Source organism: Malurus melanocephalus, unplaced genomic scaffold (assembly GCF_030028575.1).
Source record: "Malurus melanocephalus ecotype Western Australia unplaced genomic scaffold, MMel_1.1 scaffold_416, whole genome shotgun sequence".
In the NCBI taxonomy this organism is placed as follows: Eukaryota; Metazoa; Chordata; class Aves; order Passeriformes; family Maluridae; genus Malurus; species Malurus melanocephalus.
Genome location: NW_026623648.1, coordinates 12,200 through 84,288, shown reverse-complemented (window position 1 = coordinate 84,288; position 72,089 = coordinate 12,200).

Genomic DNA, 72,089 nt, shown 5'->3' with positions numbered 1-72,089 from the left:
GTAGATACTCCTTTTTCAGAGCCATGGAATAACATTTTCTTGCAGTTATCCATCCTTCTGGACAACTCTGAGGAGGATTTCATTTTGGTCCCTGCTGCGTCCTCTTTGTTTCTGAAATGAGAAACAGATGCAGGACCCCACACCTCCTTTGTGAAACAACACATGCAGCCATAAACTGAAGTCACCAAAGCCCAAAGAGCTTGTGGTGTCAAAGTCCACGTGCCTTCAGATTCACTGGAGGTGCACYGAGCCCCATCGATCCCTGCTGCCTGTGGCATTTCCAGCTGCTATTCGTTCTCTTTGTCCCAGGAAAAGACAAGCACAGGGCTGGGCAGAGCAAGGCTTGGTGAAGGTTACTGCTGAGACCTGGTAGAAATGTCATCCAGCAACACGTTTCAAGAAAGATTCATCCCCAAGCAGCCTGGCTCCATAATAAAAGTGTCAGAGCAGCTGACTCGCTTCCCCCCATTCTCACTGCATACAGATTTATCCTGTCTCAGGTCTCTCTCCCTCCATAAGCCAGCACGTGCCTTTCCTTTCAATAGGCTGGCACTGAAACTCAGCCAGCTGAGATTGCAGGGAAAAGGGAATACAAGAAAGGTGAAAACATCATGGGGGAGAAAATGCTCAGGAGCCAGGCTTTCCTCTCACTTTGGCTGCTCTCAGTTCTAACATGGAGGAGGGTGACACAGCAGGTAACTTAATATAAGAATGCTCCAAAACCAGCAGCCATTTGTTCTGACGTTCCAAGCCAATCCCCTAGGTGCCAGGCTGTGTCAGCTCCCTCTCAGGAAGTCCAAATCCCATTCCTGGGGATGATAGAAGTCATCCCAAAAGGTATGAATATCTCTGAGCCTTCACCCTCCCAGCCAGGGAGCCCCTTCTCAGATGGCTGTGAATGTGGTGGAATGCAGGGAGCAAGAAGAGGAGAGATGGGGCTCCCTCTTAGTCAGAGTCTCAGGGAGCACCGAGAATCAGCTTGCCTTCACCACACAGACGTGATGTTAATGCAGCACCACAGGCAGCCCCTGAGAGACAACAGTCTGCAGGGAATTAAAAAAAAAAAAAAAAAAGAAAGAGATATTAATGGTCCTTTGCTAACAACTAAAAAGACCCAGAATGGCCTGAGTTTCTTTTGGATTTTTTTTTTCTTTTCTTCCCCCACCTTCTGCCCAAAGGAATGTGCCACACAAATTAAAATGATTTCCCTCCAACCTGCAAGACGGGACCAGGCGAGGCATCCTTCAGCTGTGAGTGAAAGAGATGGAGCCTGCCTTTGTCAGGAGCACGCCAGCCCCAGGGAGGTGAGGTGGTGGGGGACGGCAGCCAGAGCTGCAGGGATCCTGTTGGTTMATTCCCAGTAACTGGGACAGACAGGTCTGTGCCAGGCACCCAGCTGGGGTCCAGGGGGCGTTTCATCAGTGCAAAGGAGACATCAGGAGCAGAAGTGAATCCTGGGCACCTCAACTGCCTTGGGGGGATGCAGAGTAAGAGCAAAGGGCTATGGAACAGATTTCCATGGAGCAGAGAAAGACTCTACTACCACCAAGACTGTCCTGTTAAATTTGCAAAAYGTATTGCAGAAGGCAGAGGCTGTGATATCTCCTGGATTCACAGACATTATCACCCAAGGACATAATTTTTCTGGCCCTCAGGTATGTGCCCTAGCACCCATTTTCTCCTTTCAGTTGAGAGAGGTAGTTTATTCTAGCACTGAGAGCTCACAGGCAGGAGAAGAACCAAGCCCACCCCCAGYRGGCTATAAAAGYGCAGTTTTGCTGTGTCACAGCTGTYTCTCACATCTGGATGCTCCCAGCACTCAGAGCATTGCAGCTGGCCCAGCTCCTCAGTTAGCATTCCCTGTCCTGTTAACGCCAGGCAGGCCAGAGCTCTGGCAGCAGAGGTGAAGGGCCACTCCATCTCCGTCACGTTCTCCTCTGCTAATGAAAATGTTTCTCCAGCGTGTCCTCAGGAAGGTTTCCTTCAGCTCCAGCCCTYGTGTGATTGAAGGCTAATCTCTGTTACTCTTGGCTGAATGGCAGCCCATGAGGAAGGTGATGTATTGTGTTTCCCTTCAACTCGACATTTAATGGTGCTGGCAAAAGAAGAAAAAGCACCTGATGTTTCTAGACTGTAAATGAACTCCTCCCAAAACACTGAGAGGTCAGGGCAGGAACAGGGGCCTCAYGGACTGGGACCAGAGTGCACCCCTTTAAATTCCAGCCTGCTTCAAAAGGCCACTTGGAATGCCAGCATCCTCCCTTCCAGAGGCAATCCAGCTGACAGCAGTGGCCACATGTCCTGCTGCCATCCCATGGGACATGGCTGGCCTTTAGTGAACTCCCCATCATCAGTCTGGTCAACATAGGGGCCTGGGAGAGAGGCCAAGGTCTGGGGTAGTGGAGATTTTTTGGAAGGAAAGCATGTGACAAGGGCTCAGCACTTACAGGTTGCTCTGGCTGGCTTTAAGCTTAGTCACTGATGCCTCAAGATGCAAAGCTTTTCAATTTGCAGTGTTAGCTTCCTTCTAAAATGCTTGGAGACCTGTTAAAAAAAAAAAAAAAAAAAAAGAGAGAAAAAATTAGGGTTACAATCCTCTTGCTGGTGTGCTGTTTGCACTCGAAGAGACACCAGGTTCCATGACACACTTTCTGCTCCACTCCACAGCTCTGCAAACACACTCCAGACCATCCCATCACCTGCTGCTATCTTGCTGTTTCTCCCCTTATTGGAACTACCCAATTATCCATCCCATTATCCATGGCACTCTGCATCTTCCACCTACAAAGCTTTGTAGCTTTTCTCCTTTTTTGCCCCTATAAAACCCCTATCAGCATTTGTCAAGGACACCCGAAGGCAACACAAATTCTCCTGTTTGCCTTCCCTTCTCCCACTGGCACTGTTTATGGGGTGTTTACTATGGACCACACAAAATGCATCTCTCAACAGCTAAACGTGGAGGAGTAAAAGGAGAAATTAAGAAAACAGAGAGGGTGAAAAAGAAAAAAAACTTCCAGTTGCTGGCAATTAGTTCTAGTTGATCAGCCACTGTGCACTGTGCCCCAGACACAAATCACTCTGGCAGGGTGGCACAGTTTGTACCTGCACACACAGGGCACAGGTGAGCACAGGCTGTTTGGTGAAGGCATTCCAACCTATCTGGGCACCTGCTTGGGCACAACTGGCTCCAGCCTTTCCAAGGGTCTCATACACACCAGTTAAACCAAAGGYGATGCTCTCCTCTGCTCCCATAGGCCATGGCCCATGTCCTGGAGCAGAAGTAAGGCACTTGCTTGGAGCTGAGGCCCAGTATGGGAGATTGCCTAAGGGATGTCCATCCTCCTTCCCAGACTCACCTGTCTGGGAGATTTTCCTTCCCAGGAGGTTTGCCAGCTACAGAGAGCAGTTGCAGCTCCCCCACGGGAGGACASGCTTTGCTCCCAGCCAGAGGGAAGGTGCAGGCACCCAGCACGCTGCCGCAGTGGAGGAGGCACTCAGCCAGCCACTAATGCTTCCTACTCTCTTGGAGCAAAGGGATGGATTAGCTTTTATTAGCTCTTACAGAGAGCACATCACTCCTGCCCTTTCCTCCTCACACAAGGCTCACGCACAGGCTCAGCTGTGCTGCAAGTGAAGCAGAACCAACTCACCTACTTGCTGCCAGCCCCAAACTCCTCTTGGGTCTTGTAGAAATCCAACATATCTTAAATCTTAGGCAAGCTGGGAGTTAGGATAGAGCAATCCTCCTAAGGGTGCTGCCCAGAAGTACTTAAAGATGGATGCTTGGCTTTTACATCTGGATCTCTCAGGTGGCACCGTGCATGGCCTGAAGGAGGGCAYGGTCTCCAAGCCAGCCAAACCAAAGCCAAGGCACAGTCCCTGGAGCAGAAAGGAGCAGAAAGCCTGGGCTGTTATCTGGGAGATGGTCTGTGGTTTTCCACGCTGTATCCCTGAMCCCCAGCACCCAGCCAGAAGCGTGGCTGAGGGATGGTGCTGCTCCAGAGAAGTCTCTCTGGAGTCGCTTTGGGGCTTGTTAGCAGGGTGATAAARGGGATGAATGGCCTCAGAGAAACGCTCTGTCTCCTGCCGTGGCATTCATTATCCTTTAGCCAGGCAATTCCTCACACCAGCCAGGAGCTCTGGGCTGGCTCGTTTATCCTCCACAGGGGCTGTTTCCCACAAGAGGCAGTGCTCTCTGGTCACCCCAGGCAGCTCGAACGTGCGTGAGGAGCAGAGCACTCTCAGCTCATCACCCTCCTCCCACCCTGCCCGATTGCCTTCCCAAACACTCTGTGATCCCAGCCAGAGCTGTCCCTGGCCCCAGATCTGTGCACTTTCAGCCTGATTTCCCAAAGAGTGCAAAGCATATGCAATCCTGCTGCATCAGTCTGTCCTCTGCCCACTCCCCAGCAACTTCTGACACTGCAAACAGATTTCAAGCTGATGTGACAGAGAGACAGAGGTCTTGGAGATAGTCAGAGTCTATAAATTTCATGGGAACAGACTACAGAACAGAGAGACATTATTAGCACTTTCCAAACTGTAGTGTATTAGACATCAGACAATTTGTGTGKGAGAGATGCTATAAATATCCCAGGAAAGGGAGATGTTCCATTCAGCGCAAACAACTTACTGGACACCAGAGACTGCAAAGCCAAACTGTACATTCACAGAAGATGGGATTTCATGGATCCCACACAGTGCCAACAGGAGAAGATTTCAGGCCTGTGTGGCTGGTAGGAGAGCCAGCCAGCTGAGAAAGCCTGGAAAATGGAATGTGTGCCCTTCCCTTGTCCTCCTTCTAGTGACCAAGATAAGGTCCTTCTGCATTTCCATTCCTAATTGCCTTCCCAGACTAATGGATGAGTTCAGCTGCTGCCTGAAATGGAAGCAACATGCCCAGCTCAAGGGGGAGAACTGATGGGCAGAGCAGCTCCCTCACGCCCACAACTCTCCCATTGCTTCTCCACCACAGGGACAGAGATTTCACCTTCCTGAAAGATGTTCCATCCCCAGGCTGCTGCCAGGAAATGCCAGGAAGGCAGCCTAGAGTCCGAGCAGTGCCCGGTGAGCTCTCAGCAGGATCACTTACACGCCAAGCTGCCCATTAGTGCATTGACTGATGGATGGCACATTTGAGCAAGAGGGAGCTGATTCTCCATACACAGGTTCTTGACACCCATCAGAGCCCCACACCAGCCCCAGCACGAAGCTGGCAGGCACCAGCATGGGTGTCCTTCCCCAGCAGGAAAGAGCCTCAGAAACCCTCATCCTAAAGGCTGAAGGGGACACAGGAGCCTCCTGGGTCTCCCTTGAGGTCAATTAAACATCTCACATCCCACAGTGTGATACAACTTAGCTAAGGCTGAGCCCAGGATTTTAGGATACTCTCACCCATCTGACAGAAAGCCAAACCCTACATGCAAGTTGGGGACACGGTGATCCCTGTGCTCATTCAGGATCTGCACTGATAAGCCAGTTGTAATCTGCTCCCAGTGTCATTTCCAGCCCCAGGCCTTCCAGAGCCCTGGGAGAAACTGAGAAGTGAGACATAGCATTTTCCCCTCCAGTTCATTTGTGACACTATTCCGGCTGGCCAGACACATTTTGGGACTTCTCTGATTCACCTGGTAAAGGTCAAATCCCAGGAGRTGCATTCAGCCTGGTGGATCATGTATCACTTTTACCTTTGGGGCTTCAGCTCCACAAAAAGACAATTTAAACACGCACTACAGCACATCCTTTATTATAAAAAAAAAAAAAAAGGGATTTACACTCCAGGGGTGGTAACTCCCTGTTCTGCCCAACAAAAGGAATAATGGAGATTGAATTCAAGCTTATGTTCATTAAAATAGAAGAAAAAAAAAGAAAATCCAGAAATCCAGTCACTCTATCCTAATTGTTCTGATCCAACCTTTCACAGTGTTGCATYGAGCTAAAGGGCTGCACCTGAAAGTGTGCCAAGAGCGGCATGAAATGTTAATGTTGCAATTAAAACAATATGAATATTGCAGCACTGCTCTGCTGCTTCCCATCCACTGAACAATTCTCATTCAATGGAAGTCAAGTTACATTTCAGGAAATAATGAGGTCTGCTAATTAAGTCTGGCCTAGGAAGACAGCAGTCTTAAAAAGAGAAAAAAATATTCAGATCTCCCCCAAAATGTGTACATTTGCTGCTTATTACCTGCAAAGGGGAGTCATTAATGCAGCTCAATGCCAGGATCACTGGTCAGTGTCACTGTCTTATTGCACATATCCAGAGGAAATTCTYTTTGTAATGATAAAATACATAAGTCATGACCTGCCTTGTCCCCAGGCGTGGAGCAGGGAGCATCCCCCACTGAATGAAGAGAGCAGGTCCCTGRTAGTGAATGCCCATCCCAGGCTGGGCTAGCGAGAGGCAGACCAGGCTCCGAGGGGCCTAAGGCAGCAAATCACATTCAGCTGACACAGGACAGATCCCAAATTGTACAAAGGGAAGGAAATTTTCCTCCCAAGCCATTCATCCAACTGAGTGACAGGGACATTGGCTTGAGCTGGTGGAAGCCACAGGGTAAGTGACCACTGGGTCAGGGCTGGAAGGACAAAGACTAGTCAGGATCATCTTGTGTTTTAACTAAAAAGAGGCAACAGAGATCCCCCCCGTTCCTGCCCCCTGCATCCATCAGACACAATCCCATGTTGCAATAACATGAGGACACAGAACAGCCTAGAGACAGGAAACATTGGCTGCCAGGGGTCCCAGAGGAAATTGATATCAACACATTGCTCCCTTGGCTTCCCCACCCTCTTGTTCTTCATAATATTCCCAGATTTCTCTATCTGTAACAGCTGTTGGGGCTGCCACCATGTCTCCCACGTTCCCCCCAGTCAGATAACTGCAGGGAAAGGTTGGGCAGAGAGSGTCCATCAGCATGAGTATTCCATGGGAAGAGGAGAAGACTGGGAACAAGACCAGCATGTCATCCTGCTGATTTGACTGCCTTTTCTCAGAGTTTCAGGAACACACAAGAATCACTCATCCTCCCAACCTGAACTCTGCCATCAGTCCCAACCTAACTGACCAGCATGGAGCTGTCTGGGGGACACACAGGAGCTTGCTGTGCAAAGAGGAGGCTACAGCAGTCAAAACCTCACCAACCTCTTCCCTTAAAAACTTCCCCAAATTCCAGAGGAAAACTCATCCAATGGAGGAGTGAGGGAGGCCAGTGGAGCCCTGGTTCACTCAATGGCCTCTGCTGACACTCCTAACTTCAGCCTGTCTTTGATTCAGATAGCCTTCCTGGTAAGAACCAGAGACTGAGCTATGCTAACCAAACTTGGCAACACAATGATCCAAATCAGGGGTAGCTCAAAGCACCAGGAAGGAAATGCTTCATTTCAAACAGGAAAAAATCCAGATGAAAATATCAGAAAGGACTTTCCAGGTCCTGGCCTGTCCAAAGGGACCCAGGCACCATTTCTAGATCCATCTGTGAGAAATAAACCCATTTGGTCACCAAGGCACCCCTGGGGGATGCCTCCACCCTGTCAGACCAGAAGCAGCTCACTGTTGTGTGGATGAGTAGGTGGTCTCCTCCCTTCAGACCACTTCTCACTCTGTTTCCAGACCAAGCAGCACTTGCTGCTACCAAGTGTCTGYTCTGCAATAAAGAGCAATAAACATGCCTGAGTAATTAATGTCTTAACAACTTATTACAATCCTCAGATAATTAATCACAAAAGCTAAACATGCTGTCTCACCCTCCTAATGTGTTAATGCTCTAATTATTATGCCTCAATTAAGGGAAAGTCAGCGCTCCTTGCTTAGAAGTGCATGTTTAATAAGGGTGCCTGAATGCAGGCGAGTCGGAGTGGGAAGCGAGGGGGTGATGGGGGTTAAGGGAGAGGACAMCATTTTTAATGAGGTTTCATGGGTGGCTCCAGGCAAGGAATTGACAGCTCCTATCTGGGATCTCACACACGACTGCATGTGTAACTGGGGGCCATCTGTGGTGGCTCTGTGCTWTGCTTCTCACCCGACTATTTATAGGAAAAGCAGCACGTGGGGCACAGAGAAGGCAGGGACTGGGGATGAGCAGTCACACCGTGGATCTGGCCAGCATTAGGCAGCAGAGGTGGCAGCTCTCAGGGCAATCATTAAAGGAGTGGTGGTCTTCTCTATCCAGCCCACTTCTTGCTCTCTTTCCAAAAACACAGGCACTTCCCACCACTCCTGACCCCTGCAGAGCATCCCCACTGCCCAAGCCTCTCTCTCCACCCAGTCCTGTTTCCATGGTGCTCCCTGCCTCCAATCAAGCTRACTCAGGGATATCCCACGGAGATAAGAACAGCCCCAAATACCAAGATTACTCTTGGGATATATCAGCTCATCTGATTTCAGCCACTGCCTGGAGGTTTTCCACAGGTTCTGTTGTCTGAGGGAACAGAAAGCCATGTCTCAAAGAACACACCATTTAAAAATGCTTGGCTTACAGAGGGGGAAACTGAAGGCCAGAATGATATTCTGCAAGGGACTTGTGATGGGTACCAGCCTTGAATCTGTCTTCCTGCTGCCTGGTTCTGAACCTCACTGGATGCTGGGAAACCTCAGAAAGAGGGTCCTGGTGATGAAGAACTTGAGCAGAGCCTAAAGATGTATGTAGGGCCTGGACCCCTCACCATATGACAGCAGGAGATCCTTGCTGCATGTGAGACACAGCTCTGCACCGTATGGGACTTGTGTTTGGGAAAGACTTGCAGGACAAAGTACAGCCAAGGCAAAAATGGCATCACCCCCATCCCACCCTGAAGAAGCAATGACCCCAAAGAACAAAGACCTCAAGGCACTGGAATCATAGAACTCTGCAATGCAACAGGYGTGGGAAGCAGGAACTGGGATAGCCAGGCTCCAGATCTTGGTACCATACAAAAAGCTGCAACAGCAGAATGGCTGGAGCCCAAGTTTCCCAAACAAAGCCTATAACAACTTATTTTTCCAATAAAAAGCTTTTAAAAGAACTCCCCCRCTAAAGTGGGTCTTCACACACAGGAAAACTCTCCATGAACCAGCCTGGATTCTGTTCCATCCAAGCCTTTTTCAATTTCTCAGACAAATGAATGCACCAGAAGCATTTCCAGCCTAGATTCAACTGCAAAAGGATTGCATTTCTTGAAGAAATAACACACTGTGTAGGTTTGGACAGTTCCCTCTGAGGAGTAAGGGAAAGGGAATAAGAAACAAAACAAAGTAAAGCAACCTGGAGGGGACATGAATTTTAAAACCCATGAACAGTTCTAGTTTTCAAATAATCCAAATGAAAAAAATTRTTTCACCTAGTCACTGCCACAAAAATAATTCTGTCACCATCTTTGGTGATGTCTCATGAAAAACAAAAGATAGCTCTCCACCTCTGAGCCACTAACCTGACAGCAGCTTGTCTGGTGAAAAGGGACTGATGGCTCCCCAGAGAGGCAGCCTGTGGATTCCCACAGGGATGACAACTGCAAAAGAAGACTCGTGTGTTGGGTCTCTCTCCACACTGCTTTCCATTCGAGCAGGAGTTGTGACCTGCCCAGCCTCTCCCCCATCTCTTCACAGAGGATGACTTTAGATATCCAGCTCTAGTTCCCTGAACTGGGCTGGAAGCATCACAGCTCCTTMTCTTGGCAGCTTCACTTGCTCTGTGAGTTGCTGTGTGGAGATTCCAGAACCCACTCAACCTGCAAAATCTAGGACAGGGCCACTAAAACCAYTGAAATCTGAACAAATACAGCCTCATTAGAAACATATACAAGAGATATGATACTTTTTTAGGAATTAAAGGATCTTTCTGCTGAAAGAAAAGTGTTGTTTTCACTGGCTGGTGGAGTGGAAAGTTTTCAACGGATACTGGCAACTGTGCTGAAGATAGCTATGCTCWGATTGTTGTCTTCTTTTCTCCCAAACAAACAATTCAGCTCCCTCAGGCACTGCAAGAAASTGACTGACTGCTTTTGGACCTCTTCCTTCTCACCAGTACCATTTTCACCTGAAAATACGGCCATTACTTCAGTTCTTGGGCTAGAAATTTTGTCTTGGTTGTACTAGATTTGACTTATTCCAAAGTGTGTCAAGTCAGTTGAACACCCAGTGCCAAGAGTTCTGGAGAAGTTCCCTGGCTCATGCTAGCATGCTGTGGGGTTGGAAAAAGCCATTTACCTAGAAGAGAATAGAAAYAAAGCTCCTGTGCCGGGTTATGTTCCCAGAGATGCTCTGGGTTCTGTTTAACCCATCCACCAGTATGAGATGAGGAATCAAACTTTCCTCCCAGTACAGTGGACACATATCCCCAGTAATGCTCACCCTGCCCAAACTGGGCATGCTCCCATTCCCACTGAAGCAGTCAAAATGGAGAGGGGAAATCCTGTTCTTCATTCCACCTTACAGTTTTCCCATCTGAATTCAGGATAGTTTTCTTGGAGCAAGTCACTGTCCCAACAGCCCAAGCTCTGCTCTCAGATGAGCTCACAACAAATACCTGTAGCCAGCAGATGTGGGCACATTCCTAGAGCCCTATAGCAGGGCTTGAATGGGGAGAGCAGCCTCTGGAGAACAGCAGGTGAATCACCTGAATAGATAAAACATGTAATGATCGTCAGACAAAAGTGCATCATTGCTTCCCAAAAAGACAGCAGGCCCCAGGGGATTAGAGGGTTGGAGCACAAAGTTGGTGCCAGCYGAGCCCAGATGTCCCAACCCAAACCTCACAGCCCTCTCCAGCAAGACTTTTCTGAGCTCAGCTTACCCCCTTCCTCTGCCCCCTGCCTTCAAGACAGYGTGCAGCACAACAGCTGGGAAACCCAATCTGCTCCAAATTTTGTTACAACCCTGCTGGTTTTTATCCTTGTTTACCAGCATTAATTTTAATGGCTTTCCCCACATTAACTTTGTCCTGAACCAGTTGGAGGAAAATTCCTATTCGCTTGCCTTCTGGAGAACAGACTGGGTAATTTTCCCTTGTCGTTTAACAGCCCGCCTGGGCTGCTCAGGAATGACAGCCACACTGTGTACTTCATGGAGGGCAATAAACTCCCCAAGTTTGAGGGAGGAGGACTTGCATATCCCTGAATACACTGCCCATTCTTTGTTCAGTTTGGATCTCGGCTTGTGCTGGCCCAGCAAGTGGAAATTTCTTCCTCCTGTTCAGCATGGAAGGGAGCTTTCTGAACCTGGTGGAAATTTCTTCCTCCTGTTCAGCATGGAAAGGAGCTTTCTGAGCCTGGTGGAAATTTCTTCCTCCTCCTTTTCAGCGTGCAAGGGAATTACAGAGCCTGCACCAAGGAAGAGTAGTGCTTCAAGACAAAGTGCCAAGACAAAATGCCCAAGTCTGGGCAGCTTTGGTCTAGGTTTGCCAGTGGCCAGTTGAGTCTCATTTTCCTCTGGAATCATTAAGAATGCCTGYAAAGCAGGTCTGGAAAGAGATAATGGTGCTAGAACATGCATGGAGAATGTTTCAGAGAAGTGGAGAAGCAGGAAGACGCCTCTGCTCTGCAATGCCCATCTTTGCCCACGCTGGCAGAGCTGGGCACCATCCAACAGGCAGTTTCYCTATTTGTGTTTCTTGTGTCCCACACACCCTTGTTGACAGCAGGGAGCAGAAGTGAAGATAAGGCAATGCCTGACCTCTTTCTCTCCTTTCCACTCTCATCTCTGCTCCTTCCAGCCACCATCCTTCCTGAGGGGACATCASAGCTCCATCCAGGCTGGCTGTGCCAAGAGAAGAAGATTGCTCACCAGATGCTGAGTGTGGTCCCACTCCTCTCTCCAGCACAGAGATGTGTGGTGGCTCAGACCATGGGAAGAAAGAGAAACACTCAGGTCTTCCCACACCTTTCTCTTCACATTAAAAAACAAGGCAGCAGTTCTTTCCACCAAAGAAATGCAAGGATTTGTTTCAGGCACRTTTCCAAAATTTTCTGTCCCTGCCAGAATAAAAAAAGAATATGTTTAGAGCGAGGGAAGTTATTTGATGTATCACATGATGCCCATACTTTAAAAGTACAGATGTTCTCTCCAAGCTCCAAGGGGTGATTTGGAAGACAGAGGGCTCAAAATCTCCTACTCTATACAACCACAAGCACCTGGGCTGCTATAGAGGGAGGGTTGCCATGGAAAGATGAGGAAGGCAGCAGTGAGGTGGCTGGAGCATTCCTACCAATTATCATGAAGAATTTTGACTGCTCTGCTGTGTTTCCTGCAAGAGCCTAGCAACCACCTCTGAAATGTTTCTCACATGTCTGAGAAGTGTTTAAGCAGGGTCATATGCCAAGGAAACGGGTGAGCAGGAGGGATAGATGTCTAGGCAACGTCCCCTGGGCATGGACACCTCAATTCCTGTTCAGGAGACTCCTGCATGGGGTACAAGCAGTTAGATCACATGGACTCCAGAGCAGGATGAGGGAGGGGGTGACATGCAGGAGACAGAGCCAGAGCAGCAAGGAGAAGACCTGAAGAAGGAAACAGATGTCCCACCTTCATGGGGCAGAACAAGGAAGCTTGTCATTGCTCAGTTCAGAGTTCCTGGGTGGAGAATCCGCGTCACTGGCAATCTCTTCTACATACAAGGGAACTTGCCCACATGGGCTCACTTCAGATGCACTGTTTCCACCAGGACTCCTGCTACTCTGCCCTAATAAGACAGAACAAACAAGACCTCCAAGATAGCCAGCACTAAAAGGCTGAGAGACCAAGAGGCTACCACATCCTATGCTCTTCCACCCCCCGAAGTAATGAAAATGCAGATATTTCACATGTGCCATTCTGCCATCTTCCTCAAAAAGGGCACTACAAACTGACAAAGAACAGCTTCTGCCCATTCATTAAGTTCTTGGCATTAACTGATTTCTCTCCAACCAAGCCATAAAACCCAAAGCTGCAYGCAAGGAGCATCCTAAAATATCCTTGTAAATCTCAGCCACCACATTCATTAATTACAACCCAGTGATAGTTCAGGCCATTAGTTCTGGATGGTAACTTCATTTATTCCCACGTTAATGCTCGATGTCAGTGGTTATCTCATTACCACTCTATTACYTACCCACTTAATCCATCATTGCAAGCCAGGCCAGACGGGAGGAGCGGAGTTTGCCCTGCGTCTGTCGGGAGACGATGCATCAAGTGCAGAGTACCCAGGAGTCACAAACAAAGCACTTCTAATCTGCAGCTGAGGTTATAACTATTAAGAGGAGGAAATGACAGAGATGAGTGTTGTCAGGAACACAAACACATTCCAGCATTGAAAAATTGTGGATATTGAGGATTGAGTTACCTATTAAATCAGAGCCAAAAGCTTTGGGAAGAATGGAAGCAATATTAGCAGTCATGTAGAAAAATTACATCAGCTCTGCCCTCCTCCCCCTCCTTGGACTCTCATTGCTCCAAACCCCAGGTTAAATTCAAACAGTTTWTGCCTGTTAAGTCATTTGAAATGGCAAGTCAAAGTAAAGGCTCTGGGAATTCCTATCTGCTGAATGCTCCCAAAAATACACAGGCAGACCACAAGCCCTGAGTGTATGAAATATGAAAATACCCCTCAAATGTGTACAGATACAAAACCTCTTGGCATTTCCACATGTGTCCAGCTGGAGTTCCTCTTATGTGGTGAGCAGCCACTTCCAAAAATGTGCCATATTACATCTACTACACCCCTGCATGTCCAGGACTTACTCCACCTGCCAATCCAGTSCCACAGGTCTGACCAGGGTGTTTCAGCCTGATGAGCCCAGCAGCCTTTCCTGACACATTCCCTCCTTCCCTCAAATAATCTTGCTGGAGATAGCATTTCAATCTTCCCCTGCTTGACTCAGAAAAAGGGAAGGTGTTTTTATGTTGACAGGCTGTGAAACCAAGATGTGAGCTGAGGAGAGTGTTCAGAGGAATGTTTCACTTGCAGCAACACAGCTTTTCTTCAGAGCAAGCAAAGCACCTCTGCTGTAGCCAGATATGATGCCCACACAACAGGGCAGCTGACTGGTTTTCACTGATCCAAATGACATGATATAGGACTGGAATCCTCTAAAGTGGGAGAAGTTGGTGCCACAAAAGCAAGAGAAAGAAGACACAGCTCCAAGATGATGCCATGAGTAAAATATCAATTATTTCCTCTGTGATCAGCAACCCCCACACTAACGTGCCTGTGCTGGCAAAAGCAGGCTCTAAATGGTGCTGTGCCAGAACAACTGACAGGGCAAGTCTGCAAGATGCCACAATCAGATGTAATTAAAACACCTTTGCTGCCCTGCTTTCCATTCTCTCAGCAACAAAATCCATTACAGAATGCAGTTAGAAAATGATTTAAAATGTCCCTGAAGCCAAGTTGTTGACACCAGAGTAGACAGATGGATTTTGATACACCCTTGATTAAACAGCTTTCGGCAGAAGGCAAAGAGGGCAGGAAGGGAACTGGGGGATGAACCAGAGTACCATCCTAGAAACAGGGGCTGTTCCCCAGGGTAAACAAGTGCTGCTGCAGGAGAAAAATGCCCCATCAGCCAGCCAGAGGCTAAAACAGCCTCATCCCCCTGGGAATCAGACTGCAGTTCTCTGCTCCAGTACCAGCCTCCTGTCCCTGAGCTTYCTGCTTGGAGTCAGGCTGGCAACACCACACACATCACTGCTTCTGGTGTCTGATGGAAGGCTGCAGGGAAAGCAAACAACACACAGTGCTCAGCCCCTAGCAGGGTCAGCAATAATTCCATTTCCCATGGAGTTACACATCACGGTGGGATTCTCCAGGATGCAGTAGGGYACTGTCTCCAAGAACAGTTTTTGCCACAGGCATTCATGACATCTCTCTTCCTCATTCTCTCACACACAGATGCTCTTGGACTGATAAGGATTGAACTCCTYTGGCAGAGAGGGGCAAAGATAACGTCTCCTCCCTGGCCATCTATTTCTATCAAGCTGGTAAGAACTCATTATCTTTAAGGTCTCTGGCACACACAGCTGCAATCAGCCATCAGGGCAGAAAGTTATTAGGGGTGGGCAAAAGGGAGCCAAAACCACATTAACCCTCTTTTCTCAGGGAAAAAAGGCAAGAAGAAAGGGTGTTACAATGGAGCGTGGGCAGCTGCCCTGTCCAGCTCTTAGAGAGAAGAAATCCAGGTAAGACAGAGGGTTAAGCACAGCTCAGAGAACAACCTGRAGAGCCAAAGCTGAGGTGAAACACCTCTTGAGTGAGCACAGAGGCTCTGCAGGCCAGGTGTGGGTTGTGAAGCCACACAAAGTAYTGTTACCAACCCAGAGTCATCCTGGCCCATTCTGGTGGCTCAGTGCTCTGAATTTACTGTGACCTGGCAGCAAAGGTTTGCAGGCATGTCCCATGAAAAAAGGGGCTTTCCCATCAAATATTCCTCATCTTTGTGTACAAAGATGTTTGACCGAAGACTCCAGATCAGGATCAAATTAAAAATCAGAAAGTGTAAGATAATCAGTATCATCAGCTCTTGCAGTAATAAAGCCCCTGTTTATGGAGGCTTTTATGGGGGGCTGTTTATGGGATTAATTTAACATTAATCTCTCATTACTAATATATATCAGATGGTTCAAATTTCCCTTGCTCCCTCTCATGACCTGAAAGAAACTGAAGCAAGCAGCAAGAACCGTCTTATTAAATAAAAGGTATCCACCTTATTATTTCTCTGGAACTTGCCTGTGCGTGCCCTGTGCAAACCTGGCACTGGGGAACTTTCAGCTGCTTCATTTTATAGGCAGTTTGAGACTGAGGTGGCTTTTGGTCACAGCCCTGCTYAATGCAGTCCTGGTTCAAAAGCACCACTGATCCTCAGACCTGCAGACAGCTGAAGGGTTCTGGGCTCCCTTCTGAGTCATGAGAAATTCAGCCTCAAGTTAACCAAGGCACCACAGAGAGCACTGTGTCTCCACCTTCCCTGCAGCCACTCAGGCTGGATAAGGATAATCCCGTCTGCAGCAAGAAAGCAAATGTTTGAAAAACATGTTCACCGGTGCATTTCAACTATCTACGTTTTTAAACACTGTTTCACACCCCGTGAAAATACAATCACACCTCAGACAGGGCCGCCTCTTCACAGGGTATCACAGCCACTTGCAGACCCTGTTTTTGCGCCTGAGAAAGGTTAAGGGGAAAGAACYTTTATCCTAAGGATGCCTTAAGCAAAGTCTCAGATCTTTTAAAACAGGGCAAGAAGGTCACATTTACAGCTTAGCAACTTTTCTCTCCCAAATGTCATGGCCCAAAACTTACCGTGGTTATGTGGGCACCTGCACACAAAGCTGAGGGGGTGGCTGCTCCTTGCCTTGGTCTCTGATGGTCCATGCAGGGGCTGACAGTTGAGCATTTTACTCCCCCTGCAAACAAAACATATCAGTTGAGCACTGCCAGGGAAGTCGCAGGACCAGAGCAAATTCCCAGAAAAAGCCTTGGCAGCATTCCTCCTGCTCTGTGGCTGCGAGTGAGACGGAGCACGACACATGGAGCAACAGAAGCTGAACGASGCACGTGTTACTGCAAGGAAAATTAACAATATGAGAGGGGAGCGGGGAGGGGAAGGCMCTTGCTAACAAATATTTATTAAAACATAATCTTATCCTCATCTGACCCTAATCCTGATTAAAGAAAACGGGACAGACTGGCATCACTGCTGGGGCASTCAGGCGATGGCACTGACCATCCATGTATAGAATTGCCCAGGAGGTCCCACAGATGCCCCCTCGCCTTCCCTCCAGCAATCTGAGATGTGTCACTTTATGTCACCTCCCCGTGGCAAGGGGGCTGGAACTAGRTGCTCTTGAAAGTCCCTTCCAACCCAAACCATTTGAGGATTCTGTCACTATTTTAAGGCCACTCAGCCCCACTCTCCAGGCTCCCAGAGCCCTCTGACACAGAGCATCTTCCAGTCTCAGACCTGCCAGCTCTCCGTGTACCCTGCTCACTCAAGTCCTGCAACCCCCACAAGACCTCCTTCCACCCACACAGCTTCCACAGAAATCACCAAGGCAAGTGCTTCCCATCCCAGCGACCCAGCACACCCCATAAAGAGGAGGGAAAAATCTGCTGGCCTTAGTGGAATTTGGGGGCTTCAAAAACCAACAAGTTTAGGACCTAAGSATGCCTGTCCTACTAATAGCTACAGCATTTCACAGGAGCACAGGGAATCCTTGTTTGGGAAGGGACCTTAAAGATCATCTAGTTTCAAGCCCATGCCACAGGCAGGGACACTCCCCACTTAGACATAAGCATAAGAAATCTTGGGAAATCTTGACACGTGGCTGGACAGACTCCTGAAACATCCCAGCAATGAGCTGGGTCCAATGTCCCCTTCAATCACCGGCTATCAAGCCTAATCCCATGTCATAGTAACATTCCTTAAATATGCTTTACATTTAAAAAATAATGAATAACCAGGGTGAAAAGAACGCTGTGAGGGAAGGAAAGAGTTGAAATTCAATCCCTGTAAGAAGCCCTAAAGACAAAAGCACATTTCACATTCTGAAATCCGTAAGAGAGTTGATTTTCTGTTCCTCAGCTTCAATCACGTCTTTGCTAGTGAGATTTGGCACTAGCCCAGGTCTCCTGAGGAAGCAGAGGCAAGGATTTTCCGAAGGATTTGTCACCCACATCTCCTCCCGCAATGCTTCCTTGGGGATTTTTTAATGAGCAAGGCCCTCCTTTGAAAAAAAATCTGCCTTTAAAAGATGAGGCCATGCCCACAAGAAACCCCAGGGCARTATTTCTACCTCAGCCCCAGCTCCAAGTCCCCTGCTTGCCTGCAAGCCCTGCTGCCCTCCACCTGCTTAAGGAGGATGTTTTCATTATTGTTCAATTTGCAGTGAGTTTAGCTTCACGTCCTTCATTGGATTATTTTTATATTTAATGTCCTCTCCTCTCCTCTCCTCCTCTTCTTTTTATAGACTGGTAATCCAAGTCCCTTGGCTAGGCTGAGTAATCTTGATCAGATTTTAATCAAAGTAAGCTAGATCTCAGCTGCCAGTATTGATGCATCTGCCTTTAAATATTTGAACGATGCTGATTTACCCCAGCGAGGCGCAGGCCCCATCCGTTCAGGAAATTTAAATTCCTTCCTAGACATCAAGCTAAAACAACAAGACAGAACAAGCAACCTGCTGCGAAGGGGTTTTAGTTTATAAAACCAATACCCAGGATTTCARAACTAAATGAAAATCTGAGATAATCCCTCCCCAAATCCAGCCTGGGAAAAGCACTCCGGACAGATAAGTATCAAGTAACTTCTTAAAACACACTTTTTCCTCTCGTAAAAGCTTTCATCAAGTCAGAGCCAAAGGGAAATTACCCACAAGGCCTCATTCCTTGACATGACCCAGAGAATTCATGTTTTCCACACTTAGAAAATGCGTATTTTACCCAGGCAGGCTTCTCCAGGATGGAGATGCTTCTGCTTTGTTCAGCAATGACCCTTGCACCACTGCCAAACCCCAAGCATCCAAAATCCGCATATTAGTTGGAAAATAATGAGATTTCTGGAATACAAAATGTTGGCTCCATTTTCCTTACCTTTAAAGATGATATCTGCCAGCTTTCCTCCACAGACTAAAAAGGAAAAAAAAAAAAAAAAGCACTTAGATGAAAAAGAGTCTCATCTAATCTCCTGACTCCAGGAGACGAGTTTGAGGTAGAGACAGGGGCTGTCCCACAGAACTTGTCAGTATTTGGACTGCAAATAGTGCCCAAGCGATGCCAGAAACATGATTGCCTCAAATACACTGTTAAAGGCAAGACAAGCCAGTTATCCTGATTCCCTTACCCATCTGGGGGTGAATTCCTGAGAAACAAGAGGSATTTGGAATGTTCTCTGGTCATTTCCACTGAGAGAGGTGTTAGATAAGCAGAACCCTCAGGAGTTACGCCAGAGCCTCACAATGCACCTGCATTTCCATCCCTGCTGCTAGAACGCTGTAAGATCTTTAGGGTAATGAGATCCATGCTCTGTTTAGGCTCAGACTTGAACAGGAGAACAACTCAGAAATCTCAGTGCGTCCTTCCACCCCTTGAAGGCTCCTACTTAYCTCTTCTGTTGGCTGGACCAGCTCTTCTTTCCACTTGCAGCCAGGCTGGCTTACTTGTAGGCAGGCTAGGATCAAATCTTCTGCTCCTGTATTTACCATACAGCTCCACAAATAATGCCTCTGCTTTGCTCTCCACAAAGTCAAGATGGAGGAAAAAGACCAATGAGGAGCAGCTGAGGTAGCTGGGGCTGATTAATCTGGAGAAAAAGAGTCTCAGGGGAACCTTCTCACTCTCCACAATCCCCTGACAGGAGGCTGTAGCCATGTGGGGGTCAAGCTCTGCCCYCAGGGAACAAGGATGGGACAAGAGCAAACGGCCTCAAGCTGTCCTAAGGGAGGTTTAGATTAGAAATTAGGAAAAATTTCCTCACTGAAAGGGTGTTCAAGCACTGCAACAGGCAAACCAGGAARGTGGTGGAATCACCATCCCTGGAAGTGTTAAAAAAATYTGTGGATGTGGCACTTGGKRATGTAGTTTAGTCCTCAAGATACCTGAGGGGCTTTGCACTGCTGGGTTAATGGTTGGACTTGATGATCTAAGAGRTCTTTTCCAACACAAACAATTCCTTGAGTYCAKAATCACCCTCGTGCAAGAGCCCAGCTCCTGAACTGCACTTGGATCCATACCATGYCCTCCATGGAAGACCAGTGACCCCTCCCCTGAGCAAATACTATGGGATTATATGCTGCCCTGTGAGGAACAAAGCCATGGCACAGTGGCCTTAAGATGTCATTACTCAGTAACAGAACTAAAAATGAGCACAGCCTTAAGAAATGCAAAGTCAGCTGATGGTTCTAAGGGGAAATTACAAAAAAGAAGAGCTCGGGATGAGGAAAAACCAAGGACTCTGTTTCTTTCCCCATGGCTTCTCCACAGTTCTGTGAGGAAATAGTGCTCCAGTGGACACAACCCCACCAATTTAATAATTAACAGGCACATTAAGCCAGCCTGTGAATAGTCTGATGAAGGAAAATACATGGAGAAGCATCTGCAAGGGGATTAACGAGCTGCAGCTCCTGCAAGCAGCAGCATCCTTTGTCTTTTCACATTARCTCACCCGAGCATCCCTGATCCGGGACACAGGTTCCTATGGCAGATGGCCTTATTAGTGTCCCTGTGTGGTGACAAGGACACCACAACAGGTGGCCCAGACAGMAACCAAAGCCCTTCACCCCACTTGCCCCAAAACAGGTTCAAGATCATGCCAAGGGCAGCCAGGATCAGAGCACAAAAAGATGTCATGTGCCAGCAGTCCAAGCTAACAGTGCCTTCCACACTGTTAAAGACTCAGCTGGAACATKCTGGCCAGTTTGGGATGCTGATCTTCCAGACAGTGTGAGCAACTGGAGACAGTCCAAGAGACACAGACAATGGTGACTGGAAGTCTATAGGAGACAGCTGGCAAGGAGGGATGGAAAGCATTTGTGATGCTCAGTCTAGAGAGGATGGAGACATGATTACAGTCTTCAGACAAACAAAAAGGGAAGGGGGGAAAAATAAAAACAATCCACCTTTCCACCTGTGGAAAGGACAAGAAGTCCTGAGCTTAATTTAAAATGAGAAACATTTCAGTCAAATAATTAGAAAAACTTTCCAAGTGCACTGACAGCAAAAGCACTAGACAGTTGTCAGMACTCCATTGCTTTCCTCCAACATCCACTGTTGAATTAAACCCTTTGGGCTACGCTGCAGAAGACCCCATAACTCAGCCACGAGGCAGTCAAGAGAGTTACGAGCTCATTCTGCACTGTGACGTGGGGAATGGATAGTCCAACGCCAGTGAAAAAGAAATTAATTTCCAGCCCATCATAAAAAACATCAAAAAAACAAAAAGCCACACAGCAGCTGCTGCTTAGAGGAACCTTTAAAAACCCTTCCAGTGTGAAAAGGCCAGCAAGGGAGGGAGTGGGTGCGTGATTCCAGRGCTGCAAGGGGCTGGCAAATGGAGAGGAAAGAGCTACAGCAAAAAGCAGAGCAGCACTGTGCACCTGCTCTCTGTAAGGGGACCCACCCACCACACACTGCCCTGCTGTGCCATCCATGATCTTCCAGAATTTGGGATGCTCTCCCCTCCTGCACACACAAGCCTCACTCTGAGCTGGTGGCTCCATCCTTTACCTGTTTCCAGGTCAGGCCATTTCCATGCTGGAGCTGAGGACTSAGCACCCAGGCTGGCTCTAGCACTYAATGGGTACCAATGTAAGGCAGGAGCACATGGCTGGGTGCTCTCAACTGTCAGAGGAGGAAGAGTTTTGGAGTGTCCTTGTTTTAGTCCATGTCCAAACAAATAAAACAATACATTTACACATATCCAACCACATAAATCTCAAGAGCAGAAGCTATTCAAGCCTGAGGACAAGCTGAGCACCCTCGAATTCTCCTGAATTTTACTTGGAATGTGGGAAGGAGTTCAGGATTTGTGCCACTCTCCTTGGATTTTGGTCCTAGCTGCCTGATGATCTCTTATGCAAGTCAAAAACACAGTAGATTTTCTGTCTGCCACATCATGGCTCTGCCCTATTCCAAATGCACTGTCTGGAGCCAATTCCTGCATCATATCTTCAAATTGGTCCAAGCCAAAACTTYTTGTGCTCCATGGCCCAAATCTCCCTGCAATTCAGCTTTTTGTGTATTTTTGGTTGGGTCTGGAATCCAGTAGAGAGATGAGAGATGCTTGGAGAAACCAAACTCTAGCTGATTGCTTTAGTACTCATCAGAAAACACAGCAAGATCCAGACCCACGATAAGGCATGGATCTCATGGAGAGATTATACCCTAGTAATGCAGATATGTTTTGCTGCAGGTTTCAGATGAGACATCCACAGTTCCAGATCTGTATTTCAAACCCATATATATTCCTCCTGAGTATCTCCTCCCACAATGACTTGTGCTTGTGTGAGGTTTGGCTCAGACCGTCACACTCACTGTATTTGCACGAYTAAATGCAGTCAAAGTCAGCTCATGTGAGAAGAACTTCTGGAYCTATTCCACCACTCTCTTCCTCATGTGCAAAAAGAGATGCCCAGAGATATATTTGCAGTGAACTATTATCCTCTGCACTCTTCTTCCTGCTTTGTTTATGGAGACTTTGGGGAGATTTGTGGGCCTGGTGATGAATTATAGGGAGGAAGACAAACATATTTTGCTGTTCTGGGCGAGGAGTGCTGGAATCCTGCGGACATCTGGAGGAATTATTTGCAGAAAATTAACACTGTTTGTCATTTGCATGATGAACTTCTGGATCTCAAATGAATGATGGGAAGAAGCCGGTGGGAGATGCTCATTATCCCTGATGGAGTGAAGCCCCTTGACGTGATGCTAAGGTCGCCATGATCTATGGACCTGCTGACTGACAACTCCGAGAGCTCTGGAATTGAACACACAATATAACTGGGGGCGTAAGTGATCTGCCACATTAAATGCCGAGGCGTTAATAATTGTTGCTTTGCCTCTGATTGCCRGAGTTTCGGATGCGCTTGTTCTGGCTGTCTCCCAGGGCACGCACCTTAACTCCTTCCTGACTCATTCCACAGGAGATGAAATGCAAACACACCTGCAGGTAGGCAGGCAGACTCACAGATTAAAACTTCCAGGCTTTCTTGTTTCTCTCTTGATGTGCCTTTGGGGATCGTGCTCTCAGCAGYTCCCTGACAGATTCCCCACCTCTGCCTCGGTAGCAGTTACAAATCCCACRTGGGGGCACATGATGTGCCATCACCAGCCTGATCTCAAATTCACAGYGTGGCAGAGAAGTCCTCAAAGTTTTCCAATATTCCAGTGCAGCACACCTCATTCTTCTGTATGTTAAAGTCTGCKGCTTGGGAGCAAACTTTATTTTCCCTGCAGCTCTAACATGCCGGAGAGGAACTCTTGGAGAGTTGGGAGCACTGCTAGCAGGGTGGCAGAGACCCAGAAGAGCTGAGTCTGAGAAATGTCATCTCACCTAGGACATGGTTCTTTGTCTCAGCATCTCAGTTTCTTCCTTGGAAAAGCTGTTCCTGATCTGTTGTGAGTTGCTGCWTCTAAGACTTGTGAGTGTTTCCCAAAGCAGGGGGTGAGTTCCCCTCTACTTCCCAAGGAAAGAGGCAGGGTTGGGGTGCAGAAGGGATGGGAGKTCTCTCCAGGAGAGCAGAGTGGATGTATCAGTTGTGGCATCCTTATTAAAGGAGAGACAAGAAAAGCAGAGGGCACATGGGCTCAGATTAAATTCACTGCCTCAAGTGCTTTTGTAAGCTCCTCTAAATTCGTTTCCCAGTGCTTTCACCTTGTCTCTAAGCAGAGAGAACAGCACATCCCTTCCTCACAGGGTGCTGGGAAGATGAATTCACAAACATTTTTGAGGCAAGAAAGGAGAATGTCTAATTGATGAAAGACATAATGAAAACCCCAAATGTTTTGGGCACCAGGACCACCCCACAACTGCCCCAGGATGAGGGAAGCAAGGGAAGCCCTCTGCTGCAGACTCCAGCCTCCCTGGGAGCACGAGAGGGAAGGGATCTGAGGAGGGAGAGCTACACTGACAGTATTCTCTGTGCAAAGGTGCTGCCAAAATACACTGACATCTTTTCTTCTATCAAACAAAGCGCCATGCTGATTAACATGGGCAGAGAAATCCTGCCCCTTCCTTTCTGCAACACCYTGAGGCCATGATGGGATGAGCAAGTGGATGGGGCAATGCAGAATTGGACTTCACCTGAGGGACAGGGGATGAGAGCACCCCATGGATTTGGGGCAGGTGTGGGAGAGCCAGCCCAGCACCCACCAGTGCCCTGGGAACAAATGCAGCTCAGGGGATGGCTCAGCTCCAAGCTCTGCCCCTCCTTCCTGGGACTGGAGCTGAGACAGGGAAGAAAAATGAGCATCTGGAAGTCCATATGAATAAGCTAATGCCGCAGGGCTGTCAGTCATGTGCTAATACCCTTAGCTAAAGAAACATATTGATCCTGATTGCCTGGAATTGCACTTGAAAAGGGCTGGGTGACATTTCCAAGGAGACACGAGCTACTTTCAAGTCAATTAGCGGCATTGGAGGATTCATGCTGAGGGGACGCACTCACCTCCGAGGAATGCCAGGAGAGAATGAGAATTGAATTAAACCTTTTCATACACCGAGAAACAAATCCTTTAATGGCCTGTAACAGCTGACAGGACACCCAGGGTCGCCAAAAGCATGCTGGCAGCAGCTAGGTGAAGAAGCTTCCCTGTGATGAAGCTGAGGACTGCAGAGCAGCTGAATCATTGCAACAGGCCCAGGAGGACACGCAGAGCTCCACAGGGTAATCCTCTAAACAAGGGAAGAGAGRGAAGCAAAGTTAAAGTTCCATGTCAACAATGCATGTAAAGCTCTTCATTCCTCTCCAGGTAGCTGATCTCCCTTGGGGCTCAATGGGAATGTCACAGACAGCACATCTCACGTCCCACTGAGCAGCATGACCCGCGTGGAACAGGCATTTCGATGTGCTGCCTTCCCAAAAATACTCCTTCCTCCTATRGATCCCAAAGCCTCCTCCTGCCTAGGACCCCAGGCAGGTTTGAAACCAGCACAGCAAATCCAAAGGCAGAGAAATTAGGGTAACTCTGCAATCCCTCTGTTTTTTCTATTTGCAGGTGCTCTGACCCATATTTAGTTTCCATGGTTCCTTTTATGTTCCTATAAACATGAGGCTTGTACCTGAATTCAAGGCTTTCTGGACAGCTTTACAGAGATGATTTTCTGCTCTCTTACAGCAACTGCAGTCATTCTGTCTCACAAGCTAGGGAGCAGAACCTTTCGATCCCTGTGCAGGAGGGAGTGAAAGCCTTCCAATCCACCCACAGGCTGAACGTGACCTCACCAGCTACAGACTGGCTGAGACCTCAGAACTGAACAGGTCCCTGGACTATTTGAATATTCCTGAGTATGGCACAGGAAAATGAAAATGGACAGACAAGCCATCCCACGTGTTTTCTCCAGCCCCAGTTCTGYAACCTCTCAGACACTGTGGATTTCCCTGTCACAGCATCTCTCAGTCATGAGCCCAAAGCCATCTTCAACATACCAGTGACATTCAGAGGCACCAGAAATGCCATCATGTTCTTTTGAGTGTTGCCCCAGCCCAGGGATAGCTGCCCATTGTCCCCACCTTCCAAAGCCAGGTAGTTTAGCTAAGCCTAAAAGCCCAGTCATGTCCTCCTCAGTCCCTTCCTCATCCACACACCTACACTGGGGATGCTGTACTGAGAGCTCTAATGGGGCTAATCCTTCTATGCTGTGGCAGCACAAGTTTAATCGTGAGATTTTTTGCCCATCCTCACTGTGATGCAGGTTTTCCTAGTCCAGCACAAACCAAGACCCTCTTGGTACTCCCCTGGCTTTCCCCGCTCCCCTCTGCTATGTTCCTAAACTGAATGATAGAGACAGACAGCTCCAGTCCCAGAGGAATTCAAATGGAAGCTGTTCTTCTCAACTCAGCTGAAGAAAAGAGCCTGTGTTTATAAACCTGCAGGCTTCAAGCAGAATAAATGAATCTCCTAATAGCCCCTGCAGACAGGAGGAGACTTGGGAAATGGATTCTCCCATGGGTTTGCCATGTAGTGTCCCTCGAGTTTTTAACCAAGCATTTTCTCATCCGAGTTCCTTATATGCCCAGTGATTTTCCAGAGAGAAAATGAAAGCTGAATTCTGACACACATCTGAAGAGTCCTGTGGAGTCAGAGCCCCCGTTCTTTCAATGACACCTCAGACCACACACATCTACCCAAAGCACAGCCAAAAAGCTTAAGAAATTCCTTTTTCCMCTAGAACAACAGAGTGCAGAGTGTCAGGCTCATTTTGCAAGGACTGCTAGGAGCCTGGATCTCAATTAAAGCTAGCAGGGCYCAAAATAGCCTTTTGCAGTATTTGCAGCCTGTAACATAAAGCATGGGTCACATTACAGAAWGCACCTGAGAAACACAAATGGCTGAGGCTCAGCTTCAAAGTGACCCTTGCTTCAACACCCACTTCTTTTCTTCTGTGGATGGAATATGGTAAAAAGCAACACATAACTACCATTTGATACTGAAGAAGTCGGTCAGACCACACTGGTGCTTGCAGGTAGAGAGCTGATGCACACGAGTGACTTTTCCAAGGCTATACACTAAATCCAAAACACAACTGAGACTTAACCTCAGGTCTTCCAAACCCCTCCTTTCCCCCCCAAACCATTGCACTTTGCTTTCTGCTTGCTAATCAAAGCCAGCTGAAGGGATATGGGATGGCTGCATAGACACACTCAGCAGCCAGGGCTCTAGTGAGGAGCACAACCGAGAGAGAGAATCCATTCCCTCTGTGAGACGAGAAGAAAGCGGAGGGGCACAGCAGGGTGCTCCCAACAAGATGGGAAGGAAAGCAAAGGGGGGGTTTTTGTCTTTACTGTGAAGAGATGTCTGCATTTCCCTTATTAACAGCAAGGCTCAGCCCTAGCTAGAGAACAGCAGGAGAGGCTAAAAAACGGGGTCTTTTCAAAGCACTATTTCTCTATAAATATCAAGCATGAGCTGCTGCCTGTGAAAGCAGCCCATTACATTTCTGGGGTGCTCTCACCCAYCCATACAGGAAGGCAAACTGATTTAATGACCCTTTCTGGATTTCAAACAAAGCAACATCTTCTCCCTGGCCACCAGAAGACCCCATTAAAGGACTAAAACATAAACAAAAGTAAAATTTGGTTGTCCTAGCATCTGTGGAGGCAAAAGGTACAGTTTTCACTCCCAAATGTGAAGGACCACTATCTCATCTGTATGGAGATGCTACCATATGTGCTGGCTTATTTGATCATGTTTTAATAAAAGGAGTAGTTCCCTCTGCTGCAGAGCACCACATGCAGGAAGGGCTGACCCAACCACCCTCAGCTCCAGAAAGAAGTTTGCCACCATGCCAGTATGGTCACAGATACCTTAGGGTGGGAATGGGGACAGATAGAGGTACCAGAAGAAGATGTGCTTAGCTGGCCAAGAGTTGAGCTGCTGGGTTCAAGGGTAGGTGGAAGAGGGAATGAGCAGGTGTCTGAGGAAGATGGAGGAATGGGAAAAGGGGAAGACTTCCATTAACAGTCTTAAAGTTGTTCTGGCCTTACCTGCCATTATGAATTTCTCCTGACCTTGGCCAAGATGATGCAAAATCCAACCCAGCATGAAGTCGGAGGAGGATTCCGGTAATTTTTTTTTTTCACAGCCAGCTTCAATTCTCATCAAATCCCAGTTCACCCCAGCAATCCCTATTGCAGAAGTCTCAGCAAATCCAATGACCCCAGGAGTCCACATCCTTGCACTGGGAAAGCACTTTAAATACACACAGAGAGCCTGGGGGAGATCTTCCCTCTACCTGCTCATATCTAGACSTGTGGGCTCAGCTGTGTCTTCTTACACAGATATTTTTATGGAGGCAGAGGAATTAAGCTTTATTAAAACAAGGGCTAAGATTCTCTCTGTCACATGCACCCACGACACAGGAGTTCAATGTGACATGTATCACCAGGAGAGCTACCAGAAAATTGCAAGAACTAGTAACCAAGGACCCGGGTTCAGGMCAGAGGCAAAGAAAAGACACAAGGTGATGAAGGGCTGAACATCTTGTATTGCTGTCACGTGTGTCCCTGGGTCAGGTGTGGAGCACAGACAGTGAGGCAAGGCAGCAGTGAAACAATGCTGATCATGTTTCCCTTGCCCTATGCCATTCACACTCTAAGGCTGTTACAGCTGCAGCCATGTGCTCTGCACACAGCCACAGACACAGTGGATTTAATTCTCTCTAAAGCTAAAGCTCTAATCCAAAAACCTATGGATAAAAAAACAGGGTTGTGAAAGGAAGCCATGACCAGCTTTCACCACCCAAAAAAGTCTGCACAACCTCCTGGGTGCCAATAGGACAGAGATAACGATATTGAAGTGAATAAAATCAATTGTTCTGTAAGAGCTTTCTGGGACCATTAGTTAATTAAGTTGCCAACAGATAAAGGTCTATATAAAAAGCTCTGATCACCTTCAGCACCCACGATTAAAGAGGACTGGTGTCCACCCCCTGTCTACCTGCAAAATCCAAAATGGTTCATTCTCTGCCTGTTCTCTTTCACAGAGCAGCAAGAGTTAAAAAACAAATCCACACTTCTTCTGCAAAAGCAAAGGCACTGCCAAGCACGGGAACACCAGGGAGAAGGCAAGCATGCGGCTTGCAAGCTGCCCAGCTTTATTATTTCTTGAAACAAAGACATCTCTTAGTGCAAATGTTTTTCAGGAGGTGCAAGAGATGCAATAACGGTGATGAGTCCCTTTCAGACACATCCATCCTTTTGGGACCATCACTTGGGAGATGATGAGCAACTCACTGCTTTGCCCAACCCAACTGTCCCTGCCCCACTGCCCTTGGCCCCCCCATCATGGTGAGAGAAACAAGCACTGTCTCATTGCTGCCTAATTCCACTTCCACACCCCTATGCTGGAACTAGATGAGCTCGAAGATCCYTTCCAACCCAAACTATTCTAGGATTCTATGATCCCCAGCCCACCAAAAGCCACATCCCAGCTTTCACCTTAAATGTTGAATTCTCCCCCGAGGAATGGTGAACCTACCCAATCCTTGCTGTGCTTCAGTGGCCTGAGCAGAGTTAAACCCCAGCAGGGTGTTTTGAGAATGTACTCTCCTCTGAGAAAGTGGTCTCCTCCATAACATGAACTGAAAAGAAAAAAGGGATCTGGAAGCCCAAAAACAGATGGGAGAAAAGAGGGGCTGTTCTCTAAARTCCTTCAACTACAGGGTATTCTTACAAACACCACAGAGCATCATGAGGTCTCTGCAAACAGGAAGGTCTCCAATTACCTTTTTGATTACCCTTGAACATGCTACAGGATTAACCATTGCTATCCTCAAACCTTGCCTTTCTGGAAGTAATGGCTCCTGGTGTACCTTTACCCTGCRGGTGACCCAGAGAGTCCTTGTCACCACATTCCCACCCTCACATTTAAATCTCACTGAGGAGCTGAAGCCAGAAGTTACGTGGTTTACACACATCTGCTGAGATGAGGAACGTAATTTTTTCCTGGCTCCTCATRTGAATTGCAGCCCCCTCTGGGCAGTGCAGAATTGCTTTTGAAGAGGCGCTAGAAACACTTCAGCACTTTCCAAACAGATAAAAGGGGAACTATCGAATCCAGTAGTTGTGGGGAAGAGAGAGATTTTCTCCTTCTCGACGGCTGTCTACAGCCTGGCTGGGGTAGCATTAACCACCACCATGCACCAGCAAAATCACCATCACCACCCCACGCTCCTGTTTGCCACAGGAGCAGAACATTACTCACACAGCATCTGGTTAACACTCAAATCCCAGAAAACTCATACACCCCTTGCTGCCATCCAGGTTTTCTGAGGCTCTGATKCCCAACATGCTCGAGTCAGAGCTGACTCCGTTTTTCCAGCTAGTTGGTAGACACCTGCTGGAAAGGCTGGAAAGACAAGCTCTGGGGGAGGACATGGGCACATCCCAGCACTTCTCTGAAACAGAGCAGGGTGATTTACTGGGACAAGCTACCAGTAAATCACAACAGCAGGACCCCAGCAGGGCTGGTAGCACTCCAAAGCCAGCAACAAAACCTTTAAGATAAGGCATAGCATTTTACCCTTTGTTTATCCCAATCTCCCAAGGCCTTCCAGCAATGCACAGCTCAGGAACAGCTTTCATTACTTTGTTTAAACCTTTTCCAAACCCATTTCATCTTTAGCATCCACAGTATCCCGTAGCAATGAGTTCCACAGTTTGCCTACACAGCATGGCAAGCAATTTCTCCTCTTGAAGCACCCCCAAAGTAATTTCACTGCAGATGCAGAAAGAGATGAAAAAGCAGGGGGCAGTCTGGAGGAGAAGAAATTAAACCGTCACAGCTTTAGGAAGAGCTGGCAAGGAAAGGTTAAATGAACTAGGTTCATTCAGCCTAGAAAAAAAAAGGAGAAGACTAAGGCACAGAGGCATAACAATCTTCCAGTAGCTTGCAGGTTATTAAGACAGCAGTCGATTGTTCTCTGTGTTCAGTGGCAGAAGAAGAAATAATTTAACTCGGAGCAAAGAAAGCTTAAGTTTAGACATAAAAAAAAAAAAAAAAGACTAAAAACTTTCTCCCTAGAACAGACACAGGAAAGTTGCAGAATTTTTCACTGGAGACATCTACAGAAAGGTTAAACAAACACCTGTGTGGAGGGGAGAAGTGTAATTGATCTTGCCTCAATGCCAACACATGGAGTAGATTATCTGCAGAGGCTCATTCCAGCCCTCTGCAATACCAACAACAAACTTTTAAACTGCTTTCTTCATGCATTTTTAATTGCATTTTAATTTTTGTCCTCGTATGGCTTGAGACAAGTGTAAAAAAACAAAGCCGTGGCTAATATATCAGAAATTACACACTTTSCATTACTTCAATGTAATAAAAGGATGTAAAAGTTAGAACAGATATATATTGAGCTATACAGTCACACCAATAAATATGTATGGGTGTCGCGTCCCCTTTTGCTTTGCCAAAAATAGTACCAAATTATGCCAACCAATGAGAAACCACGTTTCATTAGGAAATGAACTTTAAAATACAAGATTAAAACGTGGTTTTTAAATCAAGATTTCCTGCTTGTTGATTTAAATCATGATTAAATGGGTGATTTAAATCAACCATCCTGAAGAAAACAGGCTGCCTCCTCAAGTCTTTAGGGTGGAGAAGACAGCGGTGCCCCAAAGACCAGTCAGGGAATTCCAGTTTCTGCCGCTCTGCTCTTTCTCCAGCTCAGCATTCCTACCCAAATCACCTTCTCTGAAGAAAAAGCAATTTCCATCACTAAGCCTGACACCCCCAGTCCTTTCCACTACCCTTCTCTGGACCATGAGTCTGCACAGTTCTGCCCAAAGACCCTCATCAAGAAATTTCAAGCTGACACAGAATCAGTCTCAAACAAACTTCTCTGCAACAATTATAATCAGAACCTCCCTGGATGCAAATACTGTTTCTGAGCGTGGGCTCCAATCACAGCTTGTGAATAATTACGACAGGATTTTAAAATCTGCCCTCAAGAACAGGAGGAATGTGAAATCAGCACGTCTGCCTGAGGGAATTGAGGTACACACAGAAGGTGGGAACTTCCTGCMAGCAAGAAATGGAGAAGAGAGCCCCAAAGACCTTCTTACAAATGGGTTTTGGATATTTCATCAGAGAGCTGGTCTAGAACATCAGGGTGCCACAAAAGGTGATGGCTCCACATTTCTGCAGAACACTCTGGTCCAGAGTTGGCCAGGTCACATCTCCAAAGGCATGGCATAGGCTTCACATGAGCTTTCACAGAGCTTTGCAGACTCCAGAGATCCTCTGATTTTCAAATAACTCTGTCAAGACCACCAGCAGAGGTGCAAGACACTGGTGTTTCAGTGTGCACACTCATCTGTCAGAACAGGCTGAACACCAGTTCATTTTCCTCAGCATGTGGACACACGTGGGACTGAGAGAGAGAGCAGAATGACCAGACAGGATACTTCCCAACTTTCCTCCAAATCAAAGATCTACTTGTGGTTCTGAAGATTCCCCTAGTGAATCCCAGCATTTTTATTTATTTAACAGATCAGAGGTACCGAGGAACAATAACCCATAAAAAAACCAGCTGAACTTCAGCTGTTGTAAAGCCAGAATTAACTCTCCAGACAACACAGGTAGAGATCCAGACTACCTGACCAACCTCCACAGGCCACATGAAATCCAGTGTCAGAATCTGCCTTTCCTTAYAGAAGTGGAGAGAAGTACTCTGAGCTGAAAAATGACATTTCTGGCAACAGTGTGTGAAATGGAAGCAACTCAGTCAGGCTGACAACTTTGGGAATCACAAAGATCTTAACCCAACTAATCCATCCAGGAAGGAAATGCATCATGGGCATTTTAATGGTCTTTATACTGGCAATTTCAGTGGAACAATAATAGGAATGGAAAAATGCATAAGCAAGGATGGAGGTGGAAGGGAGAAACCAGGACAAATTGAAAGAAATAGCCAGAACCCCAAGAGGGATTGGATAGCCCACAATCAACTTGAAATTTTCTCAGTGCCTACTGAGATTTCATCAGAAACAAAACAAATTCCACCACATGACATTTCAGCACAAATYCACCAAACTAAAAATCCAGGATTTCATCACCAGCATGAAAAATTGTAATTTTTCTTGGTTTGGTTTTTAAAAATCAAAAATCAAAGAACTCTCAGGATTTTTAATGGGTTTTTCTTCTTCTTTCTTTCTTCTTATTCCTGACACTCAATGAAACAGAAAGAATGGCACACAAGCAGAATTCACCTTTCTCTTCCCACCTCTTCTAACTTGCCAAGACTTCCTTCTTCTTTAAACAAAATACAAAGAGTCTGTGAAAGGAAAAGCTAACTCATGTTAAAAGCTGCATCTGCAAAAAGTCAAGGAAACTTTGAATCAAGGACACAATAGGAATGAAAGACAACAAAAACACTACTAAAAATAAGTTTTAAGCCACCCATTAAGAAAAGTCCTTCTCCTGTTCAGCAAAATTGAACACCTGGCATTTTTTTTCTGTGAATTGATTGTTGTGTTGTTTTGTTAGGGCTTTTTTACTAATTTAATACATTCCGTCTGTATWAGGTTGGGCAGCACAAAAGGGCACTGGGCAAGTCAGACTCGAGATTTTCAGCTTTGGCTCAAAAGCCAAAATCTGTGGTTGATTGCTTGGGTAGAACAGCAKAGAGAGGCCAGAGTGAGCTTTAAAAACAAATTCAACACCTTCCACAGCCTGAGAGGCATCTCTCTCCATCTGCCATCTCAAGCAATTCTCCTTGCAGCATGAGAAGCAGGCCAAGACCCGAGCATATTTTGCAGATCCTCCTGTGATTTTGCAAACTCACCCCACGACGAGGGGAAGAGCCACTGTCTCGTCTGCCTCTCCTTCTCTCAGCAAGCAAACTGACTGCCTGGCCCTGGATTCTGTCATTAGAGACAGGAGTCGTTAAGAATTCATGCCCGCTGCCAACACTGCATTTTTTGGAGAGGTCCTGCACTCAGGCAGAACTAATGAGCAGGCAAAGAAAGGGAAGAGCAGTTAAAGCAGAAAACACACACACAAATAGAACCAAAATGAGAATGCAGACTTATCTGTAGGTCTTCTCCCCTTCAAGGTASTTCGGCAGCAGCACGTAATGAAATGTTTACCTGGGGGAAGGGATGATTGTCATAGCTGTGATAGGGATGGGGAGGATGAGGGAGGGAGGATCRAATGGTACCCAGGAGCACTGGAGGGCTGTGCTGGAACGGGGGTCGGGTATGAAAGCACCGATCCTGACACACCCATTCAGCCGAGGTGAAGGCAGTGCCTTCAAATGGCTCCAAAAGCTGCAAATTCTCAGCTGTAAAAATAGGCCAGATAATACCTGTCTGAAGGGGATTTACCCTGCTGTATGTGCAAAATACTTTGCAGTCATTGGACAAAGGATTTTATCAAAATACAGCCAGAGGCTGGATGAGATATTAACCTCCCCCTCTTCCAGCTACTGAAAAAAAAAAAAAATCCCGCTGTTTTCTGGGAGCAGAAGGCAGCACATCTTCCYGCATTTCTGTGTGGAACAGCCTGCTGTGGAGCATGTGCTTACCACTAATAACAACTTTAACTGCAATGGAAGAGCAGAGAACTTAATCACATATAGAAATGGGACACGCAGAGATGGGATTCACACAGGGACAGTCTCCCTTTGCACACACAGAACAGTTTACATAAGGAAGGATGCTTTTCAATATACACATCTCCATGTACAGCTTTGCTGAATTGTTGCTGCCAGAGAATCGTAACTAAAGCATTTCTCACTTCCATCTGTTTCTGTTGTAAGCCATAATGTTACAGCAGCATTTACTCCTTCTTCCCTTTCTCTTCCCCTGCCTGCTTTTTCCCCAAGCATCCAATTTTTTAGGCCTATAACCCTGAAAATGATGAAAGTCTCCCATTGATTTCAATTGGCTTTTGTTTAAGGGCTTGATAGCAGAGAGAAAAATTGAATGATCATTCATTGAATGAGACAGATTTGGCCCAGTTCCCCAGCTGGTGTAAATCAGCACGAGCACTCAGAACTCGGAGGCTSCCTGCCCTGTGCTGATGACTTAGTCCACTTCTGTGCACACCAGGCATTTTAATGATGCTGCCCTGCCCTGCCAGCACATGGACCTAGCGTGCAGCTTTTAATGCTGCTCAACAGCTCCAGCCCAGGACTGCGCATGATCTCCYTCACTCACCTTCAGGACAACCCATGCCATGGGCTGGAAGACAGCTCTGAAGCTGCCAGGATGTTCCCCTGGGGCACAAGCCTTTCCACTGCCACCAGGTATCCCAGCATCAGTCCCAGCAAAAGGCAGAGCACCCTCTTAATCCCAGTATTCAAACCAGGATGCACTCACTATGTTACACCCATACTCTGGACCGTGGCAACGGAAGGGTGGTGCCTCTCTATGAATTTACTTTGCCTCCCTTCCTCTCCTGGCTCCCCAGAGGGAATTAGCCCACCTGGGATTAGAGCAGGCAGCCTGTGCTGGGAGCAGGGTAAAAGGCACGGGGAGGCTTTGCAGCAGCACGTGCCTGAGGCAAGACAAGAGGCACACTGAGCACAACTCTAAAGCCATGCTGCTGCTGCAAATCCCCTGGAAATACCTTCCCCTCATGATGCAGATATTCTTTCTCTCCATAGCTCATCTGTAGGCCTGTCCAACCTGAAAAACGTGCTTCCAAGAGGGTCAGGAGASGATATGGTGCACTACAGCACTACCATCAGGGCTAGCAGTAAATTTAGGGTCTGAATAGGAGCTAAGAGGCAGGACACAGGGTCAAAGGTAGTCAAACCTCTGCCAAAATGCKTTTTCCCATGAGTTTTCACTTATCTAATTAGAGACATACTACAACAGACAGTGTAGAGGAGCAAGAACCATCTGACTACAAGCCTCTAGCATTGATCAGGTGGATCTTTCTTTCCCTACAGAGGAGATCACTACAGYAGTCCAGGAAAGGAAGGGGAAAGGCAAAGCAGGGGAATGAASAAGCTAACAAGAGGAAAACCTCTTCTGGCTGGCAAGACTCTTGCTCACCTTGATTAGTCGAGCAGGATATAGACATTAAATTACAATTGCTTCCTCCRTTCCCCCTTGTCCCCCCTCTTTGTGTGGGGAAGATGTTAAAAACGTCAGGCTTGATTTACCCTGACACACTGACTGACTCACAGCAGCTATAAATCCTCCCCACCAAACCAGCCTCCTCTACCTGCCACCAGGCTGCAGATGGCAGGGGGAGGAGGGGGAAACACCATCTCCCCCTCTTGCTGTGCACATCAAGCCAAATAACCTCTTCTTTCACCCACCTCCAAAAAGCAGACAGGCAGCTTTTGTTCAGAGAGCTGACGCTGCTGCGCGAGTGTGTTTTAAACAAGGCCACGCGATCTCGCCTTCGCTCTGTGCCTGTCTGTGCTCATTTTTGTTGATGCAAGAATCTGGGGATGTGCTGGAGCACACATGTTCAGCTCAATCTGACCACTGCCAACTGAATTACAGCTCAATTTCACTGGGGTGATTAGCTCCAAAAGGGGAAAGGAGACGGCAGGGGGAAAAGTAAACGCCAGCCTATCCTTGTGCAAACTTCCAAAGGAACAGCTAAAGTGCATTTTAGATAGAAAAGTGAGAGAAAGCTCTAGGCAGGAGGGAAGGAAAAGGGGTGGATGAAAGCAGAGAGAGAAAGATCTAATAGAATGCAGTGCAGTCTGGGATACAGCKCTGGCACATCTCCAGAGGCCAAAGCAGTTCCTTTAGGATGGAGGTTTTCTTTTAAAAATACTAATGGGCTGATTTGCAGAGCTGCCTGGCTCCCAGGTCTCCCACAGAAACGACTCCTCAAACATCATTAACATGTGTGCACTGCTGAGAAAGCCTTCCAAATATGACCCCACAGCCTGACTGCAGCAGCCGGCTCAAACAGTGCCCAAATGAGGGATGAAAAGGATTGGCCTCCCTTGCCCAGGACCACACAGCACTCTCACAGGCTGGGGTTTGCTGTGGCACCATCATGGCTCAGGGCTGCGATGAGATCCACACACCTGGCTCTTACATAGGCTTACCAGGCCACTGCTTCACCCCATGGATCTGTGGTGTCCTCCATGCACCCCTCACCCCCGACAGATGGTTCTGGTGGGATTTGTGATGTAGCCCAGCATCATTACCCTGCCTTCACCATCCACCCTGTGCTTCCTCATCCAGCACACAAGGTCCTCCCTGTGGTGGGAGAAGACTGGGGAGATCCATTCTTGAAGAAAGGGAGCTCTGTCAGTGGAACCACACCCTCCAGCACTYGGGCTCTCMGGCCYTGTGTCAACACWAGAGGCAYAAGAACAGGGCCACAGCCATCCCARKGGGAGGAGGGGGAAAGCTAATGAGGGTATCCATGASCTTCTTCTGGCTGCACACCCTTTGGTTATGTTCAGCATCCCCAGGGATCTGCCTTCCATGATGATCCAGTCCTGTTTCACATCTATTCTCCTCTTTCAGACTCCACAGTGGCAAGTGGTGAGGGAATATATATGTAATTATGCATGTCAGGAGAATGGACTTCCYTTTCTTTTCTTTAAACTTTTTGTTTTATGAGTTCACTGAGTAACCCACATCACRAGATACTGCCAACCATCCTACTCCTCTCTGGACTGTACTTGGCTTGATCATCCCCCTCTCCCAGCTGCCTCTCTACTCAACCAACACATCTCAATCTGATTAATCTCTCCTTGTGACGAAGCTCCTCTCTACTTTAAATCACAGACTATCTTCTTGAGGTGTCCTGTGTCTCTCCCCCACAAAAAGTAGTCACAATTCCAGTGGTGGCAATTTTAGAGAGAACTTCCCTCACTCTCCTGGTAACACATCTGATTCCTGGGCTTGACTACCACTGAATGTGTGTGAGACATCCAAATCCCACACCAATGCTGGCAAAGTGAACCTTCCCACTATTCCTGATACTGAGGGACAAACAAATTTGTTCATGTTGTACTTTTCAGGAGGTTGCTAAAAGAGTACCTTGTCAAATTACTGGAAGCACCAACAAGACACATTCTAGAACTTGGGGCTACTTGTATTTACTAGCAGAACCACTACTGAGTTTGTATTTTATCTACAAAAACAAACCCAGAAACCTCTCYATTCCAGGAGGGAGAAAACACCATTTGCACAGCACAATACARCACAACAGTTCTCAGTGACATTGGCATGCTGAGCTTCCTTTTGCAACCTCCTGGTTAAGAAAAGTTCCAAATAAACGTGTGYAGCACGATAAACAAAAGCAGCACAGCTGGAACTTCTGTGATACAGAATCCTGTTTCTCTGTAGTTATTTATAAACTCTTCTTTCCAATAGTTGGGAGCTTCATAAACTAGAGCAGATCAATACACCTGAAAAGGTAGAGGCAGATCAGAGGGAATCARATGACATTGGTGTATGCATCTTTAGAAATAAGAGAAGAGCTGATAAAAATGTGTAGGTCAGAACGGCCTTTTTTCATTCTTTTTTTTTTTCCAAATAAGCTATTTTCTCCATTTYCAAATATTTTTTTCTAAGTGCTTGTCTTAAAAAAAAAATAACAGTCTGTTTTCTTTTCTCATACCCAAGTTGAAGTAATTTCTGATTAGAAAATTTCCCATTGGAAAATGCCAGGAACCAAATTCATCATGGTTTTGGGAAGGGTGGCAGGGAGAAATCTGACTTGGGTCTTATTTTTCACTCAAATCCAGTCACAGCCTTTTTTAAGCTGTTCAAAAGAAAGAAAAGCAAAAGCATTCTTTTCTCAGCAGAAGCACTGCAGCTYTTGGACAGATGTGGTTATTCTTCATGTGCGAAAAATGTACAGGCTCCCGGCTGCTGAGACAGCCCAGAGATCACCCCCAGCCATGGGAACGGGAACACAGTGCTGGGGATTCTCTTCTGAGAGRCCAGAAACCATGTCCAACTCTCCAAGTTGCCTCCCAGTCACTTCCCCAGGGTGTCTGCAATCCAAATCAAATCATATCTGACTTCAGGCCAACTTCAGGAAACTCGATTATCTTTCTCCCCCTACGCGATGGGAGATTGAGGGGAAAGAGGAGGAAGGAGTGAAAAATTAACACAAGCACTTAAGATGTTATGAAACTGCAATATGCATCTGTAGCCTGGCCCCCGGTCCTCTAACCCATACATTATTTAACAGAAAAGAAAGCATAAATGAGCCAGAACAATAGCTAGAGGGCGGGAGAGGAATGTACRTATATATACACACACATATATATGTATTTAATTCCTTAAACYGGGCCCATTAGTTTTGTTTCTTATTTAGGATACTGCATTAATCATGCTAATATTTTACAGCCAGGCTGTACACTTTAGCCATTACTTTAATCAAAGCCATCAGCGTACCCAAGAACACGCTACCAGGTGGGAATAGCTGCTACCGCTCGCTGTTAATTACTTTGCATTTTACAGCAATCAGCAGCAGGGGCTGAGATCATAATAAATTCATGACTTATGGGTCCATAAAATCATTACCGTAGGAAAATATGTTTTATCAGGCATTCGTCGGGCTGCTGCTCAGAGAGAGATTTCTTGAAGGAAATGACACCCATGAAATTAAACCGATCCTTGCAGTCAGCAGAAATGCTAATGTGGGCACAAACAGAGCTCAGGCTTGTGCGGAGCGCAGGGAGGGGAAGATGGAGAAGGATTTCGCCAGCCAGGAAGGAGGGAGGCACTGAGGGAAGCCTGCTCGCCCCAGGGTAGGCAGAACAGAGGGAGGACAAGGCACTGGAGGTGAAAAGAAGAATGAAGAGGAGGATGAGCATCACAACTGCCACAGCTTGAGCCTGCAGGAACATTGCTCCATGGGGCATCTCAGCACAGGGTCACAGAGGGAAAACTCACACTCTTCTAACAGGAGAATCATAGAATCATGGACTATCCTGAGTTGGAAGTGACCCACAAGGATCATAGAGTCCAGAATCCCAACATGAGCCTGAGAGCATTGTCCAAACACCTCTTGAACTCTGGTGGAAAGGGATCCTGACAGATAAAGACACTCTGGTGAGCAGATGTGCAGTAGCTTCATCAGCCCGAGCTATATTCCCTCTCCGATGGCAGTTTTCCAGAAGGGAACACAACCTATTCATGACTAATCACAAAATCTTTTTGCTTAAATAATGATGCCTGTGGCTTTGCACACAGGGAACGGCAGCGTGGCCTGAACTCCCCATCCCCAAAAAGGGTCAACCAAAGGCAGGAGCTTTAATTCAATCCCCTGRAAGCCCACGCAGGTCACATGGGATGGGATCAGTGCAAGACCTGCTCCACATGGAGCACAGAAATGCCTTCACAGTAACATTGAGGGCRGCAGCGAAATCAAGCAGTGCCAAATTGACATAAAGAAGCAATAAAGAAGCCTCRGGATTTGAGAAGCATGAAAGGAGCCTAAATGAACTTGCTGAATATTTTCTAAGTCYTTTCTGCACTTGCATAAAATCCCATGGCACTTGCAGAGTCATTAGCCCTGCCAGATCCTAAAAAACAAACAATAAGTTCAATTCTGATTTTTTTTTCTCTTTTTATTTCTTTTTTAATCTAAGATCAACTGAGTTTTCTTTGGCACGAAGCCACTGGCTCTTTAGAATTCTCATGTTTCTTGGCCTGTGAAAATGAAAAAGKGAAATGCCAACTAGAAAATACCCCCAAAGTGTTAAATTGGCTAAGTCCTTGTTTTTTGCTGTTTGTTTCAGTCTGAAAGTACTAAGGAAGCTCAGTCATAGCCRGTTTGTTTGGTTTATTCGCCTCTTCCAATTACACTGTGCAAACAGGGAACATTATTTAGTGTTATTTAAGCATGAAATTATAACAGATCATTTTAAATATCAAGGCCCTAAAAATAAATCTTTCTATCAAGGCACAGCAGGTCTAGATCTACTAGCTTGTTAACATCCACCAGGGTGGGCAGAAGGCAGGAAAACCCCCGTGCAGAGCTCCATGTGTAAGAGATTTGTTCCTTTCCTTTCTGGGATCATAAAAACCTGGGCAGATCAGCTCCAGGACTACACTGCTGGGGCTGGAATCAGAATGAACACAGGAGCAGAACCAGCAGTGTGGTCAGAGCAAAGCTGATATCCCCAGGACATCCTGCACAATGCCCTGGGCTCTCCCACTCCTACAGAGCCCAGAGAAGCAACACCAGCCAAGAGTCATCTGCAATCCCCAGGGAAGATCCCTCAGAGTCTCACCTCCATCAGACACGGTCTGTAAGAGGGGTTTTGTTATTCCTTCAGCCCAGGGGGTTTTCTTACAAGAAAAGCCTGTCTGCAGCACCCCACACAGCTCTGTGTGGTACCTGCATGCCCATTCCATGGAGAATGGGCTCCCACACCCTTATGGCTAAATCAGGCCAGAACACATCACAGTTCCTTCTCCAGGCACTGTACCTGGATTTCTTTCCCTTAAAATCTAGGGGGACATGGGAAAATRGAGAGTGCACAGACCAACCAGCCAGGTTGCCCCCAGGTCTAGYTGAAGCTTACCAGAGATTTCCACACTATAGTCCAATAAGCCAACACCACACAGAAATAACAGCCACGGAGCTACATTAATCTGACACCAACCTTCATGCAGATTCTAGCTACGCTGGGCTACACCAAAATGTCCTTGGTGTCCTATCTGGGGACTCAGGGAAAGCCCAGGGCTTGGGTTGCAGAAATGCTGATGCCAAAATGTCCTGTGCAGCCCCATCAATCCCAGAAGACAACCCCAACGCCAGCCCCCAGCCCCACAGGGTGAGTTCTCCTTCCAGACCGGTGCTGGATGAGAGGTGATGTGCCAACAAAAACTCCTTGTGTCGAACAAGCTGTGGGTAAGAGCAGGCTGTGGCAGAGCTGGCTGTCCCCAGACATTGCTGCTTTTTCTTTGCAAGCTGTCTTTACCTTAAGAAACCCCAATCACTCTAATCCCCGGGAGTGAATTGCTCCACACACAGAGCAGACAGCTGCTCACTGCTTGGCACTGCCAGCCTGCCTTCAGCCCTGGCTGAGGAGCAGGGAAGAACCCAGACCTACAGCCAGGTGCTCCATCAGCCCCTCAGGAGTTTCTAACCAACCAGGGCAAACAAGCCACAGTGTCTCTGCGTGATAAACTGGCTTTCTTTGAGTTTGTCTCTCTCATCAATCCCTTTCCTTCCTCTCCAAGCAGCAGGAATGATCCGAACCACACTTCAATGTCTCTGTGTGTCAACACTCCCCAAGACTCAGAAGGACAACAAAACACAGTGAGCCAAAAGGAAAACATTTGCCCAGAAAACACCACACTCCAGCCAAGGCTACCTTCACCATCCAGGAATTAGGCCAAATTACCTGAGCCAGACCCTCCTGTGTGGCCCAGGGCTGGACCATCACCTTTTTGCTTCCCTATGGTGTGTTCCAGGTTGGCTGTTCCTATTGGGGCTATAAGTAACTTCATCTGACAGGTACTGCAGCCTGGAGATTTCCCCTTTATGGTCCTACCCAGCTATAAATATCCTTTTCTTCTTCAGGGAAAGAGCGTCTGACCCGAAGTGTATGAAGCTTCCTGACAGGCTGGGAAAAGAGAAGAGGTTTAAATGTCAGCTAAAACAATCTTCATTTTCTTTTCTAAATTTGCAAAGCTCCCCAAGTCACTGGAGTAAGGCATTTGCCTGTTTGAAGTTCAGCCTGAAAATCCTTTTGCAAAATATTTGCTGAAACACAATAATGTTGGAATTGGAGGGGATTAAAAMGGCTTCAGTCCTTGCCCCATCCCCCTGAAGCCCCTCTTTAGGAGGGCTCATGTAAAGTCAGACTTAGGTCCCCGTGTCTTGAAGGCACAGYACAAAGGAGAGAGGGAAGGAAATAAAAACGTAAAGCTCCCAACATCACTATTATTGAAACGCCTCATTTGACATTTTGACTGTTTCAATTAGCTAACAAGGAACGCTCCACTTAATCCACCCTCAGATACTGAAAGAAACCAAGCTTTTCCCTTCCCCCATCCCAGATCTGGCCTGGCAGCTACTTCCCAGCCTCAGGAGAAAACCCAGCCTGGGTGACGGCTCCTGCCCAGGGCAGCCGCAAGGCAGAGCATACCCAGCCCAATGCTGGCTAAAATTAGGGAGCTTCCTTCCCTCAAACCCAAGGCACAGCATCAGAACATCCAGGGAGGAGRGAAAAGGGCACCCAAAAAAACACTACCAGTGCCTTCCCTTACTGTTTTGGGGAACACAAGAACAATGTGGTACTGTATTGGGGCCTCTTTCCCTCATTAGGATTAACCAACAAGGAGCCCTGGCTGGTTTGAACCGCACCGAGCTGAAAAATTACCCACCATGATCCAGTACCCGCAAGAGAGGATRAAACACTGTGAAAACATTTCCCACCTCCTGCACACAGTTCTGGGCTAATTCGATTGGGTTCCTTTTATTTCTCCACGATTTATCCGCCGCTGTGATTTTCCGCCGAGGAAGCTGAAGTGCCGTGAGCTCTCCTGTCAGCACGTGTAATGGCCAGAGCCTTCCTCCACGGAGCATTTTATGATCTTTAAATACACACACACACTCCCCATCCCACGGGTGAGCTCCTGCCTGGGAGGGGGACTCGTGGCCATTACAGGGGAGATGCTCCACACTTCATAAAGTCAGGGCAGTCGCCTTCGGCTGGGGGAGCTCTCGGAAAGATTGATTATCCTACCAGGAGCACTTCCTTTGCTTTGGGCAGCAAAACAATTCACCAGCCCTTCCACGGCTGGACTTTCACAGGCAACTCTGCAGGCACCATCAAGAGGATTTTCTCTCACATTTGGAGGTGGAGAAGTGGACAAGGAATGGCACATATAAAGCCACACAGATATTTGATGTCCATGGGACACCACCTCATCCAAAACAAAAATGAGGTGGTGTCCCATGGGCAGCAAATACAGCCAGTAGACCCTTACAGACCTCAGGCAATGCTGTCCACCTTTCTTCATGTTTGAAGGGATCAAGWGACTGAAAAAAGCTGCAGTGCTTATTAATGGCTGGACTTGATCTTGGAAATCYTTTCWSWCCTKAATTATTTCAGTGGATTTAGGTGTGGAGAACTACCTGTGACACCACCTGGTCCAACTACAAGGATTTCAGGTCCAAACTGAAACACCTGGAATCTGGCAGGGAGGAGCAGGAGCTGCCTGACACTGCAGAGCAAGGTAGAGGCAATGCATCAAAAGTCAGCAAAAATCAGCAAAAGCCCTTTTCTTTTTTTCCCTAAGACCTAGGTTTCTCTCTTGCTTCCCCTAAAGAAGGTCTGGCACAAGYGATGGGACAAATCCTGCCCACTTTATGCCAGCCATGACCTCAGGCTGTTTGTTCTGTCCCAACTAAGGGCAGTATTCTCCATGGGAGAAGAGCAAAATTGGRGCCACTTGGAATAGCCTGTTCCACTGCTATTTTAATAACTCCCATAGCTGTGGCACACAAAGGTTATGTTAACAAGAGATGCAATTTCCTCTACCCATGAAAAAATAAACCAACAAAACAAATGATTCAGTGATTCATCAAAACAAATACAAGTCTTTCCAAGATCACCTCAGTAGAGGTTTYTTCCTTTTGCATGGAAACCAGCTTTGAGAGTTGTGTCAGACATCCCCAGCTCCTGAACACCAAGTTAACTTCCATCATGTGTCTCTCCTCAGCAAAAGGATTGAGAAGAAAATAGTTCAGGAAAACATGTGCATGCCASGCAGCACTTAACTGAGTGTGAGACTGTGTGCCAGGAGAGAAAAAACCTTGTCAGGTGCACAAAGGCTTTGTGGGAAACTGACCCTTGGCTATCTGTGAGCTCCTAGCCCCAACAAAAGCACACACACCATCATAAATAAGACTTGTAAGAAACCCCCCATCCCTGCATCCAGCCTCTCAGCAGTGCTGGAGTTATGTCAAATAATCAATCCTGCTCAGCTYCACTTCAAACCAGTCCCAGTGCTCCCCAGCTCCATGACTGCTGGAAGGGATCACTGCCTTTCTGCTTGTTGCCAGTCTCCCAAGCTCATGCACAGCCCATAACTAGCTGTCCTTTTGCCAACATCTGCTTACTCTTTAGAGTTCTTCTCCCAGAAGAACCTTCTAGCCTTGATTTTGTGAAGCCAAACTTGAGGTGCGATAGACCTGCATGATTCTGACTTTCTCTGCAGTTTCCTTTACACCTGCTCCCATTTGACCCCATTGGCCTTCAGAAAGCCTGGCCACAGTATCCCCATTGTTCCTGATGTGKTGTCACCAGACTAGCTGACACCAGGGCTAACACTTCCCCCAGCAACATTTCCCTGGCGCTGCCAACAATCCCCGTTACTCCAGCCTTAGATGTGTCTTGTTATCCTGGTGAATCATAGAATATTCTGAGTTAGAAGGGACCCACAGGGATCATCAAGTTCAACTCCTCAGGACATCCCCAACAACCCCACCATGTGCCTGAGAGCATTGTCCAAATGTTCCTTGAATTCTTGGGCCATGGGACCTTGACCAATTCCCTGGGGAGCCTGTTCAGTGCCCACCTCTAGGCGAATATATTCTCCTAATATCCAGACTAAACCTCCTGTGACACAGACTGATGCCATTGCCTCAGGTCCTATCACTGCCTAACCCAAGCTTTGCTCCTCTGCTCTCCCACCACAGAAAGATAGCAGAGAGAGCTAGAAAGGTCCTTAATTCCTGGAAAAGGCAGCTGAAGTCTCACCAGTTCAGCCCAGTGCCCAGGAGCTCCCTTACCCACAAACAGAGCCATATCTTCATAGCAAAAAAGCATCAGTGGGCCTGTAGATGAGACTGGCAACAACTTCACTGTCCCAGTCTCCCAGACAATCCATAGACTCCAAATACCTGCTGCATTCCAAGCAGAGGTGCTCTATTAATCACAGCTTTCTGCAGTTAAAGTTATTTAATTCAGAGGTGAGAGAAGCTGCTCAGCTGTTTATGTCCAAGGGTTAAACTTGCCCCAGCCGCACACTAAACACATTTTTTACAAGCTGGCAGTGATCCTTGCCTATTAAGCATCTCTGGCTTCAGAGAAGAGATATTGATTTATTTCACTTTTATGGCTGGAGGTATTTATTCCTATTTGCTTTCTCGCTTCTTCACCCCAGCTGGGATGGGGGAATGAGAAGGAGAAAAAAAAAACAACATTACAAAGCTGGTGGAGCCAAGAGGTGATGACTCATGGTTTTCTGATGGAGGGCATGAAAGCTGGGACAAGGGAGGTGGGGACCAGCACGGAGGCTATGCCAGGCTTTGTCACAGCTTTTATTTTTGCAATGAAAAGAGGAAAATATGTGGCTGGAAGGAAAGGAAATCACATCAAGGGTGAGGGAAGGTTCCTATCGAAGTTGTGTCCCCATAGGGTGCTTTGTGARTTAGAGCTTGATTGATTTGTACCAGCTAAGGACCTCAACAAATCTCTCCTGTGGGAAGAATCTCAACGCTTTCCCATATCTTAAAGCCAATCTAGAAAGGAAGATGAAACCATACAGCTGCAAGAGAGAGCATGGACTAACATCCCTGATTTTAGCCAGCACCCCATACTGCCCCAGACAACCATTYCCAGGCAAAGCTCCCAGGCATGGCCCCAGTCCAGCATCTAACAYTGTGTTTCCATCTTTTCCTGTTACAACTGATGCTGGAATGTGGCTGGCTTTGTTCCAGTGGGCCAGTACAAACATAGATTGGCATTCACATCCTTCCAGATGTTTTTTTGCATGCAGTGAGGTGCCATGAGATGCCTGGGGCTGTGACGAAAGCAACAGGAGGACAGTGCAGGCCCTCCAGATGCCCTGGCTCAGGGCATGACCCCCATCTCACATGCCTCCTAGTCGGGAGTTTGCTTCTCAGAAATGCCAAAAAGTCACTCACTACAAAAAAAAACAACCCAATCACATCCTTTTCAGCAGCATCCAGTGTCAATGTATCAGCCTTAAGCTCTGCTGCAGAACCTTCTCACAACACAGGACCAGACATAAAGCATCCTGATCTCCTGTGGCTGCCTGACTATTTTGGGGACGTGGTTTAGAGCTGAATACAGCAGTGCTTGGYTAACAGTCGGACACAATGATCTCAGAGGTCTTTCCARCTTTAACAATTCAAAGATTTTGGTTGCAGGCATGTTTGAGGAGATGATGCTTTTCGCTCCCATGCGCAGGTAATGCAGATTCAACACAAGCCTGTGGTCTGCAGGCACCATCTTAGGATTTCTGGAAGCACAGTTCATCTCTCCATTTCTGAAATCTCACAGCACAGGGTTTAGGGACAGAAATTGAGCAAAGGCCTGACTGAAACAGGGAAAGCTGGSGATAAGAAAGGGAGGTAAGTGCTAYGGGCTGTGGTGAAGAGGGCAKGGATACCTGGGCAGGAGAGATGGAGCAGGTCCTGCTGCAGCAGGGAGAGCTGAAAGGGAGATGCATTTTGAAAGTTCTGGAGTAAGACAGGCTAGGGGTTTGGAACCCCATATGGAGGAGCAGCAGCTTTGGGGCACAGAGCACACCAAGTTACAGCCTGGGGAAAAAAAAAACAAAAAACAAAAAACAAAAAAACAAAAACAAAAAACAAAAACAAAACAGAAAACTATAGTACAAGATTGCTGGACAGAGTCCCTGAAAGACCCTTATTTGCACCCCTGGAACCTGCAAAACCCAGGGTCTCCCATCAGTCCCAAAGGCTGCAAATCTGTCCTAGAAGCCTYGTGCATTCTCTGACAATTTAGCCTAGCCCTGAGAAAGCAGAATTTGAGCTCCCATCCTATCTGTTTGTTTGTCATCCCTCCTGCTTCAAAGAGAAGCCCGCATTTCCATTTGTCAAACACAACATGCAGATAGAGAAGGAATGAAAGGAAGAGGTGGGCTGGTGGCAGATAGCGCTCAGAGCCGCCACTGAGAGCAGCCAGTTCACGCTTCATTAGCATCCTCKCTCACCAAGCTGCAAGCACAGCCTYGCAGTCTGGCTACACACAGACAGACAGGCACGGAAGGAGCACACATTTTCCATTTGGAGCCCATCTCCCCCTTCCCAAACGCAGCTAACCCCTGCAGAGGCTTCCTTGGGCTCAAAGGTGCACACTTTAGCTCCAGCATCTCCGGCACTAGTTAAATATACCTTCAGGCAAACGTCAGGAGCAAGCCCAGTTTGAAACTYACTGTGTTGTCAAGATGACAAGTGCTCTGCCAGGCTGTTAGTCTCTGCTGCCCTTCCTGTGTCTGTTCTCCCTCCCCTTCTCATTAGGAGTTCCCTTGATAAACCARGGCTGGGTATTTCTTTTTAAATCATTTAAATGTTTTCTTAACTTCAAAACATCAACAGCTGCAGGACTGAAAGAAGAAGGATGATGTTTTTACACCAATACACACAGAGATTCAGCCTGCTACAACACAGCAGGATAGGTTCATGGACAGGGAAGAGCCCCAGTGTATTGTACTCATCTAGCCATAAGMAGGAGCCCAGCCTGGAATTCTCAGTTCCCCACAAGTTGCTGCTGGCTCATCGGAGCCTGSCAGTCCTGATGAGGGAGCTGGGAGCAAGTCAGCACATCCTGCAGYCTCATCTATCTCAGCTTTCTCCATTCTCACCTCCAGTATGATCTTCAAAGCCCTTGGTTTCTGTCCTCCACACAAGAGCCTCCATAAGCCCAACCCCTGTTTATGTGAGGCTGGAGTCAGGAGGAGACCCAGAGTCTGGATGGCACTCATGAGCACAGCAGCACAAAGCAAAAAGTCCTTTTTGGAAGGAGCCCACAAGCCAGGCAGAAGCACCGACTGAAAGACAGACATTCTGGAAGCCCAAAACACCGGCTAGGGATGGAGCTCAGCAGCCCACAGCTTAGTCACTGCTGGTGCCAGCATGGGACTGCAGTAAGCCACAGGACAATTTGTCTCGTTGTCCTCAATGCCTTTGCCTTCAGGAAATTTCCCCCGTCCCCAAAGAGCCTCATGGCAAGAGGGTCCAGACCCTCACCCCCTCCTCCAGCATGGGGTCACCCTCACAGGGAGAGGCACTGAGGGCTGACTGCTCCTGACTCTCTGCAGGACAGACAGCAAGGGAAGATCATCAGTCTGGCTTTCTGCTTCCTGGCCTACTTCTCAGTCTACATGCCTCTACACCCTTGGATTTTTAAAGCTTACCAGTTAAGGGTGCAATTAACTGGTCTTGAGAAGCACAAACCAAGCTCCCCTTGAAAACAAGATGAAGCACTGAACCTTCCTACAGGCCTTTTCTAATACATCCTCCTGTCTGGGTTTCTCACAGTGACCAATAACACCTTTTGCCTGTCAGATGTGCTGGCAAGCACCTTCACTAGCAGCTCAACCCCTGGAAGAGCTTGCTTTAAGTTTTTGTTTTAAGCCATTGAATCAAAGCAGCTTGAGAGTAGAGATGAATTACGCATTCTCCTCTTGCCTTCTTTGACTCCAGGGGCTCTCACAACATCACCAAACAGCAGCAAGTGCTGCAGCTAGGGTTAAATGGCCACTGGAATCTCCTGACCTCACCCAGGCTCTTCCCACATGGTTCTCCAGGGCTGGCTCCCACTCCCTCCATGAGCACACAGCATCTGGCACTGGGTCTCTAGCCTGAGCAGGGGCTTTTTGGTACCACTGACAAATAAATAACCATGATTAGCTCCTCTAAATGAGCATTCCCATCTTCTAATAAACATCGTAAAAAAAAGGAGAAATGAGCCTTAATTCACTTTTATTGTCACAACTGACATGTTGCAAGATCTTAATTGGACTGAAAGGAGCTTCCAGTAAGGAGATGCTGTTTAACTAACTCATTAGCAGCAGCCTGACAGAGAAGGATGCTCCAGTTTTAGGAAGAGGAAAAGAAAAATCAGATCCCACTGATTCCCCACCTGGCCATGCCCCAGACAGCCTCAGGAAGGAACACATTGATGAGTGTCTTCTTTACCTCAGGGCACACAGCAATGTACAGCACACACCCATTGAAATATCTGCCCTGTGTTCCCTTCCACCAATCAAGAATGACCCTAAAAGTGGAGCTGTGTGGGCAGCTACCCTCACACTGAAAATATTTGAGTCCTACACAATTCCCATTCCTATGTACTACTTACAGGATATTCAAAAGTTCCTGAGCAACAAGGGCTTCACCTCTTCTCCAGCACTGTTTCCACCCTGGGGGTCTCCCAAGGCCTTGGGATGCAAGGCAAGGAGTGCAGTTCCTCATCTGTCTCCCAACAAGCAGAGAAAACTACTTTGCCTCAAGTACAGAAAAAAAATATATTAACCCAGAGACTGATAAAACATCAGCCCAACAARGCAAACTTTCCAGCAAATTCTGAACCCCAGAGAAAGGAATGGAAAACGCTGTGCAGGTGTCACAGCCAGCCCAACAGCTCTGACTAGGACAGACAGACAGCTCTGCGCCACTTGTTCCACCCAGCAGATCTGGAGCAGCRCCTGGCTGGTTTACTCCAGCTCTCTCTGTCCCAATGCAGATAAATTTAGTTTTCTGCTCTCGCTGCCTGGGGAAGAGTAGGGAGGGGGAGCTGACATCTTTCAAATGAGACCTTAAAAATAAGCTGTCGGCACGTCTGGACGTTGAAGAATCCCAGGCAGAGCTTTGCCTGGATAAAAGAGCTCGTTCCAGCACYATAACCAGGGTGTACCCTAACCAGRGRGTACCCAGCCAGAAACAGCTGCAAGCATGACTGGCATTTCTTGCTGTGCCCAGGGTGCTCTGGGGGTGYCACCACACTGTATGCCACGTACACATGCAGTGACAGCCCCTGCTCTTCATTTCTTCAGCTCTTCACACAGATCTGGAGGACAGGAGCTTGAGCAGAATCAGGAATAAAAGTCCAGATTGYCCATTTTCCATAACTATCACCTACTCCAGTCACTAGCCCAGCTTCCCTTCCAGAGACATGTGCTTTCCCTGGGGCTGAAAGCTGCTCTGTAAAGGCAAGTAGGCATTTGATAAAGGAAATAACAGGATGAATAAAACCATGTGTTTGTACAAGAAAGCTTTTGCTCTGATGTTTAGTGCTGCAGTGTGTTTTGACCTACTATTGCAAGACTCAGCTACATCTTCCCTCCTTCCAAAAGTGACAGAAGGCAAAAAGGAAGCCGTGGCTGATGCCGCAGAGCCCTGTGCTGGGATTCCAGGTGACAAACAGCCTCGGCAGGGCTGCCCACACAGGCACACGGAATAAACGCCACACCCTCTGCTCTCTAGTCACCTGCAGGAGGAAGTGCAGGGGTACATACACATACACACACATACGGGCCTAATTCCCTGCTCAGACACTCGGYGAAACAGCAGCAGCCGCCAACACAAGGAGAAACACACCCACAAGATGAYAATGCTTCCTAATGAGGGCTGACATTTACCAACTACCACAAGAATCCTGTATTACCCAGAATAAAACTTAACAGACAAAACTACCCCTGCCTCGACAGAGCCAGTACTGATGGACCTCACACTCACGCAACACTTACAAGGAGCTGAGGTTTGCAAGTGATATCTGCTCTTGTGTGGCAGCCAAGAGGAGGATCAATGATTCCAAGTGGCCTCTGTTGTACAGCCTCTCTAGGCTGTCTGGCTACTATATAACCCAGTTCTGTGTTGATACAGAGGGAAAAGGGGCTCTAAGCACCACTGCCAGAGGCTTGCAGAGTGATGAAGACCCCAAAAATCACYAACAAACTCCTGGGATCTCACCCAGGACACGATTAAAACTCTGATGTTTGTTCCAAAGAGCCTTAGCACCAACTCCCCATCAGCACAAACTCTGAACCACGCACAAACCAAGCRCATTTTTGCAGTGGACTCCAGACCCTCACTGGACATGCCTCATCTGATTTACTACTGCTGCCAAGGAAGGTGGATTTATTCCCAAATTTAGCAGCTGCCAAATCAATGTGAGAACGCTCACATGGGGATTTGCCACAAGCTTTTGTTAAGCCAGGGCAGGACTTGKACACTGAACAGCCCTTCCCTCGAGAGGAAGCCAGGGCCTTGCTCCATCACAGCGTGGGTTGCTCATTAGGTATCTCACTCTTGCCTWAATCCAGTGGTGATCCTCTTTGGAGCTGGTCCCTCACCTTTSAAAGATGACACAGTGACAGGAGACAAGGTGCAGACACAGAAAAGAGGACTTCTAAACTTCAATCCCAGTTTGGCATGCAGGGCACATGGCAGCAGGTTTATTTTTTCAGCAAGCAAGTTTTCTTTCTTCCAATCAACTCTGAGGCAATAAGAAGTGGGTTTCAACGTGGCATAAATCTGCCAGCAGCATATCAAGGCTTCAGAATAGCAAGGGCACAGACAATTGTCCAGTGGAAAAGAAAAAAAAAGGTCAGAGCAGTAACTCTTGCAGTATTTGTTCCACAAACAGAGAAGGTTTACACAGCTTTTCTGGGCAATTATAGGGCAGGAAATAAATCTCAACAGAAACTCATCTTCTTCTCCCTCTTTTTGCAGTTGAATCTCTTTTCCTCCCGCCCCTAGCAATGTCCCCAAAATGCTTTGCAACAAGATGTCAGTTACACAACCCAAGGCTGAGCCCCAAGAGCYGGTGCAGAAGTGTATTAAATTTAATAGCATTGCTCCAGGTAATCTATGACCACTTATAATCAATTGTCCATGCCTGCTGCAGCATGACTGGAGCCATTTTCRCAGGCTGCAGGTGCAGGACTGGCAGAGAAAGCTCCTGCACAGGCTGGAGCCAGGAGCGAGCTGTCACACAGCCTGGAGAGGCTGAGAGAAACAGCCAGCAGCTCACCTCTGCTGCCACACTCCTGGAAAAGCAGGGTCCAAGGTCTCCTGGGGGATTGGACAGCCCAAGCATGAGCACACCAACTCCAAAGGGACTATTATCTGTGCTGGGGGAAAAGCAAGGAGGAGCCAGTCTCTCTCCTTTGGCATCAATTCAAGGAGGCAAGAAAAGGATCACTGTCTGTTTTATGCAGAGGGAAATGATGCACAGGGAAATAGGAATGATTTCTCCTCTGCCGTGGCAGAGCAGGGAAACAACTGGCAGCTCCTGCAGTGCCCAAAATCCAGTAGTCATTCCACACTTTGCAGCATTATTCCACCACTCAGGAGCAGCTCCAGGCTCCTCTACAGTTCTGAAGTGGAGCATGAGTGGCCCTGGGTGAGGGGCCAGGCTGGGAGAGCCAGGCCAGGCAGAGGGAAGGGAGAGGGAAGGGATGGAGTGCAACAGGAGAGTTTCAGGAGTGGGGCTTGCTCCTCCTGCTCTTGCCATGCAGGTAGGAAACCCTGTCACACCCATCTCAACACTTCACTTAATGGAAATGGTAGGAATTAGCTGAAGATGAGAGTGCCCCGGATCCCAGGTTAGCTGTTATCACCACGTCAGCCAAGCTCAAGCAAGATCTGGGTCTAGTCTCTATTTCAGGTTCTAAACCTAGTTCTCCAAAGATGAGGGTACACTTGGATTCACAAAACTCCAAGAAGCCATAATGTGTAAAATGGCTCAGATCTTCACTGAATATGGTGMTTGCTCTCCACCCTGCTCAGCTCTCCGGGGACCTTGGCAAGGGGCTGAATTTTGTTGCCAGCTTCTGGGAGGGCAGTAAGAGGGAAGAGTTACAGGACTCCCAGACTACATGGGCTGCATTTCACAGCGCCAGGAGCAGAAACACATCCCTTGCTGAGTCTTCCYCTCTTCTTCTTGACCACAAATGGGTTGAGTCTGTGGTGAAACATGGTCAGCAGCAGATCTATCAAGGGCAGCCAGTGAGGACAGCAGCCTTCAGGCTCTCTCCATCTTTCTGTCTTGACACTCATGGAAAAGAAAGTACTTGTCACAGTGGCATCCAGGAGGGAAGATAAACACAGGCACAGCCTCTGAGGTRTGGTCTCCATCCAGCATCACAGCAGGAGCCCTGGCAAAGGAGGAGGGTACCAAGCACAGCATCCCATCACTCAGGCACCGAGCAGAGCCAGGTGCAGGGAGGAGGTGACAGCTCCAAGTGTGCAGGGGCAATTACAGCCCTCTCTCCAGCAACATTTTCCATCCCTAGGCTCCCAGCTCTCCTCCAGCCAAACACAAGGCCCTATTTCCACATAGGCAGCCTCTACACACTTTGGGAAGRGCAGACCCCCATCTGCACCCTCAAGCACACATGGGAAACTAGCTGAGCATTAATGCTGAGCCCTTTACCCAGCGCTCCCAGTCACAGCAAAGGACTCCCACCACCTCCAAAATTCCTGGTACCTCCCTGACCAACAGGCAGTTGTCCGAGAAATCAATCCTAAACCAATTTCATCACGTGGAAGGAAAGGACAGCCAGAAAACTCCTGTCCAGCCTGCTAAAACCGCTGGTCCCCTGAGGTCACAAAATTCAAGCCACTTTCACTGAGGAAGCGATAAGAAGCAGCGGGGTACTAAGCTGTCCACTTCAGCCCGGCATTAATCTCGGAGCTTCTCCAAAGCCTGGCACGAAAGGGATGCATCGGGCTGGCCTGGGAAGCAGCTGCTGGGCTCCTGAACAGAAACATTGCCATCTAGAGGCCCATTGCCTTGACTGTGAAAGGGGTTGGGAATACCTGGAGGGAATTTCCGTGCTCCCCAGGCACCTGCGTGGAAGAGAGCTGTCAGGAGGGACGGGAAAGCTGAGCTTTGGGAGCGCAGCATGGGCTGGACTCCAGGAGATTCCAGTCATCGCTGCTCAGAGAGCTTTAAGGGATGTTGCAACACTTGGATCTTTCTTTTCTCCTTAGGAGAACTCAGCTTGCATAACAATTGTTCCTTCTGCTTTAGGGTGTTTCAAAGCTTGTCTTGCCCTTGGAAACCCACTTGGTGAGATGTGAGCTGGGGAAGCTTCTCCATACCCTTGGGCAGACCATCCTGAGGGGACCGAACTGTCCCATGGGGGACACACCAATGGAGCATCACTGCAGTTCCTGAGAAATGGAAAGAGGTGTGAAAGCACCTGACTCAGCCATGGATCTCAAACTCTGCATACAAGGAAGTGCCAACCACCCAAAGTCCTCAGCAAAGGTAGGCTGAGATCCCAGCAAACATCACTTCGAATCAGGCCCACACACCACAGCAGACACATCCTCCAGAACATTTTCTGGCCCATGCTCCTCTGAGTCAACAGCCTCTCACATGCTGCTGCCTCTGTCACACAGGAGCAGAGAGGCACATCACCAGCACCTCATCAGCAGAGGGAAGCAGGTCCTCCACAGAGSAACACAGTTCAGGCAATGAACACACTCACATGGCTGCCTACAGCATCCTCCACTGGTGCGTTCAGTGCTGCAGAAATCCCACCTATCCCAAAGCACGAGGAAGGGGAAGAGCATGGCTGCCTCTACCCTTTCCAATGACACATGAGCCAGCATTGCTCCTGTGGCTGAGATGGTGGCCTCAACAGCAGGGGTAAGCTGGACAAGAAGCTGGGTAGAAAACAGGGGAAAGGATGAGCCAAGGAATTCAACTGACAGTCAAAGGTAACATCTTCATGTCAGGTAAACTGAGACTGGCCCGTTGAAGTCTCTGCTGTAGACTGGATTATACCAATGAAGAACAGGAGCTGGAGCACACAGCCTCCAAGCTGAAGGAACCTCTCAGCCCTACAAAGCAGCCTGCAACAAGATGCAGACCCCTGGCACTTTACCAGTCTTACCCTGCAAGATCCTGTCATGGTTTAGACTGTGCTGAAAACCGAAAGCACTGCACCCACGACGTTCATCAACAGCACTACACCGTCACACCTAGAGAGTGGCCTGGACCCTGTTACTCTGCCCCACGGCGAGTGCACACCCCACTGCAACCCACTGCCACAGTGGTGGGATACATCAGTGCCCCCTCCATCTTTGCAAGCTCACCTGGGAGCATCAAGCACATCCTCAAATCCAGACCAGTGCTTAGTCAGARAGCTTTTGTCAGCAAAGATTAATTTCTGTGGTTTGCAGGTTTCTACCTGAGCTACCTCGGAGCCTGAGCTCTCTGGGGAGGAAAAGAAAAGATAATAAAATCCCCTGAATGTGTGATCAGAAAGGAAGTCTGATCGGGTGTCCTGCAGTCCTCTCACGTTTTTAAACTGGTGAATCACTGGAACTACTAAAGAAAAGAAAAATCACCTAGCCTGAGCCCTGGAAATCTCATCTGGGGAGGTGAGAAACTAGAAAAACACACTTGACCACAGGTTTTGAAAAGAAACCACTCTTCAGTCTTTATTAGGGCTTGTCCAGATGAGGCAGCCATTAAGGTGCTTGCACAGGGAGCTGTGGTTAGTGTCCACTAATGGACAAGGAACAAGACACCCCAGGATTTAAGCTACCGGCGCCTCCCAGGACCGATGGAGGGGAGGCTTCTTGGCAGCTCTTCCTCTCCCCCACGGTCAGCAGGCTGTGATGGATCTCTGAGTCCCAGCCCTCCTCTCCCGCAGCACATCATTTGATTTGCGGCAGACGCGGGGCTGGAGGTCCCCAGCAGCGCTCTGCGTGCCAGGAGAGGTCACCATCTCTTTGAATAACGTCTTTTTAGAGTGCCAAGAAGTGACATCAAGCTTTGCCCCCTGCCCCCCCTGGCATCACAGGGAGGCTAATCAGAGTAGGGGTGAGAGGAGGCGCGTTCCCTGCCGTCTCTGCTGCCCATGCATGATTTATACCTGCTGTGTCAGACGGACAGTTCCAGACAGGGAGCGATGGTACACGCTGCCTSCCAGCACTGGCAGCACGGCTGGAGGAGATGGATGGGGATAATGCTCTGCTCCATGCCAGCCCAAGACTTCCTCCATGTCCCCTACACAGAGGGCTTGCCCAGGCTAGATTACTGTTTGCATGCAGGTGTTTGATGGAAGAGCACCTCCTAGGATGTGACTCTGCAAGGGGCCACATTGGACAACCCAAAATGCTCAAAAGATTTGCTGCCGAGGACCTGAGACAACAGGTGAGCCAGCAACATGCTGACACAACAGAGAGATCACATAAAAGGCACTTGCATTCCTATATTCCTTTCCCAAACTTCCCCCTCCATCCCAGCAAAGGTTCACAAGCCTGCCTTCTGCTCTCTGACCTGCTTTGATAGACACAGATGGTCCACAGACTGTGGTCAGACAAACAAGTGATGGCACGTGGCTCACRGAGCTGGACAGAACAGGTGAAAGAYATAAGAGATAGRTCCAGACACAGAGGGAGTCAGCACTGTGAGCAAGGACCCCTGACCCCAGGTCTTGGTTGGGAAGCTCCCCTTCTCCCAGCATTTGCAGTTTCAAGTTGCTAAATGGCTTTACTTTAAAACAAATCTGAACATCTYGTAACAGKATAGAGGCTACAGCTGTGTTTTCTYCTCATTCCTCTCCAAAACCACCTGCACCACTGCTCACCAGCCAAGACATGAACACTTATGAGCACCCACCTACAAACATCTCAGACCTCTCTGAAGGCAGTTGATRTTCATGATGGCATCTCTGCTSAGCTCTCCAGCCAGCAGGATRATGCAGGACTTGAGAGCATCACTGYGAAGCTCTCAACCTGAAATTACAAACATTGTCCCACCACTGGGACACCACTCACCACAAGATCTTCTACCACTGCAGCYGGCTGGGACCCTCAGCAATTTTCAGCTGCAGAGTCAGCATTCAGACATTCAGGGCTGGGGCTGCTCTCCCAGTCATGGGCTGGAGATTTAAAAACCATGCTGTAGACAGGGAACTCCAGGGTGGGTGGCAAGAGAGGAAAATGTTCATTTGTCCTTGGCAGAACAGTGCAGCAGCACCAGCAAACACTCAGCTTTGAGGGCAGAGGAAAGCACTGGCAGCTACAAATTACTAATCAATGTCGAGTAACAACAACAGCAGCTAATAAGGAAAGGCTGATCAGCTTACTATGGCAGTAATTATTCCTGACACCAGCCCTCAGAAGGAGCATCCAGGCTTAGCACACTGTCTACCATGATGATAACCCAAGATAACTAGAGAAAATTTGTGCTGGGGAAAGGGAGGGGGAAAAGAAAAAGCCCACAGCAATTAGCAAGACTTGTGGTGCTAATTACACTGTGAATGGTGTGCAAGCTTTGTCAGAGCTAACTTGAGCCTTCYGGGTGATGCCAGGGAAGGATGAAGTGCCAGCACACCTTTTCACGTGACAAACAATTCTGGCACCTAGTTATTTTTGAGAACAACACAACTCTGCTGCTGACACTGAACTTGGCACACATCCTTTGCCATCATTGCCTGAGAAAAAGCTTCTTGCCACCACAGAGTAGAAACAGTTCAGCTTCRCATCACTAGGTGGTACTGAGCCCACCTAACCTGGGTACAGGACCAATTCAGGATGAGATACAGCCAGCACAAGACTAGAAATCTTAATTTACCAATGTGTCTGAGGTGCATATRTTCAAAGTATGCTGCATTCACCCACAGCTGCCCAGGATCCTGTGGTGATGATGCTCTGCAGTGCTGCAGCAGCCCAGGCACAAAGACTCCCCCRTCACTTCCAGCCCAGCCACCAGTCYTSCCACCAAAGTYTCCATCAGCATCACTTTAACAGCAYAGAAAGAGTTATTGCACCCGGCAGGGGTAGCAGAGTGAACGTGTGAACATGTGTGTGCTTCCCCCACGTGCTTCTTATTGATAGAACAGGTGAGAAGAAAATCTAACAGCCCCCGAAGCTTGAGATCACACATGCTCCTCACCCACCTCTCTCCCAAGCAGGCAGAATTAAAGGCACCGTTTTCTTGCACCTTTCATTCAAGACAAATTGCTCTCTCAGCAGAGGTGTGTGTTTTATGGACATGAGCTTCTCGGAAAGGCAGCTGCTTCAGGATGCGGGTCACCACAGTTGCCAGCCCATGGAACTGCAAGTTGTGCAAGTCCAGAGACAAATGAAGAGCTTGCAGCATTCCTTCACACAGATCAATGCAGTCACAGCAGCAGCAAGAGTCGCTGGAGCCTGTTCACACCTCACCCTCTCCGGCTCTTCCTTCTCCAACACTTGCAGGCTTTGGTACCTCACACGGGAGGGGCCTTACCTTGGCCATTTGGTCTCTGCAGAAAGCCAATCCCCTGTCAGGAATAAAAACCAGTCTGGCAAGCTCCAGCAATTCAAGAGACAGTGGARGTGCCCACCAGCACTGTGTTTCTGACCTACAAACTTCCCAACACTTCCCTAGGTGAGTCCTACTCCTCTCCCTACCTCCAAGGGTGTTCTGTGACAGCCGCCCCTTCCCATCCCACACACAAAGCTGTCATACACCCCACAATCCTAATACAGGGTAGCATCAGGGGGACATGGCTACCAGCCCTTGCACAAACAAAATCCTATTACAACAGAGATCCTGATTCCAGCCTATATTTACAGAAATTATTACTACAAAGAACCCTGAGGGAAATCACAGTTCTGTGCTGCACACACTGAATTCATCACTGCTAAGTAAGAAGCCTATAGTGTTTTGAGACACATCGAGATGCAAATAACATCTGAGTTGTACGTCATACAGTAGGAGAGAAAAGGAACAAAAACAGCCACAGCCTAAGCCGTCRCAGGAGGAGAAAAAGGGAATGGCATGTGTGTTTCTTTTGTCCAGCCCAAGGCAATTTTTATCCGCAAGGTGCACTAAATCCTTTGTGCYGCTCGATTAAATTTACAGCTGACCTAAGCACAGATTGTTGTTCTGCCAAAAAAGAGCAGTCCMCACTCAGAGTTGTCCACAGGGTAAACGGCCATGGCCCTGTGCAGACACATGGGGAGCCCAAGGAGAGCAAGGAAGGGAAAAGAGGAGGGAGATGCTGCAGGGCTGGAAAAGTTTGGAATTGCTACCATGCGCATCATAAACTGCGCCAGCACTGACACCAAATCCTGTGCTGGAGCATCGACTGTCAGCTGAGGGAATAGAGATGAGGAAGARGAGCAAACCCCCACTGCATCCTCCTGAGATGCCACATTTGGACAAGCAGGGAAAACCGAGGCATCAAGCTCCTGGGGCACCCGCCCACCTGCAACTCATGCATAGCTCAGTGATGCTCAAACTCCAACACGGTCCAGCAGTCAGASCCTTCCCCTGTCACAAACCTTGACTGGTTGATAGCAGCAAAGAGGGAAAAGGATTGTGATGTCCAACAGGGAACAGACAGGTCTGCCTGGGGCAGATCAACCTGTCAGATGCGCACKGTTCAGGCATACCGGAAGGAAGGAGGAAGAGGAAGAAGAGAAGGCATCTTATCTTACACAAATCTACAGGAACTGCTTCTAAAATTTACCAGTGCAAAGCAAACGAGGCATCAGAGAAGGGGAGGTGAGGTCTCTGACACTGCAGGGTGGGTACCATAGCGCTACAAGGGATATAAACCAGAGAGCTGACACCAGACTGTATGGATCACACCACCCCATCAGAATCACACACACCCGCTACAGAGAGATCTTCTCCAGCAAAAGGGTCACCCTCACGCAGCAGATACTTGGAATAACAAYCCACCATCAGTTTGCTGTACACAGCCAGAAATGTTGACTTTAATGCCAGGTCAAAGGTGCTCTCAGTGCCCGACCCACACACAGTTCCAAGTGATGTTTCTTCAACTATTCTCATTCACCTAGAAATTATTAATCCCATCCACTTGAAAGTATCTCCCCAAGGTGAAGCTTTCATGTCTCAACGTTATCAYAGGAAAAAGCAAATCCTGACAACAAGAGGAATGTGTGACTATGACAGCACCCCAGGAGGCAACCAGGAGAAATGGTGTTGCTCAGGAGCAGCCCAGGTAGGACTGGCACATCAGCACAGGGTGCAAGCTCARAGGCTGAACAGATTTCCAGAAACTCAGGCTAGAACCAAACCATTCCTTCTTTGTGCTCTCAGTCAACTCGTCTCTCCTGCTGCTGTCTCCACTAGGAAAAGAGACCATGGTCTTCCTCACATCTATGGACCACAGCAACGCAGCAGCCCGGACAAAACAGGGTGACACAACGGCTGCTGGCCCCTGCAAAGATGTTCATCACTATTTCAAGGTGAATCTGACAACACAGCTGGTTTCCTAAGTGTTAAGAACATGCTTCGCTCCAGCCTTTCATCTCAAGCAACATGCAGTGCCAAAGGGCAGCTTGCCAAAAGTAAAAATCACATGCAGGACGAAAAGCATCACCCCTGGGAAATCTGCATCCAAGGAAGGCTGGAAACCTCCCCCCCCAAATCTGACAGAATTCAAATCCCTCCCCTACTGAGGCAGTCTCTTTCAATTTCTTCAGTGGATGTATTTCACGCCTCACCTGCAGAGCGACTGTTTCCTGGAGAAGGAGGAACCATGGAGAAATTTGAGCTCGGCATAAAGCCAAACCTTTTTTTGTGCCTTTTATTTTTTCTTTTACCCTTTCACCCCCTACTGAGGCATGGCAGGAGTGAGATTTCAGAGAGCCCAGCAATACTGTCAGTACCCGAGCCCCCAGCCAGCAGCCCTGAGCTGGAGGGAACAATACAGCCTCTCCAGGAGCCCTTCCTGCTTGTTCCCTCCTCACAGCACAATGGAAGCTAAACTCACACTCCAACAACAGAGCTGTGGCTGAGTCATCCTCACTGCTGTCAGCTGCAGTGATGAAGGATGAAATGGCATTGCTTATCAGCAATGAGGGGGCTGCAGGACCCCTGAGACAGTCCCAGATTGGGACTAGGAAACAGARCCCAAAGTAGGGACTTTCTCTAAAAACCCAACCTTTTGGTCAACTCCTACACAAGCTCATCATTGCTTCAAAGCCTCAAGTCAAATTAAACTTACCTGCTTGCAGAGACAGTGACAGCCTCTTGTACCTGCCTATGGAGGACAAAAYTTTGAGCTCAATGACAATTTTAGCTTAGTTTTTAATGTTTTCAAGTTGGGAGTCCTGGAGGGTCAACAGAAGTGGGCTCACASATCATAACAGCTCTGACTAATCACAGCCAGCTCTTGGCTGGCTGCCTGGTTAAAACTTGGATTGCTCCAATGGGAAGCTGACCYTGATTTAAACTCAAGCCCACATTTTACAGCTTCACATTGCACCTGCCAGCCTCTCCCTGACACCCCTTCCTTACGACATTGCTGTTTCCTCTCACACTTCTGGTTAGCCACCAAGAATCAGGGCCATTGGCAAGGTCTTATAGTTGACAGGTCTAAGACAGCAACCTCCAGCCAGCAAACCAGTGTGATACACTAAATAGCTGAGCAACTCAACCCACTGGCTAAAATTACTTGCAGCAGAGCATSAGTTCTTTGGGGAGGTCTCCCTAACCCAACCCATGCTAGTATTTATTAATAATAATAACAATACCTTTGCACTCACTTTTCCCTCAAGATGCAAGAACAAGAAATCCATTCCATGAAACAGCTACACAAAGTATTAGATAAGATATTTTAATATCACCTCCCCAGCTCCAAAAGCAGCCCCTGAAGTTGCCCTTGGCCTGCCAGACAGGTKCCTGTTTTCCTATGGCATGTGGAACCCTGAAAAGTCACAACTCACCAGCATTTCCACCCCTGCAATTAGAAATGTAACAGACTAGATGGTCTTTAAGGTCCCTTGAAACCCAAACCATTCTATGATTCACAACAGAATGGGTATACAAGAGACCACCTCTTGCCCAAACATATATAATTTTGGTTGACAGCTGTAATGGACATCAGAGCCTTGCTCTCCATAGGGCATTCAGCCAGAGATCACCTGCAGATCAGCTGTCTGACTGGAATATAAAGGCAGGTGTTGGCACTGAGAACAGTACTTCACAGACTGAGAGCTGATGCCTTCCCAAATGGCCAAGTAAAGCAGATAAAGGAGCTGTAGCTTGATTTGATGATTTAATCAATAAGATAATTATATTAATTCAATAGTTTGATACAAAGCCACTTCCTTTCTGTTTGATTTAACYGCATTTCAGAATTTTCATGGCTGACTTGATCAAATACATAAAATAGCAAATTTGTGTTAATTAATTAATATCAGATGTATTTTCCTTAMCTATGAATTGCAGAGGCAGAGAGCACTAACACCCAGCAACCACATCACGAGAGCCCATAGATTTGCATCTACAGTCACCCACAGCCAGCTACCAGTGCCAGAACTCATCCAAAATGCAGGAAAACTGCAACACGAGGGAACTTTGTAGAGAACAGAGCTGCAGGCACATCCACATCCCTGAAGTATGGGCATCTATGCTTAATATAAAATTACCACTTCTGGTAATGGAGCAAAGAAGTATTTATATCAGGTACACAGTTGCTTTCCACTTACAGGAAAGAGGAATAAAGTGTCATCCTGTAGGAGGGTGGAAGACTTTAGGGGYTCATTTTTAGCCTTGTGCCCTATAAGGAAGCACCAGCTAGAGAAGCCATTCAGCACCACCAGSACCCCTGCCCAAAGGTACAGTTMCATGGTGAGCCCCAACCCTGCTGTYAATGCCCCARAGAACCACTGTAAGAGGGAAAAACTGTGATAGGAATCTCTACCTTGTTAAACTGCAGGGCATTCCTCCCCAAGGCAGGGAGCAAGTATTCCTCACTCTCCTTCCCACAAAGGTGCTCCAATGTTCCTGTTGCTGGGCAGCAACRTTTGAGAAAACAGCTGAAGATGCTGGGGAGACTGGCGCTATCTGCAGTGATCCTCGGTTTTTCTRCCTTTCCCTAGGAAGGACAAAAAACACACTCCCACACTCCTGCCTGCAACTACATCTACACAGTAATTCCCWGTGCTACCACAAGCTGCTTTCAGGYTTGGTTCTTTTTCCTTCCCCGTTCTCCACCTGAAAATTCRCTAACCCCTGACACTGCCAGGAGAGATGCGGTGAAGGCGATCRTAGGTCAGCCTTCTTCAAACAATTCCAGGCCTTCTTGCCAGGYTCCTCTCTGGGTAATACCATTCCTACAGCAAGAAGAAAAGCCTCTAATTAAAACGACCTGGGCAGCAACCCACCAGCTCCCACTCCTGCCCTGATCAATGAAGCTTGCTAATTAAAAGCAGTTGACCTGAGCAAAGAATGGCTTGGAGGAGATTAGCCCAAGGGAGACAAGATTTAAGAATTAAATTACTTGACTGGTCTGTTTCATTTTATTTTACAACCCTAGTTCTTCCTCCTCCCCCACTCAGGTAAACTGTGGCTTTGAGGACTCAGTCCCAATTTGTAAGAGCAAAGGAGCAGAAAGCAGGGCTCTGCTGTTTAATTCACTGTCARACATCACAGGCTGAGTGCTTGGGGCTATGGGAGCAGCTGCTCTGTCTGATCTCCAGGTGACAACTGAAAAACRGCCRGGTGGCACCTAATTTCTGCAGTTTGATTAACTAGTCCTGTGCACCCTGCCACATCAACAGGGGACAAACACACCAGCAGTGCTTCAGAAACTTGCTCTGACTCCACAGCCAGGGTCTCGCTGAYGTRTTTATCTCTGCCTGAAACCCCCAGGAGATTTATGCCCAGCAATCAAAGGGAGACARCCACCACCCAAAAGTAATAGTGCTCAGGTCAGGTCCCCATCACCTGGCCTGATCAGTAGCTCACTGGTTGGAGTATCCCACCACTCAGGGCTACAAAGCAGGTGAGAATCCTAAGGCAAACCGACACACAGTAAACACACCGTGTCCCACGTCTGGGATCTTGCAGCATGCACTGGAATTGCAAGGAAAGCTCTCTTTGGGGTGCTCTCACATCTAGTTTCCAGGGTTGCTTTGCCCTGCTCAMGTCAGTGGGAACTGCAGGAGCTCAGCATCTCTAGAAACCCTGTTAATAAAAGGCAAAGCAGAAGAATGTAACGCTTCCCTGCTTCAGGAGAATTGGCTGGAGACGTGAGTTTTTTCCCCATACAATTAGAAATTCCAGTGCAAACATGAAATATGTCCTCCTTCAATCACCAGCATTCAAGGGCCTTCACCACAGARTAAGTTCAAGGGGATTTGCCCAGAGCATATACATTTGCACAGAGAAAAAGAATATTCTTGAGAGAAATGAGAAGCTTCCTAACCAAACGATTGGGATTTTGTGTACATTCCACACACAGTCTTGGCATTCATTTGCTTTTTTAAATCACTGTCTTGGAGCTGAGGGGATATGACCAAGAGCAGGAGTGATGGCAACCCTATTTGTATAATTTATTAATCCACTGCCCTTTTTTCTCTGGCATGCCGTTTATTTCTTCTTCACCTCTCGTGTGGCTGCAGAGCCTCAAGTGTTCCCCCATACCCCTGACTGTTGATATCAGATCTTCAGAGCATTTCAGCTTTTGCTCCCCCATGATTATTCTCTCTTCTTTTCTACTTCATGAAGCCTGCAGCAACTTGCTTACCATTTTCCAACCAGCACAGCTGGACACATCTGACATTGGTCTGACCACCACAGCAAAGCACTTTGTATTTCAGCTGCAATTCCCAAATGAAAATACTCTATGGCTTCTTTCAGTCCCCTTATAAAAAAATACCTGATTGTAGGGTGAGAAATAAGTAATTKCATCCAGCAAAAGGATCTGGTCAAGAATTAGGACCCTAAGGCACTACCACCAGAAATAGAGCCACAATATCTCCTCATGATGCCAGCCAAAGGAAAAAATAATTCAGCACCAGAAATCTAAACATAGCCAAACCATCTYAGAGAGGCAGTAATTCATATTCTTCCCCACCGAGGAAAGTAGTACATAGGCATGTAGTAACAGACACAGAGTTTAACCCTCAGCAGCTGCAAAACCAGAGATCTGCCTCCAAGGTGCTCTAGGTGCCCACAGACCTGAYAGGGCTCACCAAGCCCACAGGGATGTCATAGCTCAGGCATTRTTTAAGCTATATAAACAAAGATGTCTGAGGTGTTATAATACACTGTTACTCAGGCCTAATTCCCCAGCCACTGTACCTGAGTAATCCCACCATTTTTATTACCAGGAGGAAGCCTACTGTAAATCCAGCCACTGTTCCTTCCAAAGGAAAGAAATTTCATCAAAGACGYAGCAAAACATCCACATCTGACTTGTGAAGCAAGAGATTTCTTTAAAGAAGGTCAGTCTCTCCAGCAATACCTTCCTCCTGCCCTAAGGAAGAGAACTACAGGGAGGTGTGATGAGAAGCAAAGCTGGATAGTCCATCAGAGGAGGGTGCTGAGRAGATGCAGTCCCTTCCAGCTACCTGGCCGAAATTCAAATGCTGGATTAGTGTCTCTGGCACACTTCTAACAGGAGGTGAAGGAGAGAAATGTAGTGCTTCCTTCCAGCCTTTTGGATCTACAAACCTCTCCCAGGCAGCAGACATTCTGATCCACCAAAAGGAGGCTAGAATTAGAAATGAGACCCATTTGTCATATAAAATTTCCAGATACAAGGAACGAAGCTGMATTTCTATCAGGCAGAGATGCTGTAATAACACTGTAGCAGCTGGGAACTCCAGTCAGGTGAAGGTCAGGGCTTGCTTGGCATCCACTACAGTCACAGGCCTCTCAGAAAACCAAAATGAGCAAAGGACGAACAGTTCCCCTTGGCAAGCTCACTCCTGTCCAGCTGAATACAACGGGCTTTGAAGGTTGGAAACTCAGCAGGGCTGGCTGCAGCGAAACAGGGAGGAAAAATGAGATATGGAAGAAGAAAAAAAGTTAATCTTCAAAAACAAAGTGGTTTTGTTCATCTCTTTGGTCACCAAGTTAGCTCCAGCTGTGACTTGGGTCTGGGACTGAAAGGAGAAYGCTAGCTGGAACCCTCGGGAATTGGACTCACTTATGTGTCTTCTTTGTACTGAGTTACAGCTTACATAAAAATGAGGGTGGCAAGCCCTGAAGGTGCCCTTTAGCCACATAAAGGGAAAAGTGCTGCAAAAGACAGACCTTGATAAAACACGATCCAAACGGGGACACATGCAGCATCCCTAGGGTATGTGACAGCTGCACAGGCAATCATCCTGACAGCACTGGGTAGGGCTGGGGCTCTGCCTTTGGCCCAAATCCATTCCGTGGGGGAGAGCACAGGCAAGTGCAGGCACTCGGATTTAACAGTATCCTATTACTCCTACCAAATCTCTGCAAAAGCAGCATTCTTCACCTCCCCGCTTGGACATCTAACAAGGAGCAGCAGCTGGAAGCCCCATACCACTGCCAAGCCCAGCACCCAAGGACCTGCCATCTGTGTTCCAGCCTGCCTTTTGTACTGATTTGTTACGTTTTCACCCCGATTGCACGCCTCGGGCAAGCGACAGTTGCTCTGTGCAGGACTTGGAGGAGGGAAGTTTTACAGCTTGGCTGTTGCCAACGCACAGATGTTTCAGGCTAGGTCACGGCAAGGTGCTAAAGGCCTTCTGAAATGTTGCAAAGCATTAATTATGTTCCTGCAGCTGTTCTTTAACCCTCATCTGTGTCTTCTTTCTTCCGTGGGCTGSCAGAAAGACAACTGTGAATGGGAAATCAAAGCAGGAGGCTTTGAAAAGAAGTAAGGCAGAGTCTTTAAAGGTTAAAAGAAACAGCACTCTGCAAAGACAGCTTTTTTWAAGCTGTTTGTCCCTGCCACTTGCTTGGACACCTCCTCTTCTCCTGCTTTGGTGAATGATGAACTCCAACAGCATCCAAGGTGAAAAGGAAGAGGTCACCCAAATCCTGGCTTTTCACAGAGCACGTCTCAGCTTGAAGGCTGATCTATGAGCTGGGGAATGCTTTGTCTCACAGGACTGGAGCAGGTAATGATTAGTGGCATGGGTTTAACCAACCCTCCCATCTGTGCAGATCCAGAGATGAGACTTGGGAGGGGTTTCCCTGGTTTTCTGCAGGTTTATATGAATTACATGAACCCCTTGAAGCGAGTCCAGAGGAAGGCCAGAAGATGCTCAGAGGGATGGAACACCTCTCCTATGGAGACAGGCTGAGAGAGTTGGAGCCTTCCAGACGGATGAAGAAAAGGCCCCAGAGAGACCTTAGAGCCCCTTCCTGTGCTGAAAGAGGCTACAAGGGAGCTGGAGAGGGATTTGGACAAGGGCCTGGAACAATGGGATGAGGGGGAATGGCTCTAAACTGAAAGAGAGGAGGTTAATTAGATACTTGTAAAACATTCTTCCCTGTGAGGGGGCTGAGGCCCTGGCACAGGTTGCCCAGAACAGCTGTGGCTGCCCCATCCCTAGAAGAGCTCCAGACCAGGTTGGACAGGACTCAGAGCAACCTGGTCTAATGGAAGGTGTCCTTGCCCATGGCAAGGGGGTTGGAATGGGAAGATCCGTAAGGTCCCTTCCAATCCCAACCATTTTGTTATTCTGAGTCAGAACAACCCCATTATKCCCCAGCTGGACCAGAGCTGTACTCAAATTGACCTGCAGAACTCAAGCTTAGAGCTTCTCCCTCTCCTCCTTCTTAGAGGTTCCATAGCTTCTCTCCTGCTATGGAACCTAAGGCTATGCCACGTGTCAATACAGCGTTCAAGCAGGCTTACCTGGAACAGCTCTGCGAGATGTAGCAACCCATCTGAGATGTGAGTCTCCTGAACTCACCTCATGTGCTTCAATGCCCTTGATAGCCATAATGTGCCAGGGCTGGCAACACACCTCCCAGGGCGTCTGCAGAGGCACTTCTCCAGGCAATGGGCGCCTTGGAAAATAAGGATCTGTTTTCCAAGGCTATAGGATCAGCTACTGCTGAGATCTATAGGATCTATAGGATCAGCTACTGCTGAGAAAGTAGATCCATCCCTACAGCATGGTGAATTCAGAGCTGTCACTGCAAGAAAGTAGCTAAGGAGGTCTGCACCCAGATTTGAGCCCTGCTGAACATCAGGACTAATGAGGATGCACACACCACCAAGGCAGCCATTCTGGTGCTAAAGCTGCAGCCTGCCTGGGGAGACATCTCCCTACTCCACCAACCAGAGGTTCTCAAGGGGAGAGTTTGTCCACTGCTAATCTCCAGACCAGCTGTGAAGTCAAGTCCCATCTCAAACACCAGCATTCACTAACGTGGGCTGGGCTGCAGCTGTGCCACAGCACCATGAGTGGGCTGATAAAACCCACCAGGCTCCTGAAAGGCCTCTCCCTCCCCTATTCCCCATGCTTTAAGCTGCAGTCAAACAGAGCATATCTCCTTTTAAGACTTGCAGATGTGTTTCTGAATCTGGCTGGGCAGCTTGTGCTGGCGAGAGGGAACAAGATTGTCTCTGGARTCCTTTGTGCTGCAGCTCTCTGTGCACAATAGGCGCCCGCGCACTCGGGGGCTGAAKAACTTTTTGTGCTAGAGATGAAGCAAGGAGGGGGAGAGAAAGAAATAATACAGGCACAAAAGCAAACAAACAAGCAGACAGAGCGAGGTGATGGAAAAGCAGGCAGGAATAGCAACGCTCTTGTGCCCAGACACACATTGCACACAGCATCTCCCACATTCAAAAAGGCATAAACTAATAAAGAATAATTTTTTGCCTGACATCTCTTGGATGTGCCTTCGGTCGGGGATCGTTAGGACTCAGCACGCTGACCAGGACTTGAACTTCTGCATAATGGCCCCAGACAGCTGCGGAGACCCTCAGCTGCTGCTGGCACAAATGTTTACTCCTCTGCATCACTTTAGAGTGATGGTAACAAAAAAACCCCACAAAACCAAACCCCCAATGTCCTGGCCTTAAAAAGGGATCCACGACAGCATTAAGCACTGAGACCCAGGACCATGTAACACCAGACTGTGGTACACTGACAGCCACAGGTGAAGGAGCTTCCTCCAGGTAGCTCAGAAGTCTCACCCCAGATGCCTAAATAGGATATACACCAAAGCAGTGAGTGATGGCTTTCTCCCCTTCCCTCTGGGGACACCTGGCCCTGGGTATGCAGCCATTTCAAGCAGGAACTGGAGATCAGCAGTGTCACCCTARCAGTCCTCCCACCCAGGGCTTGGGCTTGCCTTCCTTGGGCAGCTGCCCTCGGGCAGCCAAAGGTGGGCCAGCATCAGATTCCCACCAGGATGGACCAACAGCAAACAAAATCAGATTGAAGGCTTTGCAGGAGCAGGTTTTTGCTGAGACATTTCTGGACACCACCATTGTACCTAAATATCAGGAGACAATGCTTTTATYTGACTAATAGAKCYCCTCAAACCATGTRGCCCAGGCTGGCTATTTTAAAACARTGTTCAGCTGAGACTTTCGTTTCTGATGGAATAATTTAACACCCCACTCTTGCTGAGTACCCTCACCCCCAGGTAGGTATCAGAGTGGATCAGAAAGGCTGTGCTGGGGAAAACCACAGAATCGTTAAGGTTGGAAAAAACCTCCAAGATCATCGAGTCCAACCACTGATGCAGCAACATAATTCACATCACCTGTGATCCTGGAGCAGAGACTTCTACCTGCCCAAAAGAGCCCTCATTAGGGACATGCAGAGAGGCAGCTTTTCCACAGCTTCTCCCAAACAGCAGCTTTCCTCTTTTTTCCAGCATTCTTTATTTATTTTTTAATCTATTCTCCACCCCCCGACTCTGAATTCAAGTTATGTAAATTTTACAGAGGGGCTGACATCTTCTGTTGAAGATGATCCCATCGGTGTTATTGTCTGGCTGCCAGCTCCTGGGAAACAGGCAAGGCAYGAGGGCGGTTGCTGTTTTTAACCAGAGGCCAAGTCTGACTCGAGCGTTAGGGGAGTTAATGAGCACTGTGCAAAGGGAGGGAGGGCTGGAAGAAAGCAAACAGGGAAAACTTCATTTTTACATTTCATTATTTTTAAAAGAAAAGTAAGCCAGGGGCCTTAAGGGAGGTATAAAGGGGATATTTAATAATTTTTTTAATAGCAGAATTTGCAGTGGGAAGAACCTGCTCAGATGCCCTGTGCCAAATAGCAGAGAGGTGCCTGGGTCTCCACATAGGACATTACAGGTTATCTTGCTCTTCTAGATCTCAACATATGCAAGAGGGACATCTCTCACCCTRTATTAGTGGGTCCTGTTGGGGATGCAGCTGAAATCATAGGACAGGGAAAGCTTGGACCACCTGCAGTAAAGACCATRTTCTCTCCTGCTTAGGGACCACCTTACCCTCTAGGAATCAAGACCTATGCCGATTTCCAGAGTACAAGGAGCAGATCATTCCTACTAATGGGAACCCCAAGGTATTAACATACACACACACCACAGCTCTAGGGGAGCGTCATCTGTGGCTCACCCCATCCATCCAACCCCATCTCYCACACACAGGATGGATCTGCACAATTTTCTTCTCTTGGGGGTCACAGTCACGAGGTCACCCCAAGGAATCCAGGCAGCAGGGGAGCTCCCTCTCCAGCTCCAAAGGGGATTTAGGCCACTCCATGTGTGCTCAGCGCCAAGCAAGTTGAAACCAAAACCAGTAGTCTCTAGAAAAAATGGACAGGGCYAGCAGGTCTGACACTGCTCCCCTTAAAGCAGCAGGGAACAGGTTAAAAGAGAAGATTTATGGGCATGTATCTCTGCCAGAACCATCAGGTGATCATGTGTACACATTTCTCCACTCTAAGACCTAATTTTCCACCATTTCCCTTGATTTGCTGTTCCTATTCTCCCATTTCCTTGATTTAAGGCCCAATTATTTCTTGTCCTCTTGCCAGTGAAACAAAATATTTCATAAGCACTCCTGCTGCCTCTCCCCACTCCCTCCTTCCTTTGGATGCTGGTTTCAATGCCTGACTCATGTTTCGTGTCCTCTAAAATTTAGAGTATTTTAGTGAACATCTAACAATGATTTTACCATTTTTCTTGGTGATACAAATGGGATTTGGCACCAACTAGCTTGCTGTTGGAATTTAAGTGAGTCWGTGGCTGCCACAGCTCTGGCTAGCCTTTGCAAAGCAGTCCCTGGAGACTGTCACCTGGGCAAAAGTTCCTCCTGATGAGATTGTGTCCTTCATGAGCGATGAGCCACACAACCTGGGCTGAGCTGTGGAGGCARACAAGTAGAATCTATAGCTCATTTAGGCCAGCCCCAGCCCTCCAGGGCAGAGTTGGGGAACTGCCATCTGTACATGAGTCCAGGATCTGGTCCTCCTCCTTCAGGATATAGCCAGACTCTGCCCTCATTAAAAGGAAGGAATAATGTGTCTGGTGGGTCCCCAGTATAAACTTCTAAGCATAAACAAACCTTCCAAGTGGTTCATCACAGACTGTCAGTCCACTGAGTACTAATCCTTCAGAACATTGCTAGGCCAACACCTTCCCTTCCCTGTGGAGCAATGGTTTTACAATAAATTTACCTTCCTCTCCCTTGCCCAGGCTGGCACGATCACAGCATAGGGCATTTCCATAGCATCCTCCTACTAGCTCCCACAGCCAAACCCAAACCTGCCACAACACAACACAACCATGAAAATGACAGCTAAAAGTGCTATTTCAATATTGCCAGCCTTTTTCAAGGAGATCAATCCATAMTGTTAGGTGAGATTACGCATAGATCAAAAAAGAGGTTTCCTAGAGCCTAGGAGAGTGAAAAAGCTCAAGATCGCTCTCAATCAGGGTGAACATGGACTCAAAATTTGGTCTCCTGTATTCTCAACTCATGCAGGTTCCTGAGACTTTCCATGACCATCAGCAGCTCACCTCCACCTGCACAACACAATTCATTYAGCTTTCCTTTTTTCCCAAAAGAAACCCCAACCAAAAGCAAACATAAAACCACAACTCACTGGACATGCAGCCTTTCCATTCAAACACCATCGAAAAAATGTCAAATTTAAAACTCATAGCTTGCCAGCAGGTTTTAACTTGGGTAGCTCTCCAGAAGGGACATCTCCTGAGGTTCTAGTCCTTCCAGTAGCTGGCTGGCAGGAACAAGGAGCAAACACCTTGACAAGACAATCAGGAAGAGGGAACAGGGTGAAGTACTTCTCCTAGRTATTTTGAGCTATGCCTGTTCTCTTCAGCAACACAAACTATTAMCACAGCACATGCAGAAGTGTCCAAACCTGATCTCATGCTCAGATTTGAGGTCAARTGGGCMAGAGAGMTGGACACAAGGTGGGAGATGTGGASYCCTGTCAGAAATCAGGCCCTAAAACATTGCAATGGGAAGTCCTAAGAAGGTCAAAACATTCACACATCCCAAAGCAGGCAGT